A 72,089-nucleotide genomic window follows, 5' to 3' on the forward strand; every position below is an offset into this window, starting at 1 on the left:
TTGTGTCTCAGTCATTCGCGTCAGCCATGTACCACTCAGTATCAGTATCAGCCATGTACCACTCGGAATCAGCAATGTACCACTCACTATCAGTATCAGTCACGTACCACTCAGTATCAGTATCAGTCATGTGCCACTCAGTATCAGTATTAACCATGTACCACTCAGTATCAGTATCAGTCATGTACCACCCAGTATCAGTTTCAGTCATGTACCACCTAGTATCAGTTTCAGTCATGTACCAATCAGTATCAGTATCAGTCATGTACTACGCAGTATCAGTACCAGTCATGTACCACGCAGTATCAGTATCAGCCATGTACCACTCAGTATCAGTACAGCTATGTTCCACCCAGTATCAGTATCAACCATGTACCACTCAGTATCAGTCATGTACCACTCAGTATCAGTATCAGCCATGTACCACTCAGTATCAGCCATGTACCACTCAGTATCAGTATCAGTCATGTACCACTCAGTATCAGTCATGTACCACTCAGTATCAGTATCAGCCATGTACCACTCACTATCAGCCATGCACCACTCAGTATCAGTATCAGCCATGTACCCCTCAGTATCAGTCATGTACCACTCAATATCAGTATCAGCCATGTACCACTCAGTATCAGTACCAGCCATGTACCACTCAGTATCAGTACCAGCCATGTACCACTCAGTATTAGTCATGTACCACTCAGTATCAGTATCAGCTATGTACCACTCAGTATGCCACTCAGTATTAGTATCAGCCATGTACAACCAAGTGTCAGTATCAGCCATGTACCACCCAGTATCAGTACCAGCCATGTACCACTCAGTATCAATATCAGTCATGTACCACGCAGTTTTAGTACCAGTCGTGTACCACGCAATATTAGTACCAGTCATGTACCACCCAGTGTCAGTATCAGTCATGTACCACGCAGTATTAGTACCAGCCATGTGCCACTCAGTATCAGTATCAGCCATGTACCACTCAGTATCAGTACCAGCCATGTACCACTCAGTATCAGTATCAGCCATGTACCACTCAGTATCAGCCATGTACCACTCAGTATCAGTATCAGTCATGTACCACTCAGTATCAGTCATGTACCACTCAGTATCAGTATCAGCCATGTACCACTCAGTATCAGCCATGCACCACTCAGTATCAGTATCAGCCATGTACCCCTCAGTATCAGTCATGTACCACTCAATATCAGTATCAGTCATGTACCACTCAGTATCAGTGTCAGCCATGTACCACTCAGCATCAGTATCAGCCATGTACCACTCAGTATCAGTACCAGCCATGTACCACTCAGTATCAGTATTAGCTATGTACCACTCAGTATCAGGCATGTACCACTCAGTATCAGTATCAGCCATGTACCCCTCAGTATCAGTACCAGCCATGTACCACTCAGTATCAGTATCAGCCATTTACCACTCTGTATCAGTATCAGCTATGTACCACTCAGTATTAGTCATGTACCACTCAGTATCAGTATCAGCTATGTACCACTCAGTATGCCACTCAGTATTAGTATCAGCCATGTACCACCCAGTGTCAGTATCAGCCATGTACCACCCAGTATCAGTACCAGCCATGTACCACTCAGTATCAGTATCAGTCATGTACCACGCAGTTTTAGTACCAGTCGTGTACCACGCAATATTAGTACCAGTCATGTACAACCCAGTGTCAGTATCAGTCATGTACCACGCAGTATTAGTACCAGCCATGTGCCACTCAGTATCAGTATCAGCCATGTACCACTCAGTATCAGTATCAGTCATGTACCACTCAGTATCAGTATCAGCCATGTACCACGCAGTATCAGTATCAGTCATGTACCACGCAGTATTAGTACCAGTCATGTACCACCCAGTATCAGTATCAGCCATGTACCACCCAGTATCAGTATCAGCCATGTACCACTCAGTATCAGTATCAGCCGTGCACTACCCAGTATCACTGTATCACTAACCACTCAGTATTAGTCATGTACCACTCAGTATCAGTATCAGCTATGTACCACTCAGTATGCCACTCAGTATTAGTATCAGTCATGTACCACCCAGTATCAGTATCAGCCATGTACCACCCAGTATCAGTATCAGCCATGTACCACTCAGTATCAGTATCAGCCGTGCACTACCCAGTATCACTGTATCACTAACCACTCAGTATTAGTCATGTACCACTCAGTATCAGTATCAGCTATGTACCACTCAGTATGCCACTCAGTATTAGTATCAGCCATGTACCACCCAGTGTCAGTACCAGCCATGTACCACTCAGTATCAGTATCAGTCATGTACCACGCAGTTTTAGTACCAGTCGTGTACCACGCAATATTAGTACCAGTCATGTACCACCCAGTGTCAGTATCAGTCATGTACCACCCAGTATTAGTACCAGCCATGTGCCACTCAGTATCAGTATCAGCCATGTACCACGCGGTATCAGTATCAGTCATGTACCACGCAGTATTAGTACCAGTCATGTACCACCCAGTATCAGTATCAGCCATGTACCACCCAGTATCAGTATCAGCCATGTACCACTCAGTATCAGTATCAGCCGTGCACTACCCAGTATCACTGTATCACTAACCACTCTGTCCCTTAAGTCGCCCTTTACATCCAGCAGAGGACGAAGTCTTACCCGTTATCTCCACGTGTCGGACCTGTGTTGTACTTGGTGGAGTTTATGACATTGAATAGCCTGTACTGTAATATGTGTCGCGCAGTGTTGACGAATGTCTCCAGTTTATGACCGGCTCGTGGGTAGCGGGATTATAATCAGCTGGAGATGTTTATCTGGTTACCTCATGTGTTGACTCTGTAAATCACACTTCACATGAGTCACCACTTGGGGTAGACTTGCTCCGTCTGTGTACCAATGCTCTCTCGTACTCCCTGTCTCAGTAAATCACACTTCACATGAGTCACCACTCGGGGTAGACTTGCTCCGTCTGTGTACCAAAGCTCTCTCTTACTCTACGTCGCTGTATGTTTCTTTTTCCTCACGATACACTCTAACGATAGTTATATGCCATGATACGATACATATCTTGATAGTAAAGTCGTGATACGATGCCCATCTTGACAGTATTTGACAGTAGAGACGCGATACGATATATCTTGACAGTAAAGCCGACATACGATGTACATCTTGACAGTAAAGACGCGATACGACGCAAATCTTGAGAGTACAGACGCTATACGATGCACATTTTGATAACGACGATGCGATGCATAAGTCGGTTGTGAAGCCACGATATGATGAATACATTGGTAGTAAAGCCGTGACATGATATACATCTTGATAGATAAGCCGTGATACGATACACATCTTGTTAGTAAAGCCGTGATACGATACACATCTTGTTAGTAAAGCCGTGATACGATACACATCTTGTTAGTAAAGCCGTGATACGATACACATCTTGTTAGTAAAGCCGTGATACGATACACATCTTGTTAGTAAAGCCGTGATACGATACACATCTTGTTAGTAAAGCCGTGATACGATACACATCTTGTTAGTAAAGCCGTGATACGATACACATCTTGTTAGTAAAGCCGTGATACGATACACATCTTGTTAGTAAAGCCGTGATACGATACACATCTTGTTAGTAAAGCCGTGGGGGTACGTGCGTGCGTTCATGCGTGCGTGACTTTATTAGAAACAGATATTTTATCGGTTACTGCTACAACTGTTTGTTTTTGTGAAAGGTGAAGCCGATCAACTTCATTCGTTTTTACAAGGCATATTTGTCCAGGACACCATTGTCCAAGTAACAATGTGTTGAATTTGGTAAAACTGAATGAAATGATTGATCCAATGTGATCGCTTGTTTACCTCAATACACCCTCATATTCCCCGATCAATCCCCCAAATCCTACCCCAACCCACAACCCACAGTAATTCTGTTTTTAAGAATTCCAACTCACTTCGCTTCCTCTACTCCCTTTACACACACGCACATACGCACACAGACACACACACACACACACACACACACGCACGCACGCACACAGAGGCAGACACACACAAACGCACACACATACACACACACGCTCGCACGCGCGCTCACACTCGCACACACGCACACACAGGCAGACAGACAGACACACACACATATACACAGATACAGACAGACACACAGAGGCAGACAGACAGACATACACACACAGAGGCAAACAGACACACATACACACGCACGCACGCACGCACACACACACACACACAAAATTGTTTGATGCCCTCGTATATTTTGCACTTGATCAACATTGTACGACAGAAATAGTCACCATTCTCGCTTCCACCATGTCATTCGTCATAGTTTGGGTTGAGTGAGTGAGTATGGTTTTACGCCGCTTTAAGCAACATTCCAGCCTTATCACGGCGGGGGACACCAGAAATGGGCTTCACACATTGTATTTATGTTGGGCATTGATTTTCAGTTTGAACATCGATGTATTTCAGAGTAACCGATAACCAAGTACGTGAATAACGCCTACAACATAGTCAACCTTATCTGAGTGGTTAAGAATATCAGCACTCGTCAGTAGCGCCAGAGACTGAGACCTTTACCATACGATTGACCACTGTTCGATGTGCCAAGATCTGCTGAAACGAAATGTTTTGGTATGTTCTCCTGCCAGATACCTCTTAATTTAGGCTCCTTAGTCCGTGGTCCTACGAAATTGTTTGTTAAAGAAACACAACATGGCAACGACGGAATTTTTACACCTGGGATTTATCTTAATGATTGAGACCGCCTCCGTAGTCTTGTGGTAGAGCGTCCGCCCGGAGAGCGGAAGGTTCGGGGTTCGATCCCTGACCGCGTCATACCAAAAGACGTTAAAAGATGGTACTTGTTGTTACCCTGTCTGGCGCTCGGCATTAGGGGGGCTAAAACAAGGACTGGTCGGCTCGGAGTCAGTAAACTTTGAGTGGTATATTCATGTTAAACTGCGGCATGGTATCTCAGTGGGCTACCACTATAAATCGGCATCAGTCCGGTCTAGTACAAGCAGCCACACACACACACCCACACACACACACCCACACACACACCCACACACACCCACACACACCCACACCCACACCCACACCCACACCCCCACACACACACCCACACACACCCCCCCCACACACACACAGACACAGACACATAGACACATAGACACAGACACAGACACACACACACACACAGACAGACAGACAGACACACACACACACACACACACACACACACACACACACACACACACACACACACACACACATAAGACATATATATTCCCTGATAAAACCTATACTCTGCCAAACTGCCTACGATACTACTCTCATAAATGTCATGACGCATTTTAGGCCAGGGTTCTATACTCACATTAATGAGCTGACTTATTATTGCGTTAATTTCATGATTTACAGGATTCATGAAGAACATTTAACGTGGGACCAACAGAGAGAATTATGACAATCGACTTGCTAATTTTTTTTGATATTCATGCTAGCTCAAACGATCTGTTGTTTTGATTTATTGTTATGGTATCCATAAAATAAGTAGGATCCGATTTTTCCGATTTGTTGAAATAAAACTGATTACATTTGCTGTTTACATATGAAAGTTTGCCAAATTGTTACAAAATGTTTGGCCACAGCAAGGCTACGTATTCACAACATATTGTGGTAGGCACAGTATAACTGGACTGAGGGAGGGCGGTATTCCTCCTTGTGGGTCAACCGCTTGGCAATATGGGACGGGAAAACTGCAGTGGGTGAGCTCGAGGGCAGTTAAGTTGATGGTGCAGACAGATCATTTTACAAATGTGAAACCTCATTCCACATAGGAAGAGGCGAAAGCTGAAACTTGGTGAGATTTACAGAACAAAGGTGGTCATGTCTAGTTCTTTACTAACTCTCGAGGATACATTAATTTTAATAACAATGTGTGTGTGTGTGTGTGTGTATGTGAGTGAGTGTGTGAGTGTTTGTGTGTGAGTGTGTGTGTGTGTGTGTGTGTGTGTGTGTGTGTGTGTGTGTGTGTGTGTGTGTGTGTGTGTGTGTGTGTGGAAGAAGAAGAACTATACAGCAAAAAAATGGCTTTATAGTTCGTGTAGGTATGTAGAATGTCCGGCCACTGTATGACCTTTGAGTCACTATATTTTCAGTCATTAAAATGCGCAAAACATTATTTGAGTGAAAGAAAACACTATAAGTGAGTTAAACAAAAGACATTAGTACAGGCACACCAAGTCCCCAAACCCCAAGTCTGCATGTATCAATACTCAAACGTGCCACATCCTCACCCACTTAACCTACTCGCACAATCATCTCACAACATGTTCGCCAACCCTCGTATCACGACCCATGCACGCACGCACCTCATGGGAGTTGTAACGAGGTCACAGGTCAGGCGCGCACTCGTCAGTTGTCTGATACAGTCTACAGAAAGATCTTTCTGAAGACCACTGCACTAGAGGCATGTGGATTGTTGATGAGGTACTACGTGTTTGGAACTGGGAGTTGAACACTAAGCGCTCACCACGAAACGTTATGGACTCGCGGACGGACTTGTGTTTTGATTTCAAGACGTACATGTATCAGGTTAAACTTCTACGACGGATATAGCTTGGTTACCGCTCCCTAACTGTAACATTAACTGAACTTTACGCCTTTTATACACATTTGTGATGGGGCGACAATGCGACAACGAGACATATTTTATCCAGTTGATTTGATTAGAATATACTTCAGTGTCAGTGTATTGTATTTACGCCCCAAACCGTAATGTAAACACATACAATATCAGATCATATACACGCTCTGTGCCTTGACTAGCTTTAATAGGCCATCCCGGAATTTTCCTGGAAGTAGTCAGTGTTTAGGTCATTTCAAGAATACAGTTACGTGAAAAACGTCATGTGACCGACCTTTCGTCCAATGGAAAAGCCGTATATCGTGTAAACTTCACATTAAAAATAAGTTAGTGTTATAACCAAATGAAACACAACCCATTATCCAATAGAGGTAACCGTGCATAGCGGAGGGATATGTTATCATAATACATTTGGTAACATGGTTTGGTTTGACTTCTTGGCGCGTGTCTGAATTCCATAAACATGTGACATATCCTAAAACTTGCTTATCAGCAAATCTCGCTGCACTGGGCGCGACAGATACTAGAGCAAGGCATGCCAGAAATACGAAACCTAATGCTTTCGAAAGGAAGCCTTGGACATCACGTGCGTCGGGGGACCAGCGTCATCTGATTGGCCTTTAACAGTTGTACAAGGCAGAGCAAAAAGCATCGTTTTTCCGTCCATTTTACGCTTGAAAAACTGGACGCTTTTCTGGACACTTTCTAGACGCTGACCAATTAATCAATTTTCATGAATTTTTAATCGTTTTTCCGTCCAATGACCATATACGAAAAAACCCGACGTTTTCTTGTTTGCAGTGACATATAATATGTGTTACAGTTGACCACTTTCTTAATGTCATTGTGGGTTCAAAGCTTTCGGCCATGGGAGCCGTGCCATTTTTCACTTGTCAGAGGGGTACACAAAGTACGTCATCTTGACTAATATTTTTGGTTCGGTGGCTGGGTTAGCTCGCTGACTTTGTGTGCTGGCGATTGGGTGCCTCACTCACAGTGTGGGTTCAAATCCCGGACTAGACCCAACGCCAAACAGTACGAGAATCTGTACTTGAACAGAGAAAGTGTTATCCCAATTGAAACATTTGTTATAAATGTATATTCGGCTTTGGATGGGTAATCATATCAGAGGACTGATAATAACTGATAATAGACCTGGAGGAGCTTCGTAACGCACGTTACGATTGGTAAATGAACATGTGTGTGTGTATGTGTGCCTGTTGGAAATTACATAAAATATTCATCTTGACGTGTATAAGTGTTATATCGTCACTGCAAAAATAATGAGTATTTGTCTTTAGTATTAACATTCAAATACGTTATATCTGTATTAGCGATATTGTCTACGTTCCGCCGGTGAGTAAACGTTAGTCTTATTATCTCGTAGTATAAATATTGAAAGGAATTGTATTTCTGAAACATACAGTTTTTCCGATGAATCACGTCTGCACTAGCGCTTGATAACAGCCTTGTGTTTGGGTGTTTCAGTAATTGAAATTGCTGCTCTTGATATTTTGAAACTATGAAAAGAGAGAGAGAGAGAGAGAGAGAGAGAGAGAGAGAGAGAGAGAGAGAGAGAGAGAGAGAGAGTGCAATGAGTAGTACGTCCAGATTAGTGTAAAGGCAACATTTAATATTTAAATTCAACAACTCCCCTTTTCAATCTTTTTTCCTGATTTGAAAGTAAATGCAAACACAATCGGCCGGAATACAATGTACAATTCGGTCCACTTCCATATGACTATATAGCTTTCGGGTCCCTTTTCGATCGGTTTGGGTTGGAGCCTAGATAGCCATAGAATATATTCATTTCGGAATCTTCCATATCACTGGGGCTCCTCTTCAATTTAACTGAAGTTACTTGTTTCTTTCAAAACTATACTAAGCATTAGTCTGAATAGACATCACCAGTTTGGAATTGTACAATTCCGAACTTTCACGAGACTCTGTTTATGAATCATTATCAAATAGTGATGACATTAAATCTAGGAAAAAATACGCGAAATCGCGCATGCACAGAACGGAAAATTTGGACAAGGCATTAAGAAATCCGCATGCGCAGAACGATTGAATTCAGTACTTCCGCAAAGCGCTTCGAGTGCAGCGTCAAACGTGGGCCTAATCTAACACGCGAGAACTGACCAATGAAAGCTGAGAAGTAGGAATACCGGTAGACAATGTCAATCAAGAAAGGGAGGAGCTTCATGATATCGTTCTCTTCCAGAAAATTCCGATGTCAAATAACGATGTTATTTGGACGGAAAAAAACCCGATGGTTTGAAAACGTCCAAATAACGTCGTTTTTCCGTCCAATGACCATATACGAAAAAAACTCGACGTTTTCGTGTTTGCGGTGAGATAGACGTTGTACACATTTGGCGGTTTTGTTGTAGGATGATGATGACGAGTGTGGTGCCAACTTAGATTGAAGACCCTCATGAAAGACAGGAAGTAGTGAAGAATCTTCAAAGATAGAAATTAGAACGATATATTCAGTGGTTGAATATGGCCGAGATGGAGAAAGGTCAAAGTGACACAGACAGTGAAGAATGTACACCAGCAAATTGCAGGAGGAAAAGCAATGATGAGGACAACCCGCCTGGAACCACTGACGGATCAGGCAGTACTGTGGAGGATGCAGGAAATAAAGATGTTGATGAAGAGAGTGCTGACGAATGTTTGACTGGTGACGTTACAGATGAAGACGATGGGGATAGAATAGAAGATATGTATGAACTTGGAGCATGTGTTACAAAGGTCAAATTCCAGACTGTCCAACAACAGTCATACCATCTTGTAGGTAAAGGTATGTCTGCCTTCCGGAAGTAAGGCTAGTAAGTGGTGGCTTACTCACATGGTGAGTTTTCCTCGGTCAATTGGCTCGTAATATTTCTGAAAGAGCCAACACAATTAAAAAAACGAGCCAATGCAAAATAAAAGAAAGTAGTGGAAGTCAGGCTTAAGATTTGTGCTCATATCATCTTCCCGAGGCAAGGGACCTAACTGACTCTAATAGTCCAGTTTCCACCCTTGCTGAACTGGACTGGAATTATGGAGTTATATTTTGGCTGAACTAGCACAGCCCAATTAAAATCGCATAACGAAATCAACATCCAGTTCGTAAATAACATGGATTTCAATGAGCACATTTCGGACGACTGCAGGATTTATAGGGGTGTATACCGTCAACTAAGCATCGTCTGATAGTTTCCAAATCTTTTGACGTTTTTAATCTAGGTATTGACGTGATTTGATGCATTTGATGCACCCATGTTATTACAATATATATCAGATCGTCTTGACTGAAGTTAAATATGATTGGTCAATATGAGGGTTATAGAAGGGACATAACTCGTAATAGCTACTGGTGGCGCTACGATCGAGCCCAGTTATCCTAGCCCGGGCCAGTTCTGCAAGGATGGAAACTGGACTTCAGGGTCAGTTAAATCCCTTTCCTCGGGAAGATGTACTCATACACAATATGAGTTATGAATAGCCATGCCAAGTAATCATCAAAATCCATTCTTTTTCAAAAACTGTCCTCTAAACTTCAATCTGCGCCAATTGGAAACAACCAAAACAGTGTTTTATTGCAACATGCTAAGATACAAATATAGCGGTCAGAACAGGCCGTTTGCTAAGTAACCATAAGGTTTTCCTGAAGCTAATCCGAAGGGATAATATCAATGTTTGTTCCCATCATAGACACCACGGCACTGGCACAACACATTGTGGGATGTTGTCAGCAACCACAGGGAGAAATAGCGTCAACATCACAGCAGGGGACACAACTCCAGCAAGCTTCAGCTGCTGATGTTGATCAGACAACAAGTCAATTACAGTTGTCAACAACTACGTCTTGTGTAGTCCCCGAAACAACGATTGCGCAAGTCCCGAGAACAGCAGCACTGACACCAGCGTCCGCATCCTCTCTTCTACCCAGAATACCAGGATCTGTTGTATCAGAGATACAGTCATCAGGGCTACCTGGGGTACCAGTGCCTGTGGATTCTCCTTCAGGTGAGCGCGGTTACATGATACACACACATGACTAATGGTTCAGATATCTAATACTTACAACAGGATAATTATAAATGACGCTTTTTAGAAAATATCCTGTGGCATCTATGCCTACATTTTTGGGCAGGGTGTCTGTAACCGTATACAGCCTCAATACAATCTCACCCGGACTGATCAGAGAGTTGTAAGCTCTGCTCTATTTCAGGTTAGCCATTTTAGAAAACGTAATGAGACCTTTAATGGAAATATAATGACTAATATGAAGTAGTAAGCCTCTCTTCATGATCGTTGTCTATAGAGATATCTAAGTTCAAATATAGAGACATCTGTGATGGCTTCAGTCCCATTTTACGTTCCAGGTGTCCAGTACAACAAATTCTACGTACAGCAGAATTTTGGGGATGTGACAGTCAGGGGCGCCAGGAATCTGAACTTTGGCGGAACCCAGAACATTAGAGGAACACAGAACGATGGTGCACCTCGGACCAACCAGGAAGAGGAGAAACACCTGACTGCAGCACAGAAGATCAGGAGTGAGTTATCCACTTACTTTCGTAAACTGTCTGATCTCGTTTAGAACAATAACTTACACAGAAATGAGAAATGCTATGAGAACACATGTTTCAGTTTGATCAGTTTGATAGATAATACTTTTAATATTTTGTGTTCGCAGGGCACGTGTCAACATAAGGATGCTCAGAGTCAAACCGCATTTGATGATGGCTACAATATGTTCCTTTAACTGAGAATAAATTATCATAATAATTAGATTGTTAACTTTAATACAGATTTTTTAATATAGTCAAATATAAAGCCCTGTTTTTACAGAAAGAACAGAATCCAGGATACAGTCGTGGACTAAAGACATGGTGGAGACAAAAGGCCTGCAGAAGGTGACAGACAAGCTAGACAGAGGAGCAACATGGGTGACAATTAAAGGAAGACCAGGAGAGGGGAAGTCTACAATAGCCTACATGGCTCTCAAAGATCAGCACACTCAGGGGAGACAAGTGTATCAGGTTGTGTCACCGGAGGAGTTCAATGAGGTCATAACGGCCAGCATTGACCCTGTCATTATGTTAGATGACATATTTGGTGATCTGGAATTTGATGTAGCAGAATGGGCCAAGTGGAGACCAAGTCTACAACCTGTTGTGGATGTGAAAGATCCTGATAAATATACAGAAAAGGATCCCATAGACAAGTCCACTAATATCAATAATGGTTTAAAGAGAACAAAAGATGAGCAAACAGAGCTGAAAAGAACAGCGCCTAACAAAGACCAAACTATCATTATCCTCGTAGGCCGTGACTATGTGCTGAAATCCTCACTGGCAGACTTGGGAAAGATGGCAGATTACATATCTAGTCCCCTCTATGTGGTGGAAGTTTCTTCTCAGAGAGACTCTTATGAACGAAGGAAGATTTGGCATGTTCATGTCAAAACAAAGACAAAGATGGACTTTGATGAGTCAACTGTGTCTCAGATATGTCAGGCTGACTGTCCACACGGCTTTCCCCATGTATGTAAAATGTTTGTCACGACATATGGAAAGGATCAGACTCAGCTTTCAGCAGAGACTGTTTTAGATTTTTTTAAAATGCCTCTTGTGTTCCTCAAAAAGACTTTGGATAAATTTCTTAAGGATAAGATAAAGCGTTCACTGTTCATGGCTATGATTAAAAGAGATGGGAAGATTAGTGGACAGGAGTTGGAGGAGAATGGTTATCTTGCGTATGAAAGCATAACAGCTGCTGATGATTTGGTTGGATCTTATCTCAAGAAGGAAGATGACACATACATGTTTGACCATCCCTCTATATATGACAGTATTGCTTTAATACTCAGTACAAAACAATCAAAGTTTGTCATCGAAAATTGTAGTTTGTCATTCATCCATCAGCGACTTCGTCTTAAACCATCCACAAGATTAGGGGAAAATGTTCCTAGTGAGACAGGTCTTGTTGCAAACATCTCATGGACCTTTGCTGGACATTTAGCCAGAAGATTTGCAACTGAAATTGAGAGAGGCAATTTCTTGCATGTCTTATCGCACGAGGCATGTTGTAATTCAAAGTTTATTGACTTGCTCATGGACTGTCTGAAGACAAACTGTCACATGTCTGTTCCTGATATTCTGAAACTAGCTGATAATTCTTCAAGACAATACGTTTTAAGCGACAAGTCACATTCATTTTGTGAATTGCTTTCAAGCAATAAGTCACATCATCTGATCAAATTTATTATGGAGAAAGAAAACATATCATTCAGCCAAAATGAAAAAAGGGACATTTTACTTGGGGTGTGCAAGAATGCTGCTTGTAGTGTATTGACCTACATCAGTGAACACATGAAGCTTGACATGGATGCTCGATATGGTCGGCTTAATGTAACTCCGATCATGTTAGCAGCGGAAACCAAAAACAGTGAGTTTGTCGATCAGATTCTGGCCCTTGCCCCTGACCTGAATGCATGCGATAAACTAGGAAATACTGTCTTTCATTACCTTTGCAAGTATGGCCTTACATCAGCCGTGGAACAAGCAATTAACACGGGTGTGGATGTCAATGTGCATCGTGTAAATGGTGCCCTTTTGTACCTTGCCATAAAAAATGGTCACTTAGGGGTGGTGAAACTGCTGGTGAAAACAGGATTTCATCTGGATAACCAGAAAGGTCTTAGAATTGCTTTCATGAGCCAGAACAAGGACATGGTAGACTTTCTTTTAGACAGAGGAGCACAGGTTGATGGTGATGCTGTAAACAGTGCTTGTAAGGTGGGGAACTTGACTATGGTCAAAATGTTATTTGAGAAGGGTGCTACTGTTAACATGATGTCATCTAATGGAGACACTCCTCTTCACAGCTCATGTAGACGACACTCAGATGTTATGTCATTTCTGCTGGCGAAAGGAGCAAGTGTGAATCAACTTTCATCTGATACAGGTGACGCACCACTTCATACAGCAGCACATCGGGGATATACAGTGTATGTCAATGTGTTACTGAAGGCTGGGGCTGATGTGAATGTACAGAATAAGACAGGTGACACACCACTTCATACAGCAGCACATCGGGGATATACAGTGTGTGTCGATGTGTTACTGAAGGCTGGGGCTGATGTGAATGTACAGAAAAATACAGGTGACACGCCACTTCATACAGCAGCACATCGGGGATATACAGTGTGTGTCGATGTGTTACTGAAGGCAGGAGCTGATGTGAATGTACAGAAAAATACAGGTGACACGCCACTTCATACAGCAGCAGGAAGGTGGGGATCTGCAGAGTGTGTTGTAGTGTTACTGAAGGCTGGGGCTGATGTGAATGAACAGAATAAGACAGGTGACACACCACTTCATACAGCAGCAGCAGGGTGGGGATGTGCAATGGCTGTTGAAGTGTTACTGAAGGCTGGGCCTGATGTGAATGTACAGAATAATACAGGTGACACACCACTTCATACAGCAGCATTTTTTGGATCTAAAAACTGTGTTGAAGTGTTACTGAAGGGTGGGGCTGATGTGAATGTACAGAATAAGATAGGTGACACACCACTTCATACAGCAGTAGCAGGGTGGGGATCTGCAATGTGTGTTGAAATGTTACTGAAGGCTGGGGCTGATGTGAATGTACAGAATAAGACAGGTGACACAACACTTCATACAGCAGCAGCAGCATGGTTGGGATCTGCAGAGTGTGTTGAAATGTTACTGAAGGGTGGGGCTGATGTGAATGTACAGAATAATAGAGGTGACACACCACTTCATACAGCAGCAGACAGTGGATCTACAGAGTTAATTGAAGTGTTACTGAAGGCTGGGGCTGATGTGAATGTACAGAATAATACAAGTGACACACCACTTCATACAGCAGCAGACAGTGGATCTACAGAGTGTATTGAAGTGTTACTGAAGGCTAGGGCTGATGTGAATGTACAGAATAAGACAGGTGACACACCACTTCATACAGCAGCAGCAGATGAGGAATATACAGTGTGTGTCAATGTGTTACTGAAGGCAGGGGCTGATGTGAATGTACAAAATAATACAGGTGACACACCACTTCATACAGCTGCAGACAGTGGATCTACAGAGTGTATTGAAGTGTTACTGGAGGCTGGAGCTGATATGAATGTACAGAATAAGACAGGTGACACACCACTTCATACAGCAGCAAAGAGTGGATCTACAGAGTGTATTGAAGTGTTACTGGAGGCTGGAGCTGATATGAATGTACAGAATAAGACAGGTGACACACCACTACTGAAGGCTGGAGCTGATGTGTCACACACCACTTTGTAAAACAGCATAGCAGGGATGTGCAGAGTGTGTTTAGCGAAGATTTTATTCCATGTCATAGTTCCCCATTCATTACACACTGGTAAATACGTCTCAGATTTCATCAGTATATATATAGTTATGGGCGTGGCTATGTAGCCTGGTGGGTAAGGTGTCTGCTCCTGTGGACTGGGTTTGACTTCCTGGAAAGTGTTCAGCAGAATCTCAGCTGCTGTCAAATTATACCCACATAGTTAGACGAGAAGCATTGACAAATCGTACCCACCTACTCGCTGCTGCTCTACACTCTCTTACTCCATGCGTTGTACCTGTCAAATAGTCATTTTGTTTTGAGTGAGTGAGTGAGTATGGTTTTACGCCGCTTTTAGCAATATTCCACCAATATTACGGCGGGGGACATCAGAAATGGGCTTCACACATTGTACCCATGTCGGGAATCGAGCCCGTTTTTTTGGCGTGACGAGCGAACGCTTTAACCACTAAGCTACCCGACCGCCGCTTATTTTGTTTTGGCAATGTTTACATCATTCTGTGGTTTGTAAATCACTCACTCTCTCCCTAGCCGATAACCACGAACCCTTAAACTTCTATTTCTGCAAGTACTTGATCACATTTCGTTCCTGGATCACCTTTCGCTTCCAAAAGTCAGAGACTGGTGCTTATTTTACCGATTTCTCAAAGGGAAACGATTTCCCTAGCTGACTCAAACTTCTTGTGGATATACCCCAACGACATCATGTCTATGACAAAGGATTTCTCTGTTTCTAAGTTCCGTCTGTGAGGCTAAGAACTTGTCAATTAACCCCTGTAGGACTAAAAAGAAATACATTGACTCCCTGGTGTAACGTACAGACTATAGTACGAATGTAGTGTAGTTGCAACCTTCAACATGTCCGTCTAGCTTCTGTAGACTCCCTGGTGTAATGTACAGAATATAGTGTGAATGTAGTGCAGTGTAGTTGCAACCTTCAACATGTTCAGCTAGCTTCTATAGACTCCCGGGTGTAATGTACAGAATATAGTGTGAATGTAGTGTAGTTGCAACCTTCAACATGTTCGTCTAGCTTCTATAGACATCCTGGTGTAATGTACAGAATATAGTGTTAATGTAGTGTAGTTGCAACCTTCAACATGTTCGTCTAGCTTCTACAGACTCCCTGGTGTAATGTACAGAATATAGTGTGAATGTAGTGTAATTGCAACCTTCAACATGTTCGTCTAGCTTCTATAGACTCCCTGGTGTAATATACAGACTATAGTTGCAACCTTCAACATGTTCGTCTAGCTTCTATAGACTCCCTGGTGTAATGTACAGAATATAGTGTGAATGTAGTGTCGTTGCAACCTTCAACATGTTCGTCCAGCTTCTATAGACTCCCGGGTGTAATGTACAGAATATAGTGTGAATGTAGTGTAGTTGCAACCTTCAACATGTTCGTCTAGCTTCTATAGACATCCTGGTGTAATGTACAGAATATAGTGTGAATGTAGTGTAGTTGCAACCTTCAACATGTTCGTCTAGCTTCTACAGACTCCCTGGTGTAATGTACAGAATATAGTGTGAATGTAGTGTCGTTGCAACCTTCAACATGTTCGTCCAGCTTCTATAGACTCCCGGGTGTAATGTACAGAATATAGTGTGAATGTAGTGTAGTTGCAACCTTCAACATGTTCGTCTAGCTTCTATAGACATCCTGGTGTAATGTACAGAATAAAGTGGGAATGTTGTGTAGTTGCAACCTTCAACATGTTCAGCTAGCTTCTATAGACTCCCGGGTGTAATGTACAGACTATAGTGTGAATGTAGTGTAATTGCAACCTTCAACATGTTCGTCCAGCTTCTATAGACTCCCTGGTGTAATGTACATACTATAGTTGCAACCTTCAACATGTTCGTCTAGCTTCTATAGACTCCCTGGTGTAATGTACAGAATATAGTGTGAATGTAGTGTCGTTGCAACCTTCAACATGTTCGTCCAGCTTCTATAGACTCCCGGGTGTAATGTACAGAATATAGTGTGAATGTAGTGTAGTTGCAACCTTCAACATGTTCGTCTAGCTTCTATAGACATCCTGGTGTAATGTACAGAATATAGTGTGAATGTAGTGTAGTTGCAACCTTCAACATGTTCGTCTAGCTTCTATAGACATCCTGGTGTAATGTACAGAATATAGTGTGAATGTTGTGTCGTTGCAACCTTCAACATGTTCGTCTAGCTTCTATAGACTCCCTGGTGTAATGTACAGACTATAGTGTGAATGTAGTGTAGTTGCAACCTTCAACCAGACTATTGTGTGAATGTAGTGTAGTTGCAACCTTCAACATGTTCGTCCAGCTTCTATAGACTCCCTGGTGTAATGTACAGAATATAGTGTGAATGTAGTGTAGTTGCAACCTTCAACATGTTCGTCTAGCTTCTATAGACATCCTGGTGTAATGTACAGAATATAGTGTGAATGTTGTGTAGTTGCAACCTTCAACATGTTCAGCTAGCTTCTATAGACTCCCGGGTGTAATGTACAGACTATAGTGTGAATGTAGTGTAATTGCAACCTTCAACATGTTCGTCTAGCTTCTATAGACTCCCGGGTGTAATGTACATACTATAGTTGCAACCTTCAACATGTTCGTCTAGCTTCTATAGACTCCCTGGTGTAATGTACAGAATATAGTGTGAATGTAGTGTCGTTGCAACCTTCAACATGTTCGTCCAGCTTCTAAAGACTCCCGGGTGTAATGTACAGAATATAGTGTGAATGTAGTGTAGTTGCAACCTTCAACATGTTCGTCTAGCTTCTATAGACATCCTGGTGTAATGTACAGAATATAGTGTTAATGTAGTGTAGTTGCAACCTTCAACATGTTCGTCTAGCTTCTACAGACTCCCTGGTGTAATGTACAGAATATAGTGTGAATGTAGTGTCGTTGCAACCTTCAACATGTTCGTCCAGCTTCTATAGACTCCCGGGTGTAATGTACAGAATATAGTGTGAATGTAGTGTAGTTGCAACCTTCAACATGTTCGTCTAGCTTCTATAGACATCCTGGTGTAATGTACAGAATATAGTGTGAATGTTGTGTCGTTGCAACCTTCAACATGTTCGTCTAGCTTCTATAGACTCCCTGGTGTAATGTACAGACTATAGTGTGAATGTAGTGTAGTTGCAACCTTCAACCAGACTATTGTGTGAATGTAGTGTAGTTGCAACCTTCAACATGTTCGTCTAACTTCTATAGACTCCCTGGTGTAATGTACAGAATATAGTGTGAATGTAGTGTAGTTGCAACCTTCAACATGTTCGTCTAGCTTCTATAGACTCCCTGGTGTAATGTACAGAATATATTGTGAATGTAGTGCAGTGTAGTTGCAACCTTCAACATGTTTGTCTAGCTTCTATAGACTCCCTGATGTAATATACAGAATATAGTGTGAATGTAGTGTAGTTGCAACCTTCAACACACACACACACACGCACGCACGCACGCACGCACGCACGCACGCACGCACGCACACACACACACACACACTGTGATATTGGCAGCAGACCGGCCTATTTTGTAAATTCATGGGACGAGGGTGCAACGTGGTTTTGTTTCGCGCAACTTGGTTTTATCATTCAACATGCATCTGGTGCAAGTTAAATCAAGTTCCTAAAATCCATGCGAAAACTTAAACACATTTTTATGTGTAATTTTTTCATTCATCTCAGTATACAGCATAAATCAGTGATATACAATGACGTTCACGTTTCAAGAACATGTTGGACGGAATGTCATGGTACAAGTTAAATCATGTCTGATATTTGAAGAAATTGTAGTGTCCATTTTCTCTCGAAGTTTGCAAAACAGCTGTTTTTTTCTGGTCACATAACTTTCTACTTGTGTAACATTCAAAGTAATTCTTAGAAATGCTTCTCGGTTTAACTACTGCTTTAAATACTTGATATATATATTAATTTTATAGTTAAGCAGCCAGAACGAGGTTTTTCATGAAGTTATAATCACTGTTTACAGACATGTTTCCTATTTTCAGGTTCATTCTCACACAAAATACACAAATCTTTATCTATTTTCATCTGTTGTAGTTCCGCTTGGGTGTATACTATTTGATGAATAAATATGATAATATTACAAATTGAGCAACATGGTTTCTTTATTGCATGGTGAGTAAGGTATTTGGTCCTGGGTTTGGTCATGACCCGGGTTTGACTTGAAAATGTTCAGCCGATGTCAGATTAAGCCGAAATACGGAAAAATCGTGCTCACTCCCTCCCTTGGGGTTGTATGTGATACGGATGGTGTTGCTCATGCTATCATTCACTGATTTGGGCAATACCTACTGACACCAGTAACACTGATTACACTTCACTCACTGCACGCGTGAACACAATCACTCACTCATTCATGGCAACGTCCCCCCATGTGTCCCTGAATGAAAGACTTCTATCAGTTGTTTGTCTGCTTTTAATGACTGACCAGGCTGCCAGGTTGTGTGTCACCAGACCGAAGCATTCTACCCTGGTGGTGAGTGCTACACTGATGGCGATGCCGGTGTATGACACGGGTATGAGGGTGAGTGTGTACTAGTGGGTGGGTGCTTCTACTCTTGTGGTCAGTGCTACACTGATGGCGATGCCGGTGTATGACACGGGTATGAGGGTGAGTGTGTACTAGTGGGTGGGTGCTTCTACTCTTGTGGTCAGTGCTACACTGATGGCGATGCCGGTGTATGACACGGGTATGAGGGTGAGTGTGTACTAGTGGGTGGGTGCTTCTACTCTTGTGGTCAGTGCTACACTTATGGCGATGCCGGTGTATGACACGGGTATGAGGGTGAGTGTGTACTAGTGGGTGGGTGCTTCTACTCTTGTGGTCAGTGCTACACTAATGGCGGTGCCGGTGTATGACACGGGTATGAGGGTGAGTGTGTAGTAGAGGGTTGGTGCTTCTATTCTGGTGGTCAGTGCTACACTTATGGCGATGCCATTGTATGACACGGGTATGAGGGTGCGTGTGTAGTAGTGGGTTGGTGCTTCTACTCTGGTGGTCAGTGCTACACTTATGGCGATGTCGGTGTATGACACGGGTATGAGGGTGAGTGTGTAGTAGTGGGTGGGTGCTTCTACTCTGGTGGTCAGTGCCACACTTATGGCGATGCCGGTGTATGACACGGGTATGAGGGTGCGTGTGTAGTAGTGGGTTGGTGCTTCTACGCTTGTTGTCAATGCTACACTAATGGAGGTGCCGGTGTATGACACGGGTATGAGGGTGAGTGTGTAGTAGTGGGTTGGTGCTTCTATTCTGGTGGTGAGTGCTACATTTATGGCGGTGCCGATGTATGACACGGGTATGAGGGTGAGTGTGTAGACGTGGGTTGGTGCTTCTACGCTTGTGGTCAGTGCTACACTGATGGAGGTGCCGGTGTATGACACGGATATGAGGGTGAGTGTGTTGTAGTGGGTTGGTGCTTCTATTCTGGTGGTGAGTGCTACACTAATGGAGGTGCCGGTGTATGAGACGGGTATGAGGGTGAGTGTGTAGTAGTGGGTTGGTGCTTCTACTCTTGTTGTCAGTGCTACACTAATGGCGATGCCGGTGTATGACACGGGTATGAGGGTGAGTGTGTAGAAGTGGGTTGGTGCTTCTATTCTGGTGGTGAGTGCTACGCTAATGGCGGTGCCGGTGTATGACACGGGTATGAGGGTGAGTGTGTAGACGTGGGTTGGTGCTTCTACTCTGGTGGTGAGTGCTACACTAATGGCAGTGTATTACATGGGTTTGAGGGTGAGTGTGTAGTAGTGGGTTGGTGCTTCTACTCTTGTAGTCAGTGCTACACTAATGGCGATGCCGGTGTGTGACACGGGTATGAGGGTGAGTGTGTTGTAGTGGGTGGGTGCTTCTACTCTGGTGGTCGGTGCTACACTTATGGCACTGCCGGTGTGTGACACGGGTATGAGGGTGAGTGTGTAGTAGTGGGTGGGTGCTTCTACTCTTGTGGTGAGTTCTACACTTATGGCGATGCCGGTGTATGACATGGGTATGAGGGTGCGTGTGTAGTAGTGGGTGGGTGTTTTTACTCTGGTGGTAAGTGCTACACTTATGACGGTGCCGGTGTATGACACGGGTATGAGGGTGCGTGTGAAGTAGTGGGCGGGTGCTTCTACTCTGGTGGTCGCTCCTACACTTATGGAGGTGCCTGTGTATGACACGGGTATGAGGGTGAGTGTGTAGTAGTGGGTGGGTGCTTCTACTCTGGTGGTCGCTCCTACACTTATGGAGGTGCCTGTGTATGACACGAGTATGAGGGTGCGTGTGTAGTAGTGGGTGGGTGCTTCTACTCTGGTGGTCAGTGCTAAACTAATGGCAGTGCTGGTGTATGACATGGGTATGAGGGTGAGTGTGTAGTAATGGGTGGGTGCTTCTACTCTGGTGGTCAGTGCTAAACTAATGGCAGTGCTGGTGTATGACATGGGTATGAGGGTGAATGTGTAGTAGTGGGTGGGTGCTTCTACTCTTGTGGTCAGTGCTACACTTATGGCGGTGCCGCTGTATGACATGGGTATGAGGGTGAGTGTGTTGTAGTGGGTTTAGGCTTCTACAGTTTTTGGAGGCTGTTTCATTGGAAACACCTTGTTATATTTCATTTCGAAATATGGCACTGCATGAAAAGGATTTGGTATGCCAATCAGGGAAATTGGCTTGGGTTAAGAGTTGTGACACGGTCAACATTGTGATCTTGTACAGTGAAGTTAGTTTACAATAAAGTGTACTTTGCAATCCATTGCCACATCACAACGTTTGTGTTCTACTGCAACCAACTAAGGTCTCAGGAATTCCTTCTGGCGTTGAAGTTAACCCCTCTTTGCTTTCGTACAATTTGGTTAAACTAAGAATGTGCCTGTGCTCCTATGAAACATGTCTTGCCAGACATTTATTGTAGCACCACAGGCAATTGTGTGTGAAATACATCCTGTTAAGATTGAAAAAATAAATCCTTTGTCTACAAGTGAGAATTCCGAGTATCTCTCGGGCAAGGAAACGCCAATTTACCACCCCATTGATAAGTTCACAATTAACAGCTCATGATCAGATGCAACTGAGGAGCATCAGGTTAAAATTGAAAAGGTGTTTACGGAGCATGATGATGTCTTTTCCTCTGGTGATACTGCATCAACGGTTCCTCACCATCACCACCACCATCACCATCACCATCACCATCACCACCTTCATCACCATCACCACCACCATCACCATCACCATCACCACCTTCATCTCCATCACCATCACCATCACCATCACCATCACCACCTTCATCACATCACCATCACCATCACCATCACCACCTTCATCACCATCACCATCACCATCACCACCTTCATCACCATCACCATCACCACCTTCATCACCATCACCATCACCACCACCACCACCATCACCATCACCATCACCATCACCACAACCATCACCATCACCATCACCATCACCATCCATGTAGGCAGAGACATAGGCTTATACCATCAGGACTTGATGATGAGGTCAAAGAACAAATCAACTGTAAGCTTCTGGTGTGATTCGGGCGTCATTTAGCCTTAGGGCTTCGAACATGGTTTTAGTTCGCAAAAGAGACTCTTCCCTTACAGTTTGTGTGTATTACTATCTTTGTATCGTCAGACAGTTCGAGAATCTTATGCACTCCTGAGAGTGGAGGAATTCCTTGATTTTCTAGTAGGGTCTCAGGTCAACAGTATCCTTGAAATGAAATCTGGATATCATCAGATTGGAGTTGATGAAAGTCATAAACGTTTCACAGATTTCACAGCAGGACCTTCAGGGTTCTATGAATTTAACAGGCTCACGTTTGATTTAGTTTATGTTCCTGCTACGTACCAAAGGGAAATTGAACAGATTTGTAGTGATCTCCATTTTAAAATCCGTATGATATATTTAGATGATCTGATAGACTTTGCATGGAGGAACACTCATCACGACTTAGACTCGTTTACCAATGTTCGAGGGAAAGTGAATTGAAACTTGTTCCCAAGAAATGTAGTCTACTCCAGGATGAGGTGAAATATGTTGGTCATATTATTTTTCAGAAGAAATATCGGTTGATCCAGACAAAGTTGAAAAGATACTTAACTGGCCTGCTCCAAAGGACAGTGATGAACTGAAGAGTTGTCTCAGTTATTACCAAGAATTTGTTCCAAAGTTTGCTGGCATTGCTAAGCCCCTTATTAATCTCTTATCACCAACAGTTCGGTGAAAGAAAGCAAGAGAGAAAGTTCTGGTAGAAAGGTGACAAAGTTGCAATGGGGTCCTGATCAAAGCTTTGCTCTTGATAAGCTCAAATTGGTTCTCACATCATCACCAGTTTGGGGGTATCCAGACTGTTCTGAACCTTTTGAATTGCACACTGATGCTTGTAGAAATGGTTTAGGAGCAGTTCTAAAACAACGGCTAAATGGAAGTCTAAAACTGATATCCTTTGCCAGTCGGAGTCTGAATAAAGTTAAACAAAACTATCCAGCCTATTAGTTCGAATTTCTCGCCCTGAAATGGTCCGTTACAGACATATGTCTTGACTATCTATATGGACACCAGTTTACAGTCATAACTAACAACAAACCCTTGACTTATGCTTTGACATCAGCCCGATTAGATGCTACCAGACATCGTTGGCTGACCTCATTGGCAACATACAACTTTGATCTTAAATACAGATCAGGTGTGCCCTATGCAGATGCACACGTTATATTCAGATTACTAAACAGTTTGTGAAGATGTTGGTCCGCCGCCACGTCTGGGACATTCTGGCATGCATGGGCATAGACAAGGGATTGGAAAGAGTAACAGAGTCAAGATAGCATTCAAGTGGCACCAATTTCTGTAAAGCTTCAGGCAAGGTTTCATTTCAGTGTTCACGATTGTATTCCTGAGCGAATCCATTCTGACGAGGTAGCACATTTTTATGGGAGATTGATAAAGGAATTATGCTATTTGCTTGGAACCACCCTCTAAAGAAATGAGATGTGCGAATGGTTCATCACAATTTAGACTTTAGACAGGTTGGGTACACTTGAACCAGATAAGAAAGCAGATTGGAAACCTGATTGTTCTCCTCTGGTTCATGCTTACAACAGAATTCGCCATGAGTCGACGAAGGAGTCTTCTTTTCCCTACTCTGTGGAAGGCAACAGCAGCAGCCTGTTGATTTGGAGATGCTGGACAAAAGCTGACTTCCTATGTTGAATCCATGAGAAAGAAACTGAATGATGCGTATAACTTGGCATCAGCTTTATCCAGACATGCTAGAACCAAACAGAAACGGCATTTTGATCCCAAAACTAGAGGCACAGTCCTAAAAGGTGGAATTCTTGTGAAAATACCAGCATTCGATGGGAAACACAAAATTTCAGATCAATGGGATAATGATCTTCATATTGTTATAGGGCAGGATAATTCTCTGGTACCTGTTTTTACATCATTACCTGTCCATCATAATTAAGGATGGAAAGCACCAGCTACATGGGCAGGAATAGTGCAACGTATGTTTTTGTTTGTTGTTTAACGCCGCACTTATTCCAGATATATGACGGTGGTCTGTAACTAATCGAGTCTGGACAAGAAAATCAAATGATTGACATCATGAGCTTCGAATTACATGTGTCAACATGCATGTCAGCTAGTCTGACCTTCCCATCTCCTTAGTCGCCTCTTACGACACGCATGGGTTGCTGAAGACGTATTCTCCACTCGGATATTCAGGGGTCGAAAAGTATGGCAGTAAGAGACGGGAGTACGGGTTACAGTGATGGTAGAGACGGGAGTACGGGTTACAGTGATGGTAGAGACGGGAGTAAGGGGAACAGTGATGGTAGAGTCGGGAGTAGGGGTTACAGTGAAGGTAGAGACGGGAGTAGGGGTTACAGTGATGGTAGAGACGGGAGTACGGGTAACAATGATTGTAGAGACGGGAGTACGGGTAACAGTGATGGTAGAGACGGGAGTAAGGGGAACAGTGATGGTAGAGACGGGAGTATGGGGAACAGTGATGGTAGAGACGGGAGTACGGGGAACAGTGATGGTAGAGACGGGAGTAAGGGGAACAGTGATGGTAGAGACGGGAGTAAGGGGAACAATGATGGGAGAGACGGGAGTACGGGGAACAGTGATGGTAGAGACGGGAGTACGGGTAACAGTTATGGTAGATACGGGAGTACGGGTAACAGTGATGGTAGAGACGGGAGTAAGGGTAACAGTGATGGTGGAGACGGGTGTACGGGTAACAGTGATGGTAGAGACGGGAGTAAGGGTTAAAGTGATGGTAGAGACGGGAGTACGGGTAACAGTGATGGGAGAGACGGGAGTAAGAGTAACAGTGATGGTAGAGACGGGAGTACGGGTAACAGTTATGGTAGAGACGGGAGTAAGGGTAACAATGATGGGAGAGACGTGTGTATGGGTTGCTGTGATGGGAGAGACGGGAGTACGGGTAACTGTGATGGTAGAGACGGGAGTACTGGTTACTGTGATGGTAGAGACGGGAGTAAGGGTAACAGTGATGGGAGAGACGGGAGTATAGGTAACAGTGATGGTAGAGACGGGAGTAAGGGGAACAGTGATGGTAGAGACGGGCGTACGGGTAACAGTGATGGGAAAGACGGGAGTATGGGTTACAGTGATGGTAGAGACGGGAGTACGGGTCACGGTGATGGTGGAGACGTGAGTACGGGTCACAGTGATGGTAGAGACGGGAGTACGGTTACGGTGATGGTAGAGACGTGAGTATAGGTAACAGTGATGGTAGATACGGGAGTACGGGTAACAGTGATGGTAGAGACGGAAGTAATGGTAACAGTGATGGTAGAGACGGGAGTAAGGGGAACAGTGATGGTAGAGACTGGAGTAAGGGGAACAATGATGGGAGAGACGGGAGTACGGGTAACAGTGATGGTAGAGACGGGAGTACGGGTAACAGTGATGGTAGATACGGGAGTACGGGTAACAGTGATGGTAGAGACGGGAGTAAGGGTAACAGTGATGGTGGAGACGGGTGTACGGGTAACAGTGATGGTAGAAACGGGAGTAAGGGTTAAAGTGATGGTAGAGACGGGAGTACGGATAACAGTGATGGTAGAGACGGGAGTAAGGGTAACAGTGATGGTAGAGACGGGAGTACGGGTAACAGTGATGGGAGAGACGGGAGTAAGAGTAACAGTGATGGTAGAGACGGGAGTACGGGTAACAGTTATGGTGGAGACGGGAGTACGGGTAACAATGATGGGAGAGACAGGAGTAAGAGTTACAATGATGGTAGATACGGGATTACGGGTAACAGTTATGGTAGAGACGGGAGTAAGGGTAACAATGATGGGAGAGACGTGTGTATGGGTTGCTGTGATGGGAGAGACGGGAGTACAGGTAACTGTGATGGTAGATACGGGAGTACTGGTTACTGTGATGGTAGAGACGGGAGTAAGGGTAACAGTGATGGGAGAGACGGGAGTATAGGTAACAGTGATGGTAGAGACGGGTGTACGGGTAACAGTGATGGTAGAGACGGGAGTACGGGTAACAGTGATGGTAGAGACGGGAGTATGGGTTACAGTGATGGTAGAGACGGGAGTACGGGTCACAGTGATGGTGGAGACGTGAGTATGGGTAACAGTGATGGTAGAGACGGGAGTACGGTTACGGTGATGGTAGAGACGTGAGTATAGGTAACAGTGATGGTAGATACGGGAGTACGGGTAACAGTGATGGTAGAGACGGGAGTACGGGTAACAATGATGGGAGAGACGGGAGTACGGGTAACAGTGATGGTAGAGACGGGAGTACGGGTAACAGTGATGGTAGATACGGGAGTACGGGTAACAGTGATGGTAGAGACGGGAGTAAGGGTAACAGTGATGGTGGAGATGGGTGTACGGGTAACAGTAATGGTAGAGACGGGAGTAAGGGTTAAAGTGATGGTAGAGACGGGAGTACGGGTAACAGTGATGGTAGAGACGGGAGTACGGGTAACAGTGATGGTAGAGACGGGAGTAAGGGTAACAGTGATGGTAGATACGGGAGTACGGGTAACAGTGATGGGAGACACGGGAGTATGGGTTAAAGTGATGGTAGAGACGGGAGTACGGGTCACAGTGATGGTTGAGACGTGAGTATGGGTAACAGTGATGGGAGAGACGAGAGTACGGGTCACAGTGATGGTGGAGACGTGAGTATGGGTAACAGTGATGGTAGAGACGGGAGTACGGTTACGGTGATGGTAGAGACGTGAGTACCGGTAACAGTGATGGTAGAGACGGGAGTAAGGGTTACAGTGATGGGAGAGACGGGAGTATGGGTAGGAGTGATGGGAGAGACGGGAGTATAGTTAACAGTGATGGTAGAGACGGGAGTACGGGTAACCGTGATGGTAGAGACGGGAGTACGGGTTACAGTGATGGTAGAGACGGGAGTACGGGTTACAGTGATGGTAGAGACGGGTGTACGGGTTACTGTGATGGTAGAGACGGGTGTACGGGTTACTGTGGTGGGAGAGACAGGATTAAATGCAATCCATCTGCCTGAACCAGGATGTAAGAGGCACTGATCTGACCTCGACCCTATGGCCTAAGAGGGAAATAGCGTGTTTGTACGAATGTGTCTTTCTTGTTCACATATCACGAATCTGCCTTTAACTGTTACCTCTTTACACATTTCTCAAAGATGGAGTGAAGGAGTAGAATAATCCGCCCTTTAAGTGGTACGAGATGCATATTCACGATTTTATAAACTAAAATATGAAAAAGGGTAAAATGGAGGGCACAATTTTCGAACTCATTTGAATTCATGACCTGTAATCTAAGTCTGTATAATATCATTTCTCTGACTTAAATAGCCCAGAGAAAATTGTCCCCTTTGAGAACGGACGGACGGACGCTGAAATCGCTGCATCACCTCCCTCGGGGTTTAACTTACCATGTCAAAGGTTTAAACATCAGATTCTTGTCTGTATGTTTTTATCGGGCGTAGCAGGTATTCCTACATTTGGCAAAACACCCACAGTACATTTCCTCATGATGTACACTAACAAATATTATTAAAACTCTTATATGTTAATTTATCTAAACAAACTTTGAATGTTACAGACTGAACGTATTGTCAAAAGCCTCATACCAGTTATATAAAGACAAATATTATTTGATAATGAATAACGTCCAATACCATGAGTTCTGGCTTGTCAACTTGGACTAATACACAACCAATGCACAAAGCACGAATCTACAGAATAGAAGAAACTGTTAATATATTTTATACAATGTGCGAATTTTAGAACATTTTATCCTGAACAAACATTGTCGTTTTATTGGATCATTCTTATTTTATTATATCTATAACTCTTTGCGTAATGGTCAATCAACACCATATCTTTCCAAGATTAGAATCTCAAAACTGAAGGATTTATTTACATACATGTATAACTAATGTTATATTTGGGATAACACTTTCTTAGTAAAGTACAGATTCTAGTAGTTTTTTGGGTTGAGTCCCGTCCGGGATTCGAACCCACGCCTGCCAGGGTGAGGCACCTAATCGCCAGCACACAAAGTCAGCAATCTAACCCACTCAGCCACCGAGGCTACCACAAAAATGAAAGTCCGACAACTGGTAGTCTAGATCACTTACTTTGAGTACCCCTCTGACAAGTATAAATTGGCACTGCTCCCATGGCCGAAAGCTATGAATACACAATGCCATTTAGAAAGTGGTCAAATGTAACTAATGTTATATTTGGGATAACACTTTCTTAGTAAAGTACAGATTCTAGTACTTTTTTAACGGGACTCAACCCAAAAAAGTACTAGAATCTGTACTTTACTAAGAAAGTGTTATCCCAAATATAACATTAGTTACATTTGACCACTTTCTAAATGGCATTGTGTATTCATACATACATGTACATTGACAATGACAGTCCTACACCTACACGGTTTGTTATATATTCTGGTGTCTATAGAAATGGACATTATGACAGCTTGTGAAACAAACAAAAACTATGCATAACTTACTTACATACTTTCTTACTGTTGAGATTTAACGTTCGCTTTCTGACATTATGTGTATTTCGCACACGGGAATATGCATAAGAAGAAAAAAACATTTTTATACCTGGTGCAAATAGAAAGCTAATAGAACTGGTTCCCCTATGTATTACACTGAGTTGTATTCATTTCTTCCCGCTTCATGTTAAGCCACACTGAGTTATGTCCCATGATGGAAAATGTTTCGTGCTCTGCATTGGACAGATATAAGACTTTATGTCTGAGCTTGCGTCGCGTAGCACCTGGAGAACCAGTTTTTGTCCCGGCCGTCGGATGGCGCTTGTGTTACTTAGAAGGCATGCTAGCGCTGTGGAGGAGCTGTCCTACCCAGAGTGTAAGGAGCTTATCAACAGTTACTTTTAGTACAGGTTTTACCAGCTTCCTTGTATAGGGTCTTGACGCTGGTTTCGTCCACACGTTTCTCCATCATACAACACAGTACGTACGTGTCCACGCTGTTGTGCTTGTTTGTATACCTCATTGTATCACTCTTCAATGTCTGGTTGAATTTGAGAACGAATGGGACAGTGTGTATTCTGACATAAGACTCCATTCGGCGTATATGACTGAACTAAAACGAAACGAAACGAAACGAAACTAGTCGCAGTATTCTTGTTTATTACAGAATGACGAATAACAGCAGAACATATAAAAATCCAGTACTTGGACTGTTCTGAAGCATTGTTTGTAAACAATAGTCGATAACCCCTGAACTTACTCGGGTGTAGTAGGCTTATTCCGCGAGAGGAGTTTCTGCTTCAGTGGTCTTTCATGATATAACATTTATACTAAGTTATCCTATAATAATTAGATCCACATCAAGTGCTTTTATGACTTATCATGATGTAATATTTATACATCATTTCATATAATTATAGTTTAGCAAGTAATACTTATCATCAGGTAAAATGCATATATAAAATATCAGTAGTTTCAGTTATAGCTTTTTAGATAGATGCTAGCCTAAGGTATCCATATCCCATCTCCCAGACAAAATATATGTCGACATAGTCTTATAGATTACCTTGAACTATTTTATTTAAGTAAATCTGTCATCACCTATATTAGAATAACATTCAGCAATTACTTCAATTTAGACTCATTAAGGACTCGTCTATAGGGCATTAAGGATTAGCCCCCATACAAGCTCGTCTATAGTGCATTAAGGATTAGCCCCAACACAAGCTCGTCTATAGTGACACCATAATCTCTTTCAAAGCATCCAGTAAATATGTCAACAAGATTAGTGCCAGTCCAACAGGATTAACAGGATTAAGTATTCCCCTCTGTCTAGCCATTCATTTAGCATAGGGCACAACCCATCGTGTATCAACCAATCATATTCCATTTTATTGTTCTAATTTTTGTTAAATACATACAGAAACCACATGTTAGGGCAAGAAGGAGTTTGACTCTCATACCAAGCAGACCTCTCTCCCACAGCCTAGAGGGTTCTACCGACTCTCTGTGGCACCCTCAGCTATTTTCTAAGATATTGTAAATTGTTAATTGTTCTTGTAAATAAAATTGTGATTAGTCTCCTGTGACTCCGGCTCTTTGCTGACTAATTCCCCAAGAAAACCAGCACGCCATTTGGAAGGTTTTGTTCATCCAAAACAGTCCATGAGAGGTCACAACGATCACCCCACGGGTGTAGGCTCATATCATCAGATTTTTGTTTGTAAGCAAACGCACTTATTCTGAAATGAGAAGAACCGGGTCAATGCAAGCCTTACATATTGATTTACATAATTATATAGACATCCTACAACCGCAACACTGAGGTGCATGACAATATTGCTTTACACATCAAAGTGACCGTATGGTATCTAACGAACAGTTATTTCCAAATCCCCGACGCGCACGTGATCGCATCTCGTATTATGTTTGCTCGTTTTCATAAGAAGAATGAGTGAGTGAGTATGGTTTCTTTGAGAAGAAGAACAAAACAACAAAAAGACTCCTGTGAGTGTTATGAAGCCATGTAGCCGATTGTTAGACAATGATTGTAACTGTATTACATTGTTTCTGTTGAGATTCAGTAGAAGGTCATTGCTTTGTATTTGGACCATGTTTAGTTGTCAGGAATGTAATATTATGTATTCTAAGTAGTGGTGTTGAAGTTATTATATTTAGATGCTCAAATTATCTGTAAAATTCCGGAATAGGATGTATGTCAAGCGTTATCAAAACATGTAGAATATTATATGATGTTCTAGTGACACTGGACTTGTCAAGCACTGTGTGGAATGTTCTCGAAGCTAGTTATATCACACATTATCTGACATTACATCAAGACCAGTTTCCATATGAACATCACTTTTCACCCTTGTGTTCAGCCTGAGCCTATCTCGGAAACTTGATCACTGTTGCAGATAGGGGTACGTTATTATCACCACCATCAAATTTTGCATTTGATACTGATATTGAATATTGTACTACTACTCTATTGCATACTGTCATTGTAATTGCTGTGCAGTATTTTGTATTGGTTTGTAAACTTAGCAGTCAACTGACATGTACTAATGAGAGATCAGATAAAAATCATTGCAATCTGTCTTTCTTTTATTGGATTGTCACTGGTCGCAGTCGGAGAAATCACAGCTAAGGGAATCAACCCAGGATATTATGTCATATTGTTCACGTGGTTACGAGAATGGCCAGTTGTGAATGTCTGCGCATCTATTGCACATCTGCAGCGGCACAGGGAGGTTAACAGCAGGGTGTCGGGGTGTATCAGTTACATGCCAGACCGTAGCGCTGATGGTTTATGATAAACTGTTGAGAGCGCGGTCCCTCTATTTTCCGGTCTCCCGATAAATTGATAAAAGCATGTGTTACTATTTGTTTTGACTACAAAAATTGAGTGTTACATGCCGGACTGTAGGGCTGATGGCGGTGCAGGTGGTCACGTGACACGTGTTGTTAAGACGATGGCTATAACTCGTACAGTTGGTCGACGGAAAATTTGTATTCCGCTGTAACGCGACGATCGGGAATCAAAACAGTGGAAAGAACAAGGGAAGAGTGGCGATAACTGATCGGTGACCAATATGGTTTAGATGACAGCACATCCATGGAGGATAAATACGCCAATGAAAATAATATTTAACGTTTTGGGATATATTCTTAAAGAAATTGGAACAGTTCATGATATACCTTTTTCTAAATCTGTAGACTCATCCAAAATGAAACAGATGAATGGAAAACAGGTGAATGGACTGTGTAGGAAATTGGAACAGTTCATGATATACCTTTTTCTAAATCTGTAGACTCATCCAAAATGAAACAGATGAATGGAAAACAGGTGAATGGACTGTGTAGGATGTGACAGAGCTACTAGGCTGGCCGCATCGAACTCTGGGTTGAAGAATGATTGCTTCATACAAAAGAAGCATTTATGTTGTAATCTACGCCTCGCTATGCACTGGCCTCTAGTCTAATTGAGCTTGCAATAAGTATTTTAAAACTGATCTGTAAGAAAAAACGCGAGATTTTTCTTCAATTTGCCTCTAATAAAAAACATGACTGAAGCAAGTACATTCGGTTTGTTCGGTTCGCTTTGGAGATCTCGAGAAGTAAATCATTCAACTGAATGTGAGAGGGCATACTCAGAAATGATATCATGCATGATTTCAAAACACAAATAACCGTCGACGTGTTTAAGGATGGATTTCTTTCACTCACAAAGATCGCCTCATGTTGTAAAGAGTGTACAAAGTTTCATTTTGCCATCGTCTCACACCACAGAGCTCGTATTACGGTAGACACAAGTGAGCTGCCAACGCCCAAACGGACTAGATTAAGTTGTGACAAAACACCTGATTCCTTATACAACCTTTCAATATCATCAAAATGAGGTTATGTTATGGCTGGCGTCCATCATCCGACCGTTGGCACTGAACTTGAAAACTCATCTTCTGTTATCTAGGTATGACAGGGATAGAACATCATAGGGTTTTGTCACGTGTTTGTTAACTTTGTTGCCCCCGGGTCAAGTTTCACAAAGCTATCTTAGCCCAACGACTGTCGTAAGTCTATGTTAATGTATGGGAGCTACGATTTTCGCGCTCCGACTATCGTAAGGCTATCGTAATGTATTGGAGCTACGATTCTCGCGCTCTGACTACAGTAAGTCTATCTTAATGTATAGGGGCTACGATTTTTCTCACTCCGACTCTCGTAAGGCTATTGTTATGTATTGGAGCTACGATTTTCACGCTCTGACTACAGTAAGTCTATCTTAATGTATGGGGGCTACGATTTTTCTCACTCCGTCTATCGTCAGGCTATCGTAATGTATTGGAGCTACGATCGCCAGAATTCTAAAGGTAGGCCCAACTTTCATGTTTCAGTGTGAGGACATTGTTGCATCAAAGATACCGGTACTCCTGCAACATTTGCATACAGGAACTTACATAACATTAATGAACCTTTAAATCAAGTAACGATTAATGCTTATTTTATAATCAACTGGTGAAGTTTTAACATGTAGACCCTTGTTCTTTGCGGGGAGTTTGTTTTGACAGTAAACCTTGTTTCTCCTTGATTAATATGACATGTAAACATGAAATGTATTTCTGAAACAGCACCTCACGAAATATAATGATGACATGTTTATAAACTGAATCCTACAGTCACAAGGGGTACAACGATGTGTAAGCCTTAATATATTGCTTCATATGCTTTTCTGAAATTCAAGTGTGCTTTAATATGTTGTGTCTATGGCGTCCAACGGCGCCTCCATCTGCCTCTGTGGGATCTTTTAAACACGACGGAGGCTATTTGGAGAAATGCTTTTTATGGTAGTTACGTGGTCATTATCTAAATGTAATGAAATCTGGTAAATGTGTAGTAAATGGGGTTCAACATATGTGCTCCTTTTTACCTTGATTTTACCTTCGCACTTCGACAATACTGAAAGGTAACATTGACTTGACTCCTTATCCAGGTGTGTTACAGTGCTGTAGCGGAAAATGTAGGACTGTCCTGCAGACAGACATTGTACACATTAGGCGATTTTGTTGTAGGATGGTGATGACGAGTTTGGTGCCAACTTAGATTGAAGACCCTCATGAAAGACAGGAAGTAGTAAAGAATCTTCAAAGATAGAGATTAGAACGATATATTCAGTGGTTGAATATGGCCGAGATGGAGAAAGGTCAAAGTGACACAGATAGTGAAGAATGTACACCAGCAAATTGCAGGAGGAAAAGCAATGATGAGGACAACCCGCCTGGAACCACTGATGGATCAGGCAGTACTTCGGAGGATGCAGGAAATAAAGATGTTGATGAAGAGAGTGCTGACGAATGTTTGTTTCGTGACTTGACAGATGAAGAAGAGGGAGATAAAATCGAAGATATGTATCAACTTGGAGCATGTGCTACAAAGGTCAAATTCCAGACTGTTCAACAACAGTCGTACCAACTTGTAGGTAAAGGTATGTATGCTTACAGGAAGTAAGGCTAGGTAATGATGCCCTCTTGACAGCAACAAGTTCGAGTTTTTCCTCGGTCACTTGGCTCCTGTTGTTTCAGAAAGAGCCAACACAAGTTACAAAACGAGCCAATGCAAAATAAAAGAAAGCAGTGCATTTCAGGCTATTTATTTATGCTCATATCATCTTCCCGAGGCAAGGGAGCAAGCTAAGTCCAGTTGCCACCCTTGCCGAACTAGACTGGAATTATGGAGTTATATTTTGGCTGGACTGGCACATTGTAATTAAATACGCATAACGAAATTGATATGCAGTTCGTAAACAACACTGATTTCAACGTGCACATTTTTGACAAGTGCATGATGTGTACCGTCAACTGGGCGTCGACAGATATTTTCCAAATCTTTTGAAGTTTTTAATCAAGGTGTTCACTTGATTTGGTGATTTGATGCACTTTGCGAGGAAAGGCCCATTTTATTTCAATATATCTTGTTCACTGATCAGAACTGGTGCAGCCATTTTGTTCGAAGCAAATGCAAGTGATATGAGAATCTGATTGGTCAATAGGAGGGTCATAGAAGGGACATAACTCGTATTAGCCACTGGTGGCGCTAAGATTGAGCACAGTAATCGTACCCAAGTACTGAAAGGTTGGAAACTGGACTTCAGAGTCAGTTAACTCCCTTTCCTCGGGAAGATGTACTCATACATGTGATATAACACTAATAGGCTGAAGTGGCATTAAATTATTTCGTCATAATTCAGGTGAGCCACAGAGCATTGTGGCTATACTGCCTCACAATAATGGAAACACAATATGAATAGCCATGTCAAGTAATCATCTTAATCAAAATCCATAGTTGACTCCCAGTCGCTCTTGCCATAATGTCATCGGAAGTTAAACTATGAATTGATCACATTTCTTTTCAAAAACTGTCCTCTAAATTTTCATTGCGATCCAACTGTAATCATCGCCAATTAGGAAACAACCAAAACAGTGTTTTATTGCAACATGCTAAGATACAAAGATGTTGGTCAGAACAGGCCATTGGCTGAGTAACCATAAGGTTTTCCTGAAACTAATCCGAATGGATAATAGCCATGTTTGTTCCCATCATAGACACCACGGCAGTAGCACAACACATTGTGGGATGTTGTCAGCAACCACAGGGAGAAATAGCGTCAACATCACAGCAGGGGATACAACTCCAGCAAGCTTCAGCTGCTGGTGTTGATCAGACAACAAGTCAGGCACAGTTGTCAACAACTACGTCTTGTGTAGTCCCCGAAACAACTGTTGTACAAGTCCCGGGAACAGCAGCACTGACACCAGCGTCCACATCCTCTCTTCTACCCAGAATACCAGGATCTGTTGTATCAGAGATACAGTCATCAGGGCTACCTGGGGTACCAGTGCCTGTGGATTCTCCCGCAGGTGAGCGCTGTTACATGATACACACACATGACTAAAGGTTCAGATATCTAATACTTACAATAGGATAATTACAAATGACGCTTTTTAGCGAATATCCTGTGGCATCTATGCCTACATTTTTGGGCAGGGTGTCTGTAACCGTATACAGCCTCAATACAATCTCACCCGGCCTGATCAGAGAGTTGTAAGCTCTGCTCTATTTCAGGTTAGCCATTTTAGAAAAACGTAATGAGACCTTTAATGGAAATATAATGACTAATATGAAGTAGTATGCCTCTCTTCATGATCGTTGTCTATAGAGATAGCTAGGTTCAAATATAGAAACATCTGTGAGGGCTTCAGTCCCAGTTTCTGTTTCAGTTGTCCAGTACAACAATTTCTACGTACGGCAGAATTTTGAGGATGTGACAGTCAGGGGCGCCAGGAATCTGAACTTTGGCGGAACCCAGAACATTAGAGGAACACAGAACGATGGTGCACCTCGGACCAACCAGGAAGAGGAGAAACAACTGACTGCAGCACAGAAGATCAGGAGTGAGTTATCTACTTACTTTCGTAAACTGTCTGATCTCGTTTAGAACAATAACTTACACAGAAATGAGAAATGCTGTGAGAAAACATGTTTCAGTTTGATCAGTTTGATAGTGTTCGCAGGTCACATGTCAACATAAGGATGCTCAGAGTCCAACCTTATTTGATGATGGCTACAATACGTTCCTTTAACTGAGAATAAATTATCATAATAATAAGATTGTTAACTTTAACACAGATTTTTTAATATAGTCAAATGTAAAGCCCTGTTTTTACAGAAAGAACGGAATCCAGGATACAGTCGTGGACTAAAGACATGGTGGAGACAGAAGGCCTGCAGAAGGTGACAGACAAGCTAGACAGAGGAGCAACATGGGTGACACTTAAAGGAAGGCCAGGAGAGGGGAAGTCTACAATAGCCTACATGGCTCTCAAAGATCAGCACACTCAGGGGAGACAAGTGTATCAGGTGGTGTCACCGGAGGAGTTCAATGAGGTCATATCGGCCAGCACTAACCCTGTCATTATGTTAGATGACATATTTGGTGATCTGGAATTTGATGTAGCAGAATGGGCCAAGTGGAGACCAAGTCTACTACCTGTTGTGGATGTGAAAGATCCTGATAAATATACAGAAAAAGATTCCATAGACAAGTCCACTAATATAAAAAATGGTTTAAAGAGAACAAAAGATGAGCAAACAGAGCTGAAAAGAACAGCGCCTAACAAAGACCAAACTATCATTATCTTCGTAGGCCGTGACTATCTGCTGAAATCCTCATTGGCAGATTTGGGAAAGATGGCAGATTACATATCTAGTCCCCTGTATGTGGTGGAAGTTTCTTCTCAGAGAGACTCTAATGAACGAAGGAAGATTTGGCATGTTCATGTCAAAACAAAGACAAAGATGGACTTTGATGAGTCAACTGTGTCTCAGATATGTCAGGCTGACTGTCCACACGGCTTTCCCCATGTATGTAAAATGTTTGTCGCGACATATGGAAAGGATCAGCCGCAACCTTCAGCAGAGACTGTTTTAGATTTTTTTAAAATGCCTCTTGTGTTCCTCAAAAAGACTTTGGATAAATTTCTTAAGGATAAGATAAAGCGTTCACTGTTCATGGCTATGATTAAAAGAGATGGGAAGGTTAGTGGACAGGAGTTGGAGGAGGATGATAATCTTGCGTATGAAAGCATCACAGCTGCTGATGATTTGGTTGGATCCTACCTCATGAAGGAAGATGACACATACATGTTTGACCATCCCTCTATATATGACAGTGTTGCTTTATTACTCAGTACAAAACAATCAAAGTTTGTCATCGAAAATTGTAGTTTGTCATTCATCCATCAGCGACTTCGTCTTAAACCATCCACAAGACAAAGGGAAAGTGTTCCTAGTGAGACCGGTCTTGTTGCAAACATCTCATGGACCTTTGCTGGACATTTAGCCAGAAGATTTGCAACTGAAACTGAGAGGCAATTTGTTGCATGTCTTATCGCACCAGGCATGTTGTAATTCAAAGTTTATTGACTTGTTCATGGACTGTCTGAAGACACACTGTCACATGTCTGTTCCTGATATTCTGAAACTAGCTGATAATTCTTCAAGACAATCATATTTGGAATTGCTTTCAAGCAACAAGTCACATCATCTGATCAAATTTATCATGGAGAAAGAAAACATATCATTCAGCCAAAGTGAAATGCGTGACATTTTACTTGGGGTGTGCAAGAATGCTGCTTGTAGTGTATTGACCTACATCAGTGAACACATGAAGCTTGACATAGATGCTAGATATGGTCGGCATAATGTAACTCCGATCATGTTAGCAGCAGAAACCAAAGACAGCGTGTTTGTCGATCAGATTCTGGCCCTTGACCCTGACCTGAATGCAAGCGATTGTACAGGACAGACTGTCTTTCATTACCTTTGCAAGTATGGCCTTACATCAGCTGTGGAACAAGCAATTAACACGGGTGTGGATGTCAACGTGCATCGTGTAAATGGTGACCCTTTGTACCTTGCCATACAAAATGGTCACTTAGGGGTGGTGAAACTGCTGGTGAAAACAGGATTTGATCTGGATAACCAGAAAGGTCTTAGATTTGCTTCCATGAGCCAGAACAAGGACATGGTAGACTTTCTTTTAGACAGAGGAGCACAGGTTGATGGTGATGCTGTAAACAGTGTTTGTGAGGTGGGGAACTTGACTATGGTCAAAATGTTATTTGAGAAGGGTGCTACTGTTAACATGATGTCATCTAATGGACACACTCCCCTTCACAGCTCATGTAGACGACACTCAGATGTTATGTCATTTCTGCTGGCGAAAGGAGCAAATGTGAATCAACTCTCATCTGATACAGGTGACACACCACTTCATACAGCAGCATATCAGGGATATACAGTGTGTGTCAATGTGTTACTGAAGGCCGGGGCTGATGTGAATGTACAGAATCAGACAGGTGACACACCACTTCATACAGCAGCAGACAGTGGATCTACAGAGTGTATTGAAGTGTTACTTAAGGCTGGGGCTGATGTGAATGTACAGAATAAGAGAGGTTACACACCACTTCATACAGCAGCATTGTTTAGATCTACAGAGTGTGTTGAAGTGTTACTGAAGGGTGGGGCTGATGTGAATGTACAGAATAAGAGAGGTGACACGCCACTTCATACAGCAGCATTGTTTAGATCTACAGAGTATGTTGAAGTGTTACTGAAGGGTGGGGCTGATGTGAATGTACAGAATAATACAGGTGACACACCACTTCATAAAGCAGCAGACAGTGGATCTACAGAGTGTATTGAAGTGTTACTGAAGGCTGGGGCTGATGTGAATGAGGAGAATAAGACAGGTGACACACCACTTCATACAGCAGCAATGTGGGGATCTGCAGAGTGTGTTGAAGTGTTACTGAAGGCTGGGGCTGATGTGAATGTACAGAATAAGACAGGTGACACGCCATTTTCATACAGCAGCATTGTTTAGATCTACAGAGTGCGTAGAAGTGTTACTGAAGGCTGGGGCTGATGTGAATGTACAGAATAAGAGAGGTGTCACGCCACTTCATAAAGCAGCAGAGAGGGGATCTACAGAGTGTATTGAGGTGTTACTGAAGGCTGGGGCTGATGTGAATGTACAGAATAAGACAGGTGACACACCACTTCATACAACAGCAGACAGTGGATCTACAGAGTGTATTGAAGTGTTACTGAAGGCTGGGGCTGATGTGAATGAACAGAATAAGACAGGTGTCACGCCACTTCATAAAGCAGCAGGGTGGGGATCTACAGACTGTGTTGAAGTGTTACTGAAGGCTGGGGCTGATGTGAATGTACAGAATAATACAGGTGTCACGCCACTTCATAAAGCAACAGAGAGGGGATCTACAGAGTGTATTGAAGAGTTACTGAAGGTTGGGGCTGATGTGAATGTACAGAATAAGACAGGTGACACACCACTTCATACAGCAGCAGACAGTGGATCTACAGAGTGTATTGAAGTGTTACTGAAGGCTGGGGCTGATGTGAATGAACAGAATAAGAGAGGTGTCACGCCACTTCACAAAGTAGCAGGGTGGGGATCTACAGACTGTGTTGAAGTGTTACTGAAGGCTGGGGCTGATGTGAATGTACAGAATAAGACAGGTGACACGCCACTTCATAAAGCAGCAGACAGTTGATCTACAGAGTGTATTGAAGTGTTACTGAAGGCTGGGGATGATGTGAATGTACAGAATAATATAGGTGACACACCACTTCATTCAGCTTCATGTATGGGATCTGCAGATTGTATTGAAGTATTACTGAAGGCTGGAGCTGATGTGTCACACACCACTTTGTAAAACAGCATAGCAGGGATGTGCAGAGTGTGTTTAGCGAAGATATTATTCCATGTCATAGTTCCCCATTCATTACACACTGGTAAATACGTCTCAGATTTCATCAGTATATATATAGTTATGGGCGTGGCTTAGTACCCTGGTGGGTAAGGTGTCTGCTCCTGTGGACTGGGTTTGACTTCCTGGAAAGTGTTCAGCGGAATCTCAGCTGCTTTCAGATTATACCCACATAGTTAGACTAGAAGCATTGACAAATCGTACCCACCTACTCGCTGCTGCTCAACACTCTCTTACTCCATGTGTTGTACCTGTCAAATAGTCATTTTGTTTTGAGTGAGTGAGTGAGTATGGTATTACGCCGCTTTTTGCAATATTCCAGCAATATCACGGCGGGGGACACCAGAAATGGGCTTCACACATTGTACCCATGTTGGGAATCAAGCCCGGGTTTTCGGCGTGACGAGTGAACGCTTTAACCACTAGGCTACCCGACCACCCCTCATTTTGTTTTGGCCATCATTCTGTGGTTTGTAAATCGCTCTCTCCCACAAGCCGATAACCACCCACCAACGAACCCTTAAACTTCTTGATCACCTTACATTCCTATTGATTTCCCTAGCTGACTCAAGTTTTTTGTGGATAAACCCCAACGACATCATGCCTACGACACAGGATTTCTCTGTTTCTAAGTTCTGTCTGTGAGGCTAAGAACTTGTCAATTAACCCCTGTAGGACCGAAAAGAAATACATTGACTCACTGGTGTAATGTACAGAATATAATGTGAATGTAGTGTAGTTGCAACCTTCAACATGTTCGTCTAGCTTCTATAGACTCCCTGGTGTAATGTACAGACTATAGTGTGAATGTGGTGTAGTTGCAACCTTCAACATGTCCGTCTAGCTTCTACAGACTCCCTGGTGTAATGTACAGAATATAGAGTTAATGTAGTGTAGTTGCAACCTTCAACATGTCCGTCAAGCTTCTACAGACTCCCTGGTGTAATGTACAGAATATAGTGTTAATGTAGTGTAGTTACAACCTTCAACATGTCCGTCTAGCTTCTACAGACTCCCTGGTGTAATGTACAGAATATAGTGTTAATGTAGTGTAGTTACAACCTTCAACATGTTCGTCTAGCTGCTATAGACGCCCTGATGTAATGTACAGAATATACTGTGAATGTAGTGTAGTTACAACCTTCAACATGTTCGTCTAGCTTCTATAGACGCCCTGGTGTAATGTACAGAATATAGTGTTAATGTAGTGTAGTTGCAACCTTCAACATGTTCGTCTAGCTTCTATAGACGCCCTGGTGTAATGTACAGAATATAGTGTGAATGTAGTGTAGTTGCAACCTTCAACACGTTCGTCTAGCTTCTATAGACTCCCTGGTGTAATGTACAGAATATAGTGTGAATGTAGTGTAGTTGCAACCTTCAACACGTTCGTCTAGCTTCTATAGACTCCCTGGTGTAATGTACAGAATATAGTGTGAATGTAGAATAGTTTCAACCTTCAACATGTTCGTCTAGCTGCTATAGACTCCCTGGTGTAATGTACAGAATACAGTGTGAATGTAGTGTAGTTGCAACCTTCAACACACACACACCCACGCACGCACGCACGCACGGACGCACGCACGCTTGCACGCACGCACGCACGCACACACGCACACACACACACACTGTTGTGTAACATCCAAAGTAATTCTTAGAAATGCTTCTCGATGTAACTACTGCTTTAAATACTTGATTTATATATTAATTTTATAGTTAAGCAGCCAGAATGAGGTTTTTCATGGAGTTATAATCACTGTTTACAGACATGTTTCCTATTTTCAGGTTCATTCTCACACAAAATACACAAATTTTTATCTATTTTCATCTGTTGTAGTTCCGCTTGGGTGTATACTATTTGATGAATAAATATAATAATATTACAAATTGAGCAACATGGTTTCTTTATTGCATGGTGAGTAAGGTATTTTGGTCCTGGGTTTGGTCGTGACCCGGGTTTGACTTGAAAGTGTTCAGCCGATGTCGAGATTAAGCCGAAATACGGAAAAATCCTGCCCACTCCCTCCCTTGGGGTTGTATGTGATACGGATGGTGTTGCTCATGCTATCATTCACTGATTTGGGCAATACCTACTGACACCAGTAACACTGATTACACTTCATTCACTGCATGCGTGAACACGATCACTCATTCATGGCAACGTCGCCCCATGTGTCCCTGAATGAAAGGCTTCAATCAGTTGTTTGTCTGCTTTTAATGTCTGACCAGGCTGCCAGGTTGTGTGTCACCAGACCGAAGGATTCTACACTGGTGGTAAGTGCTACTCTTATGGCGATGCCGGTGTATGACACGGGTATGAGGGTGAGTGTGTTGTAGTGGGTGGGTGGATCTACTCTTGTGGTGAGTGCTACACTTATGGCAGTGCCGGTGTATGACACGGGTATGAGGGTGAGTGTGTAGTAGTGGGTTGGTGCTTCTACTCTGGTGGTGAGTGCTACACTAATGGCGATGCCGGTGTATGACATGGGTATGAGGGTGAGTGTGTAGTAGTGGGTGGGTGCTTCTACTCTTGTGGTCAGTGCTACACTAATGGCGATGTCGGTGTATGACACGGGTATGAGGGTGAGTGTGTTGTAGTGGGTTGGTGCTTCTACTCTTGTGGTCAGTGCTACACTAATGGCGATGCCGGTGTATGACACGGGTATGAGGGTGAGTGTATTGTAGTGGGTTGGTGCTTCTACTCTGGGGGTCAGTGCTACACTAATGGAGGTGCCGGTGTATGACACGGGTATGAGGGTGAGTGTGTAGTAGTGGGTGGGTGCTTCTACTCTGGGGGTCAGTGCTACACTAATGGCGGTGCCGGTGTATTACACAGGTATGAGGGTGAGTGTGTTGTAGTGAGTTAGTGCTTCTAATCTGGGGGTCAGTGCTACACTAATCGAGGTGCCGGTGTATGACACGGGTATGATGGTGAGTGTGTAGTAGTGGGTGGGTGTTTCTACTCTTGTGGTCAGTGCTACACTTATGGAGGTGCCGGTGTATGACACGGGTATGAGGGTGCGTGTGTAGTAGTGGGTGGGTGCTTCTACTCTTGTGGTCAGTTCTACACTGATGGAGGTGCCGGTTTATGACACGGGTATGAGGGTGAGTGTGTAGTAGTGGGTGGGTGCTTCTACTCTTGTGTCAGTGCTACACTAATGGCGATGCCGGTGTATGACACGGGTATGAGGGTGAGTGTGTTGTAGTGGGTTGGTGCTTCTACTCAGGGGGTCAGTGCTACACTAATGGAGGTGCCGGTGTATGACACGGGTATGAGGGTGAGTGTGTAGTAGTGGGTGGGTGCTTCTACTCTTATGTCAGTGCTACACTAATGGCGATGCCGGTGTATGACACGGATATGAGGGTGAGTGTGTTGTAGTGAGTTGCTGCTTCTACTCTGGGGGTCAGTGCTACACTAATCGGGGTGCCGGTGTATGACACGGGTATGAGGGTGAGTGTGTAGTAGTGGGTTGGTGCTTCTACTCTGGTGGTCAGTGCTACACTAATGGCGATGCCAGTGTATGACACGGGTATGAGGGTGAGTGTGTAGTAGTGGGTGGGTGCTTCTACACTGGGGGTCGGTGCTACACTTTTGGAGGTGCCTGTGTATGACACGGGTATGAGGGTGAATGGGTAGTAGTGGGTTGGTGCTTCTACTCTGGGGGTCAGTGCTACACTAATGGCGATGCCGGTGTATGACACGGGTATGAGGGTGAGTGTGTAGTAGTGGGTGGGTGCTTCTACTCTTGTGGTGAGTGCTACACTAATGGCGATGCCAGTGTATGACACGGGTATGAGGGTGAGTTTGTTGTAGTGGGTGGGTGCTTCTACTCTGGTGGTGAGTGCTACACTTATGGCGATGCCGGTGTATGACACGGGGATGAGGGTGAGTGTGTAGTAGTGGGCGGTTGCTTCTACTCTGGTGGTGAGTGCTACGCTAATGGCGATGCCTGTGTATGACACGGGTATGAGGGTGAGTGTGTAGAAGTGGGTGGGTGCTTCTACTCTGGGGGTCAGTGGTACACTAATGGCAGTGCCGGTGTATGACACGGGTATGAGGGTGAGTGTGTAGTAGTGGGTGGGTGCTTCTACTCTGGGGGTCAGTGCTACACTAATGGCGATGCCAGTGTATGACACGTGTATGAGGGTGAGTGTGTAGTAGTGGGTGGGTGCTTCTACTCTTGTGGTGAGTGCTACACTAATGGCAGTGCCGGTGTATGACACGGGTATGAGGGTGAGTGTGTAGTAGTGTGTTGGTGCTTCTACTTTGGTGGTGAGTGCTACACTAATGGCGGTGCCAGTGTATGATACGGGTATGAGGGTGAGCGTGTAGTAGTGGGTGGGTGCTTCTACACTGGGGGTCGGTGCTACACTTTTGGAGGTGCCGGTGTATGACACGGGTATGAGGGTGAATGGGTAGTAGTGGGTGGGTGCTTCTACTCTGGGGGTCAGTGCTACACTAATGGCGATGACGGTGTATGACACGGGTATGAGGGTGAGTGTGTAGTAGTGGGTGGGTGCTTCTACTCTGGTGGTGAGTGCTACACTAATGGCGGTGCCAGTGTATGACACGGGTATGAGGGTGAGTTTGTTGTAGTGGGTTGGTGCTTCTACTCTGGTGGTGAGTGCTACACTTATGGCGATGCCGGTGTATGACACGGGTATGAGGCTGAGTGTGTAGTGGTGGGCGGGTGCTTCTACTCTGGTGGTGAGTGCTACGCTAATGGCGATGTCTGTGTATGACATGGGCATGAGGGTGAGTGTGTAGAAGTGGGTGGGTGCTTCTACTCTGGTGGTCAGTGCTACACTAATGGCAGTGCCGGTGTATGACACGGGTATGAGGGTGAATGTGTAGTAGTGGGTGGGTGCTTCTACACTGGGGGTCGGTGCTACACTTTTGGAGGTGCCGGTGTATGACACGGGTATGAGGGTGAGTGTGTAGAAGTGGGTGAGTGCTTCTACTCTTGTGGTGAGTGCTACACTAATGGCGGTGCCGGTGTATGACACGGGTATGAGGGTGAGTGTGTAGAAGTGGGCGGGTGCTTCTACTCTGGTGGTGAGTGCTACACTAATGGCGATGCCAGTGTATGACACGGGTATGAGGGTGAGTGTGTAGTAGTGGGTTGGTGCTTCTACCCTGGTGGTGAGTGCTACACTAATGGCGATGCCGGTGTATGACACGGGTATGAGGGTGCGTGTGTTGTAGTGGGTGGGTGTTTCTACTCTTGTGGTCAGTGCTATGCTAATGGCGATGCCGGTGTATGACACGGGTATGAGGGTGAGTGTGTTGTAGTGGGTTGGTGCTTCTACTCTTGTGGTCAGTGCTACACTTATGGAGGTGCCGGTGTATGACACGGGTATGAGGGTGAGTGTGAAGTAGTGGGTGGGTGCTTCTACTCTTGTGTCAGTGCTACACTAATGGCGATGCCGGTGTATGACACGGGTATGAGGGTGAGTGTGTTGTAGTGGGTTGGTGCTTCTACTCTTGTGTCAGTGCTACACTTATGGAGGTGCCGGTGTATGACACGGGTATGAGGGTGAGTGTGAAGAAGTGGGTGGGTGCTTCTACTCTTGTGTCAGTGCTACACTAATGGCGATGCCGGTGTATGACACGGGTATGAGGGTGAGTGTGTAGTAGTGGGTGGGTGCTGCTACTCTTGTGTCAGTGCTACACTAATGGCGATGCCGGTGTATGACACGGGTATGAGGGTGAGTGTGTTGTAGTGAGTTGGTGCTTCTACTCTGGGGGTCAGTGCTACACTAATCGAGGTGCCGGTGTATGACACGGGTATGAGGTTGAGTGTGTAGTAGTGGGTGGGTGCTTCTACTCTTGTGTCAGTGCTGCACTAATGGCGATGCCGGTGTATGACACGGGTATGAGGGTGAGTGTGTAGTAGTGGGTTGGTGCTTCTACTCTGGTGGTCAGTGCTACATTAATGGCAGTGCCGGTGTATGACACGGGTATGAGGGTGAGTGTGTAGTAGTGGGTGGGTGCTTCTACACTGGGGGTCGGTGCTACACTTTTGTAGGTGCCGGTGTATGACACGGGTATGAGGGTGAATGTGTAGTAGTGGGTGGGTGCTTCTACTCTGGGGGTCAGTGCTACACTGATGGCGATGCCGGTGTATGACACGGGTATGAGGGTGAGTTTGTAGTAGTGGGTGGGTGCTTCTACTCTTGTGGTGAGTGTTACACTAATGGTGATGCCAGTGTATGACACGGGTATGAGGGTGAGTGTGTAGTAGTGGGTTGATGCTTCTACTCTGGTTGTCAGTGCTACACTTATGGCGGTGCCGCTGTATGACACGGGTATGAGGGTGAGTGTGTAGAAGTGGGTTGGTGCTTCTACTCTGGTGGTCAGTGCTACACTAATGGAGGTGCCGGTGTAAGACACGGGTATGAGCGTGCGTATGTAGTAGAGGGTGGGTGTTTTTACTCTGGTGGTCAGTGCTACACTTATGGAGGTGCCGGTGTATGACACGGGTATGAGGGTGCGTGTGTAGTAGTGGGTTGGTGCTTCTACTCTTGTGGTCAGTGCGGGAGTATGGGTATCAGTGATGGTAGAGACGGGAGTATGGGTAACAATGATGGGAGGGACGGGAGTATGGGTATCAGTGATGGTAGAGACGGGAGTATGGGTAACAATGATGGGAGAGACGGGAGTATGGGTATCAGTGATGGTAGAGACGGGAGTATGGGTAACAATGATGGGAAGGACGGGAGTATGGGTATCAGTGATGGGAGAGACGGGAGTATGGGTATCAGTGATGGGAGAGACGGGAGTATGGGTATCAGTGATGGTTGAGACGGGAGTATGGGTAACAATGATGGTAGAGACGGGAGTACGGGTATCAGTGATGGTAGAGACGGGAGTAAGGGTAACAATGATGGGAGGGACGGAAGAATGGGTATCAGTGATGGTAGAGACGGGAGTATGGGTAACAATGATGGGAGGGACGGGAGTATGGGTATCAGTGATGGTAGAGACGGGAGTATGGGTAACAATGATGGGAGGGACGGGAGTATGGGTATCAGTGATGGTAGAGACGGGAGTATGGGTATCAGTGATGGTAGAGACGGGAGTAAGGGTAACAATGATGGGAGGGACGGGAGTATGGGTATCAGTGATGGTAGAGACGGGAGTATGGGTAAGAATGATGGGGGGACGGGAGTATGGGTATCAGTGATGGTAGTGACGGGATTAAGGGTAACAATGATGGGAGGGACGGGAGTATGGGTATCAGTGATGGGAGAGACGGGAGTAAGGGTAACAATGATGAGAGAGACGGGAGTATGGGTATCAGTGATGGTAGAGACGGGAGTAAGGGTAACAATTATGGGAGGGACGGGAGTATGGGTATGAGTGATGGTAGAGACGGGAGTGTTGGTAACAATGATGGGAGGGACGGGAGTATGGGTATCAGTGATGGTAGAGACGGGAGTGTTGGTAACAATGATGGGAGGGACGGGAGTATGGGTATCAGTGATGGGAGAGACGGGAGTAAGGGTAACAATGATGGGAGGGACGGGAGTATGGGTATCAGTGAGGGGAGAGACGGGAGTATGGGTAACAATGATGGGAGAGACGGGAGTAAGGGTAACAATGATGGGAGGGACGGGAGTATGGGTATCAGTGATGGTAGAGACGGGAGTATGGGTAACAATGATGGGAGGGACGGGAGTATGGGTAACAATGATGGGAGGGACGGGAGTATGGGTATCAGTGATGGTAGAGACGGGAGTAAGGGTAACAGTGATGGTAGAGACGGGAGTATGGGTAACATTGATGGTAGAGACGGGAGTATGGGTAACAATGATGGGAGGGACGGGAGTATGGGTAACAGTGATGGTAGAGACGGGAGTATGGGTAACAGTGATGGTAGAGACGGGAGTAAGGGTAACAGTGATGGTAGAGACGAGAGTAAGGGTTACAGTGATGGTAGAGACGGGAGTAAGGGTAACAGTGATGGTAGAGACGGGAGTAAGGGTAACAATGATGGTAGAGACGGGAGTATGGGTAACAGTGATGGTAGAGACGGGAGTGTTGGTAACAATGATGGGAGGGACGGGAGTATGGGTATCAGTGATGGTTGAGACGGGAGTACGGGTTACTGTGATGGTGGAGACGGGAGTACGGGTAACAATGATGGTAGAGACGGGAGCACGGGTAACAGTGATGGTAGAGACGGGAGTAAGGGTAACAGTGATGGTAGAGACGGGAGTAAGAGTAACAGTGATGGTAGAGACGGGAGTAAGGGTAACGCTGATGGGAGAGACGGGAGTACGGGTTACAGTGATGGTGGAAACGGGAGTACGGGTTACAGTGGTGGGAGAGACGGGAGTAAGGGTAACAGTGATGGTAGAGACGGGTGTAAAGGTTACTGTGATGGTGGAGACGGGAGTACGGGTTACAGTGATGGTGGAGACGGGAGTAAGCGTAACAATGATGGGAGAGACGGGAGTACGGGTAACAGTGAGGGGAGATACGGGAGTATGGGTTACTGTGATGGGAGGGACGGGAGTATAGGTATCAGTGATGGTAGAGACGGGAGTAAGGGTAACAATGATGGGAGGGACGGGAGTATGGGTATCAGTGATGGTAGAGACGGGAGTATGGGTAACAATGATGGGAGGGACGGGCGTATGGGTATCAGTGATGGTAGAGACGGGAGTATGGGTAACAATGATGGGAGGGACGGGAGTATGGGTATCACGGGATGGTAGGGACGGGAGTATGGGTAACAATGATGGGAGGAACGGGAGTATGGGTATCAGTGATGGTAGAGACGGGAGTATGGGTAACAATGATGGGAGGGACGGGAGTATGGGTATCAGTGATGGGAGAGACGGGAGTAAGGGTAACAATGATGGGAGGGACGGGAGTACGGGTAACAATGATGGTAGAGACGGGAGTAAGGGTAACAATGATGGGAGGGACGGGAGTATGGGTATCAGTGATGGGAGAGACGGGAGTACGCGTATCAGTGATGGGAGAGACGGGAGTATGGGTAACAGTGATGGCAGAGACGGGAGTATGGGTATCAGTGATGGGAGGGACTGGAGTACGGGTAACAATGATGGCAGAGACGGGAGTATGGGTATCAGTGATGGTAGAGACGGGAGTATGGGTAACATTGATGGTAGAGACGGGAGTATGGGTAACAATGATGGGAGGGACGGGAGTATGGGTAACAGAGATGGTAGAGACGGGAGTAAGGGTAACAGTGATGGTAGAGACGGGAGTAAGGGTAACAGTGATGGTAGAGACGGGAGTATGGGTAACAGTGATGGTAGAGACGGGAGTGTTGGTAACAATGATGGGAGGGACGGGAGTATGGGAATCAGTGATGGTAGACACGGGAGTATGGGTATCAGTGATGGTAGAGACGGGTGTAAGGGTTACTGTGATGGTGGAGACGGGAATACGGGTTACAGTGATGGTGGAGACGGGAGTAAGGGTAACAATGATGGGAGAGACGGGAGTACGGGTAACAGTGAGGGGAGAGACGGGAGTATGGGTAACAATGATGGGAGGGGCGGGCGTATGGGTATCAGTGATGGTAGAGACGGGAGTATGGGTAACAATGATGGGAGGGACGGGAGTATGGGTAACAGTGAGGGGAGAGACGGGAGTATGGGTAACAGTGATGGGAGAGACGGGAGTATGGGTAACAATGATGGGAGGGACGGGAGTATGGGTAACAGTGATGGGAGAGACGGGAGTATGGGTTACTGTGATGGGAGGGACGGGATTATGGGTAACAATGATGGGAGAGACGGGAGTATGGGTAACAATGATGGGAGGGACGGGCGTATGGGTATCAGTGATGGTAGAGACGGGAGTATGGGTAACAATGATGGGAGAGACGGGAGTATGGGTAACAATGATGGGAGAGACGGGAGTATGGGTAACAATGATGGGAGGGACGGGAGTATGGGTATCAGTGAGGGGAGAGACGGGAGTATGGGTAACAATGATGGGAGAGACGGGAGTATGGGTATCAGTGAGGGGAGAGACGGGAGTATGGGTAACAATGATGGGAGGGACGGGAGTATGGGTATCAGTGATGGTAGAGACGGGAGTATGGGTAACAATGATGGGAGGGACGGGCGTATGGGTTTCAGTGATGGTAGAGACGGGAGTATGGGTAACAATGATGGGAGAGACGGGAGTATGGGTAACAATGATGGGAGGGACGGGAGTATGGGTATCAGTGATGGTAGACACGGGAGTATGGGTAACAATGATGGGAGGGACGGGCGTATGGGTATCAGTGATGGTAGAGACGGGAGTATGGGTAACAATGATGGGAGAGACGGGAGTATGGGTAACAATGATGGGAGGGACGGGAGTATGGGTAACAATGATGGGAGAGACGGGAGTATGGGTAACAATGATGGGAGAGACGGGAGTATGGGTAACAATGATGGGAGGGACGGGAGTATGGGTATCAGTGAGGGGAGAGACGGGAGTATGGGTAACAATGATGGGAGAGACGGGAGTATGGGTATCAGTGAGGGGAGAGACGGGAGTATGGGTAACAATGATGGGAGGGACGGGAGTATGGGTAACAATGATGGGAGAGACGGGAATATGGGTAACAATGATGGGAGGGACGGGAGTATGGGTATCACGGGATGGTAGGGACGGGAGTATGGGTAACAATGATGGGAGGAACGGGAGTATGGGTATCAGTGATGGTAGAGACGGGAGTATGGGTAACAATGATGGGAGGGACAGGAGTATGGGTATCAGTGATGGGAGAGACGGGAGTAAGGGTAACAATGATGGGAGGGACGGGAGTACGGGTAACAATGATGGTAGAGACGGGAGTAAGGGTAACAATGATGGGAGGGACGGGAGTATGGGTATCAGTGATGGGAGAGACGGGAGTACGCGTATCAGTGATGGGAGAGGCGGGAGTATGGGTAACAGTGATGGCAGAGACGGGAGTATGGGTATCAGTGATGGGAGGGACTGGAGTACGGGTAACAATGATGGCAGAGACGGGAGTATGGGTATCAGTGATGGTAGAGACGGGAGTATGGGTAACAGTGATGGCAGAGACGGGAGTATGGGTATCAGGGATGGTAGAGACGGGAGTACGGGTTACATTGATGGTAGAGACGGGAGCACGGGTAACAATGATGGGATGGACGGGAGTACGGGTAACAATGATAGCAGAGACGGGCGTATGGGTATCAGTGATGGTAGACACGGGAGTATGGGTAACATTGATGGTAGAGACGGGAGTATGGGTAACAATGATGGGAGGGACGGGAGTATGGGTAACAGAGATGGTAGAGACGGGAGTAAGGGTAACAGTGATGGTAGAGACGGGAGTAAGGGTAACAGTGATGGTAGAGACGGGAGTATGGGTAACAGTGATGGTAGAGACGGGAGTGTTGGTAACAATGATGGGAGGGACGGGAGTATGGGAATCAGTGATGGTAGACACGGGAGTATGGGTAACATTGATGGTAGAGACGGTAGTATGGGTAACAATGATGGGAGGGACGGGAGTATGGGTAACAGTGATGGTAGAGACGGGAGTAAGGGTAACAGTGATGGTGGAGACGGGAGTATGGGTAACAATGATGGGAGGGACGGGAGTATGGGTAACAGTGATGGTAGAGACGGGAGTATGGGTAACAGTGATGGTAGAGACGGGAGTAAGGGTAACAGTGATGGTAGAGACGAGAGTAAGGGTAACAGTGATGGTAGAGACGGGAGTAAGGGTAACAGTGATGGTAGAGACGGGAGTAAGGGTAACAGTGATGGTAGAGACGGGAGTATGGGTAACAGTGATGGTAGAGACGGGAGTGTTGGAAACAATGATGGGAGGGACGGGAGTATGGGTATCAGTGATGGTTGAGACGGGAGTACGGGTTACTGTGATGGTGGAGACGGGAGTACGGGTAACAATGATGGTAGAGACGAGAGCACGGGTAACAGTGATGGTAGAGACGGGAGTAAGGGTAACAGTGATGGTAGAGACGGGAGTAAGAGTAACAGTGATGGTAGAGACGGGAGTAAGGGTAACGCTGATGGGAGAGACGGGAGTACGGGTTACAGTGATGGTGGAGACGGGAGTACGGGTTACAGTGGTGGGAGAGACGGGAGTAAGGGTAACAGTGACGGTAGAGACGGGTGTAAAGGTTACTGTGATGGTGGAGACGGGAGTACGGGTTACAGTGATGGTGGAGACGGGAGTATGGGTATCAGGGATGGGAGGGACGGGAGTATGGGTATCAGTGATGGTAGAGACGGGAGTAAGGGTAACAATGATGGGAGGGACGGGAGTATGGGTATCAGTGATGGGAGAGACGGGAGTACGCGTATCAGTGATGGGAGAGACGGGAGTATGGGTAACAGTGATGGCAGAGACGGGAGTATGGGTATCAGTGATGGGAGGGACTGGAGTACGGGTAACAATGATGGCAGAGACGGGAGTATGGGTATCAGTGATGGTAGAGACGGGAGTATGGGTAACAGTGATGGCAGAGACGGGAGTATGGGTATCAGGGATGGTAGAGACGGGAGTACGGGTTACATTGATGGTAGAGATGGGAGCACGGGTAACAATGATGGGATGGACGGGAGTACGGGTAACAATGATGGCAGAGACGGGAGTATGGGTATTAGTGATGGTAGACACGGGATTATGGGTAACATTGATGGTAGAGACGGGAGTATGGGTAACAATGATGGGAGGGACGGGAGTATGGGTAACAGAGATGGTAGAGATGGGAGTATGGGTAACAGTGATGGTAGAGACGGGAGTAAGGGTAACAGTGATGGTAGAGACGGGAGTAAGGGTAACAGTGATGGTAGAGACGGGAGTATGGGTATCAGTGATGGTAGAGACGGGAGTATGGGTAACATTGATGGTAGAGACGGGAGTATGGGTAACAATGATGGGAGGGACGGGAGTATGGGTAACAGTGATGGTAGAGACGGGAGTAAGGGTAACAGTGATGGTGGAGACGGGAGTACGGGTAACAATGATGGTAGAGACGGGAGCACGGGTAACAGTGATGGTAGAGACGGGAGTAAGGGTAACAGTGATGGTAGAGACGGGAGGAAGAGTAACAGTGATGGTAGAGACGGGAGTAAGGGTAACAATGATGGGAGGGACGGGAGTATGGGTATCAGTGATGTTTGAGACGGGAGTATGGGTTACTGTGATGGTGGAGACGGGAGTACGGGTAACAATGATGGTAGAGACGGGAGCACGGGTAACAGTGATGGTAGAGAAGGGAGTAAGGGTAAAAGTGATGGTAGAGACGGGAGGAAGAGTAACAGTGATGGTAGAGACGGGAGTAAGGGTAACAATGATGGGAGGGACAGGAGTATGGGTATCAGTGATGTTTGAGACGGGAGTACGGGTTACTGTGATGGTGGAGACGGGAGTACGGGTAACAATGATGGTAGAGACGGGAGCACGGGTAACAGTGATGGTAGAGACGGGAGTAAGGGTAACAGTGATGGTAGAGACGGGAGTAAGAGTAACAGTGATGGTAGAGTCGGGAGTACGGGTAACAGTGATTGTAGAGACGGGAGTACGGGTAACAGTGACGGTAGAGACGGGAGTATGGGTAACAATGATGGGAGGGACGGGAGTATGGGCAACAGTGATGGTAGAGACGGGAGTATAGGGTAACAATGATGGGAGGGACGGGAGTATGGGTATCAGTGATGGTAGAGACGGGAGTACGGGTATCAGTGATGGGAGAGACGGGAGTATGGGTAACAATGATGGGAGGGACGGGAGTATGGGTATCAGTGATGGTAGACACGGGAGTACGGGTAACAATGATGGCAGAGACGGGAGTATGGGTATCAGTGATGGTAGACACGGGAGTATGGGTGACAGGGATGGGAGGGACGGGAGTACGGGTAACAATGATGGTAGAGACGGGAGTACGGGTAACAATGATGGCAGAGACGGGAGTATGGGTATCAGGGATGGTAGAGACGGGAGTATGGGTAACAATGATGGGAGAGACGGGAGTATGGGTATCAGTGATGGTAGAGACGGGAGTATGGGTAACAATGATGGGAGGGACGGGAGTATGGGCATCAGTGTTGGTAGAGACGGGAGTATAGGGTAACAATGATGGGAGGGACGGGAGTATGGGTATCAGTGATGGTAGAGACAGGAGTACGGGTATCAGTGATGGGAGAGACGGGAGTATCCATGGTAACAGTGATGGCAGAGACGGGAGTATGGGTATCAGGGATGGTAGAGACGGGAGTATGGGTAACAATGATGGGAGAGACGGGGGTATGGGTATCAGTGATGGTAGAGACGGGAGTATGGGTAACAATGATGGGAGGGACGGGAGTATGGGCAACAGTGATGGTAGAGACGGGAGTATAGGGTAACAATGATGGGAGGGACGGGAGTATGGGTATCAGTGATGGTAGAGACGGGAGTACGGGTATCAGTGATGGGAGAGACGGGAGTATGGGTAACAGTGATGGCAGAGACGGGAGTATGGGTATCAGTGATGGTAGAGACGGGAGTATGGGTAACAGTGGTGGCAGAGACGGGAGTATTGGTATTAGTGATGGTAGAGACGGGAGTATAGGGTAACAATGATGGGAGGGACGGGAGTATGGGTATCAGTGATGGTAGAGACGGGAGTACGGGTATCAGTGATGGTAGAGACGGGAGTATGGGTAACAAGGATGGCAGAGACGGGAGTATGGGTATCAGTGATGGTAGAGACGGGAGTATAGGTAACAGTGGTGGTAGGGACGGGAGTATGGGTATCAGTGATGGTAGAGACGGGAGTATGGGTAACAGTGATGGCAGAGACGGGAGTATGGGTATCAGGGATGGGAGGGACGGGAGTACGGGTAACAATGATGGCAGAGACGGGAGTATGGGTATCAGTGATGGTAGAGACGGGAGTATGGGTAACAGTGATGGCAGAGACGGGAGTATGGGTATCAGGGATGGTAGAGACGGGAGTATGGGTAACAATGATGGGAGAGACGGGAGTATGGGTATCAGTGATGGTAGAGACGGGAGTATGGGTAACAATGATGGGAGGGACGGGAGTATTGGTATCAGTGATGGTAGAGACGGGAGTATGGGTAACAATGATGGGAGGGACGGGAGTATGGGTATCAGTGATGGGAGAGAGGGGAGTAAGGGTAACAATGATGGGAGGGACGGGAGTAGGGGTAACAGTGATGGGAGGGACGGGAGTATGGGTAACAATGATGGGAGAGACGGGAGTAAGGGTAACAATGATGGGAGGGACGGGAGTATGGGTATAAGTGATGGTTGAGACGGGAGTATGGGTAACAATGATGGGAGGGACGGGAGTATGGGTAACAATGATGGGAGGGACGGGAGTATGGGTATCAGTGATGGTAGAGACGGGAGTAAGGGTAACAATGATGGGAGGGACGGGAGTATGGGTATCAGTGATGTTTGAGACGGGAGTATGGGTAACAGTGATGGTAGAGACGGGAGTAAGGGTAACAATGATGGGAGGGACTGGAGTATGGGTATCAGTGATGTTTGAGACGGGAGTACGGGTTACTGTGATGGTGGAGACGGGAGTACGGGTAACAATGATGGTAGAGACGGGAGCACGGGTAACAGTGATGGTAGAGACGGGAGTAAGGGTAACAGTGATGGTGGTGACGGGAGTAAGAGTAACAGTGATGGTAGAGTCGGGAGTACGGGTAACAGTGATTGCAGAGACGGGAGTACGGGTATCAGTGATGGTAGAGACGGGAGTATGGGTAACAGTGATGGCAGAGACGGGAGTATGGGTATCAGTGATGGTAGAGACGGGAGTATGGGTAACAGTGGTGGCAGAGACGGGAGTATGGGTATCAGTGATGGTAGAGAGGGGAGTATGGGTAACAGTGATGGCAGAGACGGGAGTATGGGTATCAGGGATGGGAGGGACGGGAGTACGGGTAACAATGATGGCAGAGACGGGAGTATGGGTATCAGTGATGGTAGAGACGGGAGTATGGGTAACAGTGATGGGAGGGACTGGAGTATGGGTATCAGTGATGTTTGAGACGGGAGTACGGGTTACTGTGATGGTGGAGACGGGAGTACGGGTAACAATGATGGTAGAGACGGGAGCATGGGTATCAGTGATGGTAGAGACGGGAGTAAGGGTAACAGTGATGGTGGAGACGGGAGTAAGAGTAACAGTGATGGTAGAGTCGGGAGTACGGGTAACAGTGATTGCAGAGACGGGAGTACGGGTATCAGTGATGGTAGAGACGGGAGTATGGGTAACAGTGATGGCAGAGACGGGAGTATGGGTATCAGTGATGGTAGAGACGGGAGTATGGGTAACAGTGGTGGCAGAGACGGGAGTATGGGTATCAGTGATGGTAGAGAGGGGAGTATGGGTAACAGTGATGGCAGAGACGGGAGTATGGGTATCAGGGATGGGAGGGACGGGAGTACGGGTAACAATGATGGCAGAGACGGGAGTATGGGTATCAGTGATGGTAGAGACGGGAGTATGGGTAACAGTGATGGCAGAGACGGGAGTATGGGTATATGTTCCTTTACTTAAAACTCATGATTTTGTTTCGCAAATACATTAAATGTATTTATTGAAGTATCATGACACAAAATTTAACTCATTTTAACTTAATTGAACGATTTTATAGCGATATTGAAATATTTCGCCCATGGGCGAGAAAAAGGTTTGGCCCATGGGTAGGCCCATGGGCAGGCCCATGGGCGAGAATATGTTCCTTTACTTAAAACTCATGTTTTTGTTTCGCAAATACATTTAATGTATTCATTCAAGTACCATGACACAAAATTTAACTCATTTTAACTTAATTCAACGATTTTATAGCGATATTGAAATATTTCGCCCATGGGCGAGAAAAGGTTTGGCCCATGGGCAGGCCCATGGGCGAGAACATGTTCCTTTACTCAAAACTCGTGTTTTTGTAGCGATCTTTAATGAACCCGGCCTTACCTCTCAAAACGTTTTGACAGTTTATCATACGAATTCATGTGCGTGTACTCCAATTCATTGGAGTTATTTTCCACAACATTTAATTTTAGTTAGTTTCTATTTCATTTCCCGTTTTTTTTGTCCCGTTGATACATCACACTGGGCAATTACGTGACACTAGGTATGCAATATACAGGTACGCGTGCGCGTATTTTAATGAAAAAAAACTATTCGTCTTTTATTGCATAACCTTTGGCTAAATATCTTACATTCTAACCAAATCTCGAAATAATTATTTAATTACAAGCAGTGTCGAACTGACCAGTAGGAATTATGTTTCAATGCGATTGAGGAAAACGTGAGTGAATATTGTGACACTAAAGCAACTTTTAACTGCATTGTCACTTTTGGTATGAAAATGGTAATAGTTAAGAAAAACGTAACAGCCTTCTTATGATAATTCTCATATTCTCATTAGTACGTTGTGTCTAATTACAGTGTCGGCCTTATTTACAGGTGATTCTACAATACTTGTTGTCGGTCAATTACAATCTGCCACACCACGCGTGAATAAACATTTATGCAGGTGTTGCTGTGGGCAAATACCTAGCCTGTACATGTATATTTTTGTGGATACATGTATTACATATTTTCGTTGATATGTGGATATATTAAGCACCAAGACATAAAAAGTTTATGAAAGATGAATTTGTGCCTTGATATATATATTCAACGCGAACGAAGCTTGTATTTTCTCCGCGATCCTGATGTGTATCATCGTTTAATTGGTCATTCATTAAAAGTATGTTGTGAGGCGATATCAAAGGAGCCGCTCAATATACACAGTGTCGTCCGTTTCGCGTGAACTACCACCCTACCCTGTCAGTAAGAGTTATGTAATCGGTACACAAATATATTTGGTGCGATGTCAGTGTGGAAGGAGTTTGAATTACGTCCGCCAGTGGCCACAGAAAGTATAGTACCAATCAACAAGGCCAATGCCGTACTAATAACCTAGTGACTCTCGTAACAACGGCTGTCAATATGTCTGCTACATCTACCATACCATCATCCCTGTCACAACTGGCGTATTAACGGTTTATTCAACAAATTATTGTAGAAATGTCGTTACCAGACTAACGTACGTCGTATTCAGTCCTCAACTGGATGTCACATTCCTTATATCAGTTAACAGCCCTGTTTGTGAAAATATTTACTAGACATAAGATTGAAAGACTAATAAAATCAATTGTAAGACCGCATAGACCATAAAACCGAATAAAATATGTCTTGGTATCATCTCTTGTGTATTAGATGATGGCAATGACCGGAAATGTTATAACGTTAGATTAAGAAGGAGAAACATTAAAGTGTTTTACAATACTTGGAAACATGAGCAATAAGATGTAGCAACATAAACATGCATGGAATAGGGACAAAGGATGAAAACAAATTGAAAAGGATTTTAATACAAAATTAATCGAACTAAATAACTTGCCTGAACAGAAGGGGTACCCAAACTTGTTTGACAGTTATTCGTGTGTTGTAGACTGTCGAATCGGACTCATGTGTGTACGTAGGGTACGCATATCTATTGCAAGTTTTAGTACTCATACACTTTCTCTTTTTGTGTTTTGTTTGTTTGTTAGTTGTATAACGCCACACTTAGCAATATTTCAGCTGTATGACGGCGGTCTGTAAATAATCGAGTCTGGACCAGACAATCCAGTGATTGACATCATGTGCATCGATCCACGCAATTGGGATACGATGACATGCATCAACCAAGTCAGCGAGCCTGACCACCCGATCCCGGTAGTCGCTTCTTACGACAAGCGCTGTCGCCCTTTTACGCCAAGAATGGTTTGTTGAAGATCTTCACGGGTCTATTGAATGCAGGGATTTGTATAAAGTCATCAGACAGCATACAATGCCAACTAAAAAAATATACTCAGTGACTCCGCAAAGTAATATAGTACGGTACTTAGAGTACATGTGAGATTATACTCGGATTAGGGAGATGTTTAATCCATATAACGTGTTATTATTCTACCTAACAATGTATTTAATGAAATGAGTGCAAAACAAACTCAACGGCTAAAAGGTTTCATTGAAAAAACTACCCCTAGTCTTGACTAATAAAACAACTGCAACCCGACACAGATTAAACGCAACTTACAAACACAATCATAATCTGGTTAGTCTGTATCACTCAACGAGGCCGCTTACTCTGCCCACAGTATGACAGTATTGGGCAGTTCAGTAATTAGGAGCCAAAACCAGACAGGTACGCTGGTCACACTTGACTGGTCTGACTGATGATTAGGTCGTCTGACAATTGGGAGTGAACCATAGCAAGAAGTATCTGCGAAACTATTTGCTCCTTTTATGGGACCGATTAGTTTTATGACCATGGGCCTCGGCACAAGCGTGGTGTTGGAAGACAAGTTATACATGTACATCCGATATGGTGACTGTTTTTCGCTATTCATATTGTAAATACATTCATAATACCACAACATTTTAGTACTCCTTGAAACTTTACAATCACTTCAATATGTACAATAGATTGAACGAGAACACTTGATATATTGCAGATTATTAAATCATTGTCTCTATTATCAGCCGCTACGTTTGTATCGTTTGCATTGTACAAAGAAATATTTTATCTGTCCTTTTGCAGATTTAGCCTCAGAATGTGCTCATTCGAATTAGGAACGAAAATAATTGCTTGTCGTGAGTATATATGATACAGTTAAAAGTTACTTGTACACTGTAGACGTATTCACTTTAAAGTCGCATACGACCTTCGCGAGCGAGTTGAATGATCCAGGTTAATTGGAACGAAGTCTAGAAAGGGTTATAAAGTTTTGTATTTGGTAATGTGTAGGTTTGTTAAATATAATTTTTTAAATTCCTTTTATTTCAATATGTAAAAACATAACTATGCGCTTAAAAACAGAGCTGACTTGATGGGAGATAGCCACCTCAGTTTGTCTGTTGGACACGGTTTAACCTTACTGTGTCCTCACCCTGGTTGTTGTTACCGTTGTTATAAGGGATTAAGAGCTACGGCTCATTGCATTTTTGGTTACAGTCTGTATCACTAAAGTGGACATGTGCAGGTGAACTCTGTTCAATTAGTATATGAAATGCCCCAAAATGTGAACTCCAGACAATAATAACCTGAGGGTAAATCCACGTGCGTCTGCCTTTCCCCTCGTTCACCTTCGAAATCCTTGATTATTATATCATGCCAGAGTTCTGAAATTCAGTGACAATGTTGCTGAACAGTAGAATCTGATGGACGTTTTGTGCAGAACCTGTTTGACACTATGGGTTCCAGGACCACTAACAATCTGAGCTGAAAAAGTTTGGTCCTAACCGCACCCAACATCTACAAGTTTGTAAGCTTGTAGACATCATTAAGAAGTAATTAACAGTCCCATGCTGAGACCTTTCTCAAAATTCAGACCGGTGGCAGGCTGCCAACAAAGAGAAGAAAATATCGCAACCCCGACACGAGTGTGCTCAGTCAAACAATGAACTTACGACCGGCAGAAAACAACTCCAGTTGAGTATGCCGATGCTGTATCTCAGCCGTGTTGGCCTGAAAATTTAAACATGCTAATTAAATCCAAAATCGTATAATTATTTTTAATAGAAACCGTATCTTAATTTGTTCTTGCACTGCATCATATCGTGTATTTCATCTGTATATGTGTAATGTGTATATGTATCAATGACTACACTTATACCGCATATTCTGCAACAGACTATAATTAATCACCTTATTATTGTCTCTCCATTTACCATGGCTGACTGCACTAATACCCTTTTAACAGTGGACACCGATATCAGTATACATGTAGGCTTTTTGTTCAAAAAGGAATATGCAGGAAATTATATGTAACAATTAACTGTGTACTAATTACATGTTTGAATGTTATCAGTTTTACGTTCTGAGATACAGTGATGTAAGCATCTTCTAAAATCTTCTAAAAATAGAATAAAATACAAAACTCTCTGCCGTAATTTTTTTGTAGAAATCATTCGATCAAGTAAAAATGACTGCGTGACAAGACGAATCAACTATTTATACCCGATAAAAGAAACTACCGTATTTTAGGAACAGTGCTACAACAAGACATTTGAAATTTCTAACAAGCAGATACATTAGAGACAGTGACTAGACTACAGGTACGTAATCCGTATCAATCAAAGGTGTAAAAAAAACTGAAAATCATATCTGTAGGAGACCTACCAAATTACCAAGTTTTATCATTACTATATTTATTACAATGCAAATACTTTAGTGATACATTTTGTAGAGGAGGGGGCATACACACAAGTATATTGCTTCCGTGTGTGAATGCAGGTTGTACTTGGTATCTCAGTTCTCAGTTTCATACCGGTTGCATAACTGAATTTGTATATGGAACCATGCGTACAGCATGACAATTACTTGCTATTCGTCAGTTTACAACACACATAACACGGTCAAACAATTTTAGGCACCGCTTTTGCGAGTTATTTAGTACAATAATGTTTTATTAAAATCTATTTCAATTTGTTTTCACCATTTTCCCTATTGGTAATTAGTACGGATTGACCTTGTTTATTGTTTCTATACTTTGAGGATTTCTGTGGCAAGTGGCGGACGTAATTCAAACTCCTTCCGCACTGACACCGCATCAAATATATTTGTGTACCGATTACATAACTCTAATGGACAGGGTGGGTTGGTAGTTCACCGGACGACACTGTGTATATTGGGCGGCTCCTTTGATATCTCCTCCAAACATACGTTTATTGAATGACCCCATTAAACGATGATACACATCTCGATGAATATATCAAGGCACTAATTCATCTTTCATAAACATTTTTTTTGTCTTTGTGCTTAATATATCCACATATCAACGAACATTTGTAAAACATGTATCCTAAAAAAAATAAACATTTTCAGGCTAGGTATTTGCCCACAGCAACACCTGCAGAACTGTTTATTCACGTGTGGTGTGGTAGATCGTAATTGACCGAGAGCAGGTATTGTAGAATCACCTGTAAATAAGGCCGACACTGTAATTAGATACAACGTACTAATGAGAACTATCATAAGAAGGCTGTTGTTTTTTCTGAACTGTTACCATTTTCATACCAAAAGTGACAATGCAGTTAAAAGTTGCTTTAGTGTCACAATATTCACTCACGTTTTCCTCAATCGCATTGAAACATAATTGTACTGGTCAGTTCGACACTGCTTGTAATTAAATAATTATTTCGAGATTTGGTTAGAATGTAAGATATTCAGCCAAAGGTTATGCAATAAAAGACGAATAGTTTTTTTCATTAAAATACGCGCACGCGTACCTGTATATTGCATACCTAGTGTCACGTAATTGCCCAGTGTGATGTATCAACGGGACATAAAAAACGGGAAATGAAATAGAAACTAACTAAAATTTAATGTTGTGGAAAATAACTCCAATGAATTGGAGTACACGCACATGAATTCGTATGATAAACTGTCAAAACGTTTTGAGAGGTAAGGCCGGGTTCATTAAAGATCGCTACAAAAACATGAGTTTTGAGTAAAGGAACATGTTCTCGCCCATGGGCCTGCCCATGGGCCAAACCCTTTCTCGCCCATGGGCGAAATATTTCAATATCGCTATAAAATCGTTGAATTAAGTTAAAATGAGTTAAATTTTGTGTCATGGTACTTGAATGAATACATTAAATGTATTTGCGAAACAAAAACATGAGTTTTAAGTAAAGGAACATATTCTCGCCCATGGGCCTGCCCATGGGCCTACCCATGGGCCAAACCTTTTTCTCGCCCATGGGCGAAATATTTCAATATCGCTATAAAATAGTTGAATTAAATTAAAATGAGTTAAATTTTGTGTCATGATACTTCAATAAATACATTTAATGTATTTGCGAAACAAAATCATGAGTTTTAAGTAAAGGAACATATTCTCGCCCATGGGCCAAACCTTTTTCTCGCCCATGGGCGAAATATTTCAATATCGCTATAAAATCGTTCAATTAAGTTAAAATGAGTTAAATTTTGTGTCATGATACTTCAATAAATACATTTAATGTATTTGCGAAACAAAATCATGAGTTTTAAGTAAAGGAACATATTCTCGCCCATGGGCCAAACCTTTTTCTCGCCCATTGGCGAAATATTTCAATATCGCTATAAAATAGTTGAATTAAGTTAAAATGAGTTAAATTTTGTGTCATGATACTTGAATGAATACATTAAATGTATTTGCGAAACAAAAACATGAGTTTTAAGTAAAGGAACATATTCTCGCCCATGGGCCTGCCCATGGGCCTACCCATGGGCCAGACTTCGCCCATGGGCAGGCCCATGGGCCACACTTCGCCCATGGGCAGGCCCATGGGCGACATAGTCTAAATATTGAGTTTTTAAACATTTTTTTTTTCATTTTTTCTTCCTTGGTATGTTCCCATGAAAACGGCATGTTTAATTTTGTAAATACCTTTAACCGAGACTGGGCAAAGAGCGTAGAGTTTCTGGACTTTTGGGTTTCCAGAATTAAAATGGGACGTGTTTGGTAGAGACGGGAGTATGGGTAACAATGATGGGAGGGACGGGAGTATGGGTAACAATGATGGGAGGGACGGGAGTATGGGTATCAGTGATGGTAGAGACGGGAGTAAGGGTAACAATGATGGGAGGGACGGGAGTATGGGTATCAGTGATGTTTGAGACGGGAGTACGGGTTACTGTGATGGTGGAGACGGGAGTACGGGTAACAATGATGGTAGAGACGGGAGCACGGGTAACAGTGATGGTAGAGACGGGAGTAAGGGTAACAGTGATGGTGGAGACGGGAGTAAGAGTAACAGTGATGGTAGAGTCGGGAGTACGGGTAACAGTGATTGTAGAGACGGGAGTACGGGTAACAGTGATGGTAGAGACGGGAGTATGGGTATCAATGCTGGGAGACACGGGAGTATGGGTATCAGTGATGGTAGAGACGGGAGTATGGGTAACAATGATGGGAGGGACGGGAGTACGGGTAACAATGATGGCAGAGACGGGAGTATGGGTATCAGTGATGGTAGACACGGGAGTATGGGTGACAGTGATGGCAGAGACGGGAGTATGGGTATCAGGGATGGTAGAGACGGGAGTATGGGTAACAATGATGGGAGAGACGGGAGTATGGGTATCAGTGATGGTAGAGACGGGAGTATGGGTAACAATGATGGGAGGGACGGGAGTATTGGCATCAGTGATGGTAGAGACGGGAGTATAGGGTAACAATGATGGGAGGGACGAGAGTATGGGTATCAGTGATGGTAGAGACGGGAGTACGGGTATCAGGGATGGTAGAGACGGGAGTATGGGTAACAATGATGGGAGAGACGGGAGTATGGGTATCAGTGATGGTAGAGACGGGAGTATGGGTAACAATGATGGGAGGGACGGGAGTATGGGTATCAGTGATGGGAGAGACGGGAGTATGGGTAACAATGATGGGAGGGACGGGAGTATGGGTATCAGTGATGGGAGAGACGGGAGTAAGGGTAACAATGATGGGAGGGACGGGAGTAGGGGTAACAGTGATGGGAGGGACGGGAGTATGGGTAACAATGATGGGAGAGACGGGAGTAAGGGTAACAATGATGGGAGGGACGGGAGTAGGGGTAACAGTGATGGGAGGGACGGGAGTATGGGTAACAATGATGGGAGAGACGGGAGTACGGGTAACAATGATGGGAGGGACGGGAGTATGGGTATCAGTGATGGTAGAGACGGGAGTAAGGGTAACAATGATTGGAGGGACGGGAGTATGGGTATCAGTGATGTTTGAGACGGGAGTACGGGTTACTGTGATGGTGGAGACGGGAGTACGGGTAACAATGATGGTAGAGACGGGAGCACGGGTAACAGTGATGGTAGAGACGGGAGTAAGGGTAACAGTGATGGTGGAGACGGTAGTAAGAGTAACAGTGATGGTAGAGTAGGGAGTACGGGTAACAGTGATTGTAGAGACGGCAGTACGGGTAACAGTGATGGTAGAGACGGGAGTATGGGTATCAATGATGGGAGACACGGGAGTATGGGTATCAGTGATGGTAGAGACGGGAGTATGGGTAACAATGATGGGAGGGACGGGAGTATGGGTATCAGTGATGGTAGACACGGGAGTACGGGTAACAATGATGGCAGAGACGGGAGTATGGGTATCAGTGATGGTAGACACGGGAGTATGGGTGACAGTGATGGCAGAGACGGGAGTATGGGTATCAGGGATGGTAGAGACTGGAGTATGGGTAACAATGATGGGAGAGACGGGAGTATGGGTATCAGTGATGGTAGAGACGGGAGTATGGGTAACAATGATGGGAGGGACGGGAGTATGGGTATCAGTGATGGTAGACACGGGAGTACGGGTAACAATGATGGCAGAGACGGGAGTATGGGTATCAGTGATGGTAGACACGGGAGTATGGGTGACAGTGATGGCAGAGACGGGAGTATGGGTATCAGGGATGGTAGAGACTGGAGTATGGGTAACAATGATGGGAGGGACGGGAGTATGGGTATCAGTGATGGGAGAGACGGGAGTATGGGTAACAATGATGGGAGGGACGGGAGTAGGGGTAACAGTGATGGGAGGGACGGGATTATGGGTAACAATGATGGGAGAGACGGGAGTATGGGTAACAATGATGGGAGGGACGGGAGTATGGGTATCAGTGATGGTAGAGACGGGAGTAAGGGTAACAATGATTGGAGGGACGGGAGTATGGGTATCAGTGATGTTTGAGACGGGAGTATGGGTAAGAGTGTTGGTAGAGACGGGAGTAAGGGTAACAATGATGGGAGGGACGGGAGTATGGGTATCAGTGATGTTTGAGACGGGAGTACGGGTTACTGTGATGGTGGAGACGGGAGTACGGGTAACAATGATGGTAGAGACGGGAGCACGGGTAACAGTGATGGTAGAGACGGGAGTAAGGGTAACAGTGATGGTGGAGACGGGAGTAAGAGTAACAGTGATGGTAGAGTAGGGAGTACGGGTAACAGTGATTGTAGAGACGGGAGTACGGGTAACAGTGATGGTAGAGACGGGAGTATGGGTATCAATGATGGGAGACACGGGAGTATGGGTATCAGTGATGGTAGAGACGGGAGTATGGGTAACAATGATGGGAGGGACGGGAGTATGGGTATCAGTGATGGTAGACACGGGAGTATGGGTAACAATGATGGCAGAGACGGGAGTATGGGTATCAGTGATGGTAGACACGGGAGTATGGGTGACAGTGATGGCAGAGACGGGAGTATAGGGTAACAATGATGGGAGGGACGAGAGTATGGGTATCAGTGATGGTAGAGACGGGAGTACGGGTATCAGTGATGGGAGAGACGGGAGTATGGGTAACAGTGATGGCAGAGACGGGAGTATGGGTATCAGGGATGGTAGAGACGGGAGTATGGGTAACAATGATGGGAGAGACGGGAGTATGGGTATCAGTGATGGTAGAGACGGGAGTATGGGTAACAATGATGGGAGGGACGGGAGTATGGGCATCAGCGATGGTAGAGATGGGAGTATAGGGTAACAATGATGGGAGGGACGGGAGTATGGGTATCAGTGATGGTAGAGACGGGAGTATGGGTAACAATGATGGGAGAGACGGGAGTATGGGTATCAGTGATGGTAGAGACGGGAGTATGGGTAACAATGATGGGAGGGACGGGAGTATGGGCATCAGCGATGGTAGAGATGGGAGTATAGGGTAACAATGATGGGAGGGACGGGAGTATGGGTATCAGTGATGGGAGAAACGGGAGTATGGGTATCAGTGATGGGAGCGACGGGAGTATTGGTATCAGTGATGGGAGAGACGGGAGTATGGGTAACCATGATGGTAGAGACGGGAGTATGGGTAACAATGATGGGAGAGACCGGAGTACGGGTCACAGTGAGGGGAGAGACGGGAGTATGGGTAACAATGATGGGAGAGACGGGAGTACGGGTTACAGTGATGGGAGAGACGGGAGTATGGGTAACAGTGAGGGGAGAGACGGGAGTAAGGGTAACAATGATGGGAGAGACGGGAGTACGGGTAACAGTGATGGGAGAGACGGGAGTACGGGTATCAGGGATGGGAGAGACGGGAGTATGGGTAACAATGATGGGAGAGACGGGAGTACGGGTTACAGTGATGGGAGAGACGGGAGTATGGGTATCAGTGATGGGAGAGACGGGAGTATGGGTATTAGTGATGGGAGAGACGGGAGTAGGGGTATCAGTGATGGGAGAGACGGGAGTATGGGTAACAATGATGGGAGAGACGGGAGTATAGGTAACAGTGATGGTAGAGACGGGAGTACGGGTTATAGTGAGGGGAGAGACGGGAGTATGGGTAACAATGATGGGAGAGACGGGAGTATGGGTAACAATGATGGTAGAGACGGGAGTATGGGTATCAGTGATGGGAGAAACGGGAGTATGGGTATCAGTGATGGGAGCGACGGGAGTATTGGTATCAGTGATGGGAGAGACGGGAGTATGGGTAACCATGATGGTAGAGACGGGAGTATGGGTAACAATGATGGGAGAGACGGGAGTACGGGTCACAGTGAGGGGAGAGACGGGAGTATGGGTAACAATGATGGGAGAGACGGGTGTAAGGGTTACTGTGATGGTGGAGACGGGAGTACGGGTTACAGTGATGGTGGAGACGGGAGTAAGGGTAACAATGATGGGAGAGACGGGAGTAAGGGTAACAGTGATGGGAGAGACGGGAGTACGGGTCACAGTGATGGTGGAGACGGGAGTACGGGTAACAGTGAGGGGAGAGACGGGAGTATGGGTAACAGTGATGGTAGAGACGGGAGTACGGGTCACAGTGATGGTGGAGACGGGAGTATGGGTAACAATGATGGGAGAGACAGGAGTACGCGTAACAGTGATGGGAGAGACGGGAGTATGGGTCACAGTGATGGTGGAGACGGGAGTATGGGTAACAATGATGGGAGAGACGGGAGTACGCGTAACAGTGATGGGAGAGACGGGAGTAAGGGTAACAGTGATGGTAGAGACGGGAGTACGGGTTACTGTGATGGTGGAGACGGGATTCAGGGTAACAGTGATGGTAGAGACAAGAGTACGGGTAACAGTGATGGTAGAGACGGGAGTAAGAGTAACAGTGATGGTAGAGACGGGAGTACGGGTAACAGTGATGGTAGAGACGGGAGTACGGGTTACAGTGATGGTAGAGACGGGAGTACGGGTTACAGTGATGGTAGAGACGGGAGTATGGGTAACAATGATGGTAGAGACGGGAGTACGGGTTACAGTGATGGTGGAGACGGGAGTATGGGTTACAGTGATGGGAGAGACGGGAGTACGGGTTACAGTGATGGTGGAGACGGGAGTACGGGTTACAGTGATGGGAGAGACGGGAGTATGGGTTACAGTGATGGGAGAGACGGGAGTATGGGTTACAGTGATGGGAGAGACGGGAGTACGGGTTACAGTGATGGTGGAGACGGGAGTATGGGTTACAGTGATGGGAGAGACGGGAGTATGGGTAACAATGATGGGAGAGACGGGAGTACGGGTTACAGTGATGGGAGAGACGGGAGTATGGGTATCAGTGATGGGAGAGACGGGAGTATGGGTATTAGTGATGGGAGAGACGGGAGTAGGGGTATCAGTGATGGGAGAGACGGGAGTATGGGTAACAATGATGGGAGAGACGGGAGTATAGGTAACAGTGATGGTAGAGACGGGAGTACGGGTAACAGTGAGGGGAGAGACGGGAGTATGGGTAACAGTGATGGTAGAGACGGGAGTACGGGTCACAGTGATGGTGGAGACGGGAGTATGGGTAACAATGATGGGAGAGACGGGAGTACGGGTAACAATGATGGGAGAGACGGGAGTACGGGTAACAATGATGGGAGAGACGGGAGTACGGGTAACAGTGATGGGAGAGACGGGAGTACGGGTAACAATGATGGGAGAGACGGGAGTACGGGTAACAATGATGGGAGAGACGGGAGTACGGGTAACAGTGATGGGAGAGACGGGAGTACGGGTAACAATGATGGGAGAGACGGGAGTAAGAGTAACAATGATGGGAGAGACGGGAGTACGGGTAACAGTGATGGGAGAGACGGGAGTATGGGTAACAGTGAGGGGAGAGACGGGAGTAAGGGTAACAATGATGGGAGAGACGGGAGTACGGGTAACAGTGATGGGGGAGACGGGAGTACGGGTATCAGGGATGGGAGAGACGGGAGTATGGGTAACAATGATGGGAGAGCCGGGAGTATGGGTTACAGTGATGGGAGAGACGGGAGTATGGGTATCAGTGATGGGAGAGACGGGAGTATGGGTATTAGTGATGGGAGAGACGGGAGTAGGGGTAAAAGTGATGGGAGAGACGGGAGTATGGGTAACAATGATGGGAGAGACGGGAGTATGGGTAACAGTGATGGGAGAGACGGGAGTACGGGTTACAGTGAGGGGAGAGACGGGAGTATGGGTAACAATGATGGGAGAGACGGGAGTATGGGTAACAATGATGGGAAAGACGGGTGTAAGGGTTACTGTGATGGTGGAGACGGGAGTACGGGTTACAGTGATGGTGAAGACGGGAGTATGGGTAACAATGATGGGAGAGACGGGAGTAAGGGTAACAGTGATGGGAGAGACGGGAGTACGGGTAACAGTGATGGTAGAGACAAGAGTATAGGTAACAGTGATGGGAGAGACGGGAGTACGGGTAACAGTGATGGTAGAGACAAGAGTATAGGTAACAGTGATGGGAGAGACGGGAGTACGGGTAACAGTGATGGTAGAGACAAGAGTATGGGTAACAGTGATGGGAGAGACGGGAGTACGTGTCACAGTGAGGGGAGAGACGGGAGTATGGGTAACAATGATGGGAGAGACGGGAGTAGGGGTAACAGTGATGGTGGAGACGGGAGTAAGGGTAACAGTGATGGGAGAGACGGGAGTACGGGTAACAGTGAGGGGAGAGAACGGAGTAAGGGTAACAGTGATGGTGGAGACGGGAGTACGGGTCACCTTGATGGTGGAGACGGGAGTATGGGTAACAATGATGGGAGAGACGGGAGTACGGGTAATAGTGATGGGAGAGACGGGAGTATGGGTCACAGTGATGGTGGAGACGGGAGTAAGGGTAACAATGATGGGAGAGACGGGAGTACGGGTAACAGTGATGGTAGAGACGGGAGTAAGGGTAACAGTGATGGTAGGGACGGGAGTACGGGTAACAGTGATGGTAGAGAGGGGAGTACGGGTTACTGTGATGGTAGAGACCTGAGTGCGGGTTACAGTGATGGTAGAGACGGGAGTAAGGGTAACAGTGATGGTAGGGACGGGAGTAAGGGTAACAGTGATGGTAGGGACGGGAGTACGGGTAACAGTAATGGTAGAGACGGGAGTACGGGTTACTGTGATGGTAGAGACCTGAGTACGGGTTACAGTGATGGTAGAGACGGGTGTACGGGTTACTGTGATGGTAGAGACGGGTGTACGGGTTACTGTGATGGTAGAGACCGGTGTACGGGTTACTGTGATGGGAGAGGCGGGATTACGGGTTACTGTGATGGTAGAGACGGGTGTACGGGTTACTGTGATGGTAGAGACGGGAGTACGGGTTACTGTGATGGGAGAGACGGGAGTACGGGTTACTGTGATGGTAGAGACCGGTGTAGGGGTTACTGTGATGGGAGAGACGGGAGTAAGGGTTACTGTGATGGTAGAGACGGGAGTACGGGTTACTGTGATGGTAGAGACCGGTGTAGGGGTTACTGTGATGGTAGAGACGGGAGTACGGGTTACTGTGATGGGAGAGACGAGAGTACGGGTTACTGTGATTGTAGAGACCGGTGTAGGGGTTACTGTGATGGGAGAGACGGGAGTACGGGTTACTGTGATGGTAGAGACGGGAGTACGGGTTACTTTGATGGTAGAGACGGGAGTAGGGGTTACTGTGATTGGGAGAGACGGGTGTACGGGTTACTGTGATGGTAGAGACGGGAGTACGGGTTACTGTGATGGGAGAGACGGGAATACGGGTTTCTGTGATGGTAGAGACGGGTGTACGGGTTACTGTGAGGGGAGAGACAGGATTAAATGGAATCCATCTGCCTGAACCAGGATGTAAGAGGCACTGATCTGACCTCGACCCTATGGCCTAAGAATGTACGAATGTGTCTTGCTTGTTCACATATCACGAATCTGTCTTTAACTGTTACTTCTTTACACATTTCTCAAAGATGGACTGAAGGAGTATAATAATCCGCCATTTAAGTGGTTCGAGATGCATATTCACGATTTTATAAACTAAAATATGAAAACGGGTAAAATAGAGGGCACAATTCTCGAACTGATTTGAGTTCACGACCCGTAATCTAAATCTGTATAATATCATTTCTCTGACTTAAATAGCCCAGAGAAAATTGTCCCCTTTGAGAACGGACGGACGGACGCTGAAATCGCTGCATCACCTCGCTGGATCGTCCGCGCCTGTCAAAGGTTTAAACATCGGATTCTTGTCGGTATGTTTTTTATCGGGCGTAGCAGGTATTCATATATTTGGCAAAACACCCACAGTACATTCCCTCATGATGTACATAGACAAATATTATTAAAACTCTTATATGTTAATTTATCTAAACAAACTTTGAATGTTAC

The 72,089-nt window shown here is 45.1% G+C and overlaps 3 protein-coding genes across 3 annotated transcripts; 2 read left to right on the plus strand and 1 right to left on the minus strand.

The window, feature by feature from the left end:
* Nucleotides 1-10,597: 10,597 nt before the first annotated feature.
* Nucleotides 10,598-39,593, plus strand: LOC125374158. Its single transcript, XM_048384987.1, has 8 exons — nucleotides 10,598-10,685; nucleotides 11,045-11,218; nucleotides 11,514-14,985; nucleotides 34,285-34,520; nucleotides 35,800-35,952; nucleotides 36,313-36,486; nucleotides 36,762-37,699; nucleotides 37,992-39,593. The coding sequence occupies exons 3-8, from the start codon at nucleotides 11,552-11,554 to the stop codon at nucleotides 39,480-39,482; spliced, it is 6,426 nt and encodes a 2,141-aa protein (XP_048240944.1). The 5' UTR covers nucleotides 10,598-10,685; nucleotides 11,045-11,218; nucleotides 11,514-11,551; the 3' UTR covers nucleotides 39,483-39,593.
* On the plus strand, nucleotides 34,119-38,014 carry LOC124121657. Its single transcript, XM_048385102.1, has 4 exons — nucleotides 34,119-34,520; nucleotides 35,638-35,952; nucleotides 36,313-36,486; nucleotides 36,762-38,014. The coding sequence occupies exons 1-4, from the start codon at nucleotides 34,220-34,222 to the stop codon at nucleotides 38,000-38,002; spliced, it is 2,031 nt and encodes a 676-aa protein (XP_048241059.1). The 5' UTR covers nucleotides 34,119-34,219; the 3' UTR covers nucleotides 38,003-38,014.
* Nucleotides 39,594-43,704: 4,111 nt separating the features above from the next.
* LOC125374159 lies at nucleotides 43,705-45,138 on the minus strand. The gene has a single exon (XM_048384988.1). It carries the CDS (start codon nucleotides 45,136-45,138, stop codon nucleotides 43,705-43,707), a length of 1,434 nt encoding a protein of 477 aa, XP_048240945.1.
* Between the last annotated feature and the right edge of the window lie 26,951 nt (nucleotides 45,139-72,089).

The sequence above is a fragment of the Haliotis rufescens genome, unplaced genomic scaffold (genome assembly GCF_023055435.1).
Source record: "Haliotis rufescens isolate VD_foot unplaced genomic scaffold, xgHalRufe1.0.p SCAF_53, whole genome shotgun sequence".
Classification (NCBI taxonomy): domain Eukaryota; kingdom Metazoa; phylum Mollusca; class Gastropoda; order Lepetellida; family Haliotidae; genus Haliotis; species Haliotis rufescens.

What these genes read in the sequence shown, in the direction of transcription:
- LOC125374158 (XM_048384987.1), top strand. Translation starts at nt 11,552, where the DNA reads ATGGTGGAGACAAAAGGCCTGCAGAAGGTGACAGACAAGCTAGACAGA. An exon ending in TGCAGCACAGAAGATCAGGA is followed by an intron (nt 36,487 to 36,761) that starts GTGAGTTATCTA and finishes CTGTTTTTACAG; the next exon opens with AAAGAACGGAATCCAGGATA. An exon ending in TCACAGCTGCTGATGATTTG is followed by an intron (nt 37,700 to 37,991) that starts GTTGGATCCTAC and finishes TTATCGCACCAG; the next exon opens with GCATGTTGTAATTCAAAGTT.
- LOC124121657 (XM_048385102.1), top strand. Translation starts at nt 34,220, where the DNA reads ATGGCCGAGATGGAGAAAGGTCAAAGTGACACAGATAGTGAAGAATGT. An exon ending in GTACCAACTTGTAGGTAAAG is followed by an intron (nt 34,521 to 35,637) that starts GTATGTATGCTT and finishes TTCCCATCATAG; the next exon opens with ACACCACGGCAGTAGCACAA. An exon ending in TGCAGCACAGAAGATCAGGA is followed by an intron (nt 36,487 to 36,761) that starts GTGAGTTATCTA and finishes CTGTTTTTACAG; the next exon opens with AAAGAACGGAATCCAGGATA.
- LOC125374159 (XM_048384988.1), bottom strand. Translation starts at nt 45,138, where the DNA reads ATGTCATACACAGACATCGCCATTAGCGTAGCACTCACCACCAGAGTA.